This window comes from Marmota marmota, unplaced genomic scaffold, assembly GCF_001458135.2.
Source record: "Marmota marmota marmota unplaced genomic scaffold, marMar, whole genome shotgun sequence".
Lineage (NCBI taxonomy): Eukaryota > Metazoa > Chordata > Mammalia > Rodentia > Sciuridae > Marmota > Marmota marmota.
In genome coordinates, this window is record NW_025999876.1 from 170 (window position 1) to 72258 (window position 72089).

Consider the following 72089-nt stretch of genomic DNA (forward strand, 5'->3'; position numbering starts at 1 on the left):
ATTTAAAAAGCTATTAAATGAATATTTAAATAACTAAGTAAAAAACGTCTAAAATATGAGATCTCAGAATGTGACATAAGCATTTGAATATTTTAAAACACTATGATACAAAAAATATAAAACTAAAGTCTTATCATATGGTTATTGAGAGTCTATGCTTCCAGTAGTGGTTATTATTTTTCACAAGACATCTATATTTCAATTAGATAAAGAGTTTTAAATATACTCTTAGTGGAAAGAGTCAGAAGGCATGAAGAAATCCCTTTTTAATGCAAACATTTTTATAATGTTATTATATTTTTGTACATTTATTTACTTAGTTTTATATGATGCTGAGGAGTGAACCCCTTGCCTCACAGTCCATACTAGGCAAGTACTGTATAACTGAGCTACAACTGCAGCCCCTAATCTAAACATTAATATACCTATTCTAAATTTGTATGTTTCCATAATTTCTAATGTTACTTTAGTGTAAAAATGGAGCCAAGGATAGAAATAATGAAAAAAGTCTCCTAGAAATATATTGAGTAAAATATAAAGGGTCTAAAAAAAAAAAAAACCTCTATCCAATGTGCCTTATTTATTTCAAATTAAAGGCATAAAAGAAATTTCATGATTCTACAAAAAATAATTTGGGCATGAATATTATAAATCATGTAAGTATGATTTAAAAGTCACACTAATGTAAATCTAACAAAAAATCCTTGACCAAATTTCCTATTGCTTCTGCAATAAGAAATTTATTCCTGATGCAATTTTTCTATCAATATGTATTTACCAGTACAATGTTTCTTCCATCCCCCACCAAACTAAACTCCTCAAGGGAACATTGGCATTTGTACAAGTTAAAAAATATCAACATAATTCTCTTAAAATGGTTTTGTCTGCATAAAATAGATCAGAAAACCATTGCTAAGTTTTAACACCTCAAAACCAAAAATTCAGAACAAGAAAATTAATTTCACAAAAGATCACTTTACCTTGTCATAATATTTATATTTGGCCTCATCCAAGGTGAGACAATGATCATCAGGATCAGTTTTATTAGAAATCCTGTAAAGCAAAAATGTATAATAAAGTAGTTGGATAGTATTTTTAATAAACTCTAGTAAAAACTTAGATTTAACTTTATTAAATTGTATTTCTTGACTGATATGATTAAAACATAACCTCTGTTTTATAAAGCTCTTTCTGCCTTCACTTTTTTTAAACTATGAGATATTCAATGATGGTAGTCTTAATTCCATTTCAGACTGACAGTGAATGTATTGGCAGAACTTGAGAATAAACTTATTCTCAGAAACTGCCTGTCTTGAAGGCTGAACTTAAAATCCAATTAATAGCTGCCACACACATCCACACACATCCACACACAAACACACACACTTTTTTTTTTAACCTTAAGTGGAACACCCATTTTATAACCCAAGACAAGGTAACAAGAAACAGTGCCTTCTCTCTTGGTTATCCATGGATCAAAGACTAAGTAAGGTAGTTTAAAATGGCGGTATTAGTTCTTCAGCATGGATATCACCTACTGAAAATACCCCATTGTGCAGCGTGTGGTGATGCATGCTTGTAATCACAGCAAATTGGGAGGTTGAGGCAGGAGCATTCAAGTTTGAAGACAGTCTCAGTGAATTAGTGAGGCCCCCAACAATTTGGTGACATTCTGTCTCAAAACCAAACATAAAATAATAGGGCTGGGGATGTGTCTCAGTGTTCAAGCACCCCTAGGTTTTGTCCCCATTGTAAAGAAGAAAAACAAAAACAAAAAGAAGACAGCAAAAGTGAGGCACTAAGCAACTCACTGAGACCCTATCTCTAAATAAAATTAAAGGTAGGGCTAGGGAAATGGCTCAGTAGGCAAATGCCCCTGAGTTCAATCCCTGATACCAGAAAAAAAGAAAGAAAGAAAAAAAGAAAAAGAAAACATGAAAGAAACCTTAAAAAAAAATTTGAACACTGAATGTTCAAAGTCAAGAAATGAATGTATATGTTGTTATTGAGAATACTTATTATAAATGTATTATGAATCCCACTTTATTCAAATCTACATAAACTAGCAAGCACCTATAACCTTTACAGGCCCTCAGATACCCAAGGGAAAAGATTGCTAGAAAAACAGAGTACTGGTAATCATACCTGTGTTTCCCTAAATATTATCTAAATATCCTCCTTCCTCTGGGATTCCACTCCCCATTCTCTCATCTGCAGGACTCAGTGGGACCCTCCAAACTTTAAACCTACATTGTATGAAGATGCAGATTCCTGATACAAGTTATACTCAAAGGACCAAGAGTCACAGTTCCTTCTGCTAGTGGGAAACAAACTGAATGGAGTCTCAGTCACAGGCCTTAGCATAAACATTTTACCAACTACCTAACTGAAGCTCTTCGATGACTTTGCCAGCCAATTATTTTCATGATCTACTATATGTGCACATAAGAAGGACATCAATGAGTTGAGAAAAGAAGTAGAGGAGAATGGACACTTGCTAGACTGTAGATCCATGTGTCCAACAAATTCTAGTCTCCTGGGTTTTTAGAGTCCCTAAGCCACTCTCAGATCTCTGAACTCTGGAGACTTTTCCCATGGCTCAAATGATATTAACATCTTTTTAAAAAAAAAAAAAAAACCTTGAATTTTGTCACTTCTTCCAGTTAAACAAACAAGAAAATAACAACCTATCAGGACTTCCTTCAAATCTTATTTTTAATAGGCCTTTCTAGACAGCTTCCAATATTCTATGTCCTTAATATCCATTTTGTGTTAATCAAACTGGTCATAAACCCCAAGGTTTTGGTCAATTTTCTACAACCCTTATTTCTAGTAAACACAGTGCTGTTTCTCTTCAGTTTTGCCCTTCCCTTTGTTAGTGTCACTCTGATACTCTATTACTGGGCTTACTTAGTAATCCCAGTCTTATCCACTTTAGTTGGGTTTCTACAGACACTCCCTAACCTGTTATGAACACATTTACTACACAATGATAATCAGGAAAAGTACTGAGTTAGCATGAAGGAACCTCAGTTTGAATCTTATTGCTATTCCTTTCTATATCCACAAAAGTCCCTTTCATATCTATACGTTTCAGGGTCATCATCATGACCATCATTTGGCCAGCATGTCAAATACATATTGAAGGGTGAGAGGGTACATTGATAGGTGAAAATTCCTTAAAATTCTTAAATTCTTTGAGCTTTTGATTCTGTCAATAGGAAAAAATGAATATTCAATTGACACAACTTTAAAAAAATAAAGAGAGCACAACAAAAAATAAAAATAAAAATTCAAGAAAAGATTTTAATCATAGAAAAAGAAAACAAGATTATAAAGAAAAAAGTCTTCATAAAGGTAAATAGGGGTAGTAGCCTGAAGGAAAATGTAGCTCTTGATTTATAAAACAGTTTATAAAAACAGAGGTCAAAGATACGTGGGGTAGAATACTGAAGGAAACCAAACTGGGAAATCAGGAAGTAGAGATATCAATTAAAATATTCTCCATATGGAGCCTTAATATATTTAATATAACATGGTTTACACAAAGGTATCCTTAACTTCAAGTAAAATGATTCCTTTCCAGGACTAGCCTGTTCTTGTTTATGAAGAAAACATGATACCACAGCTTTGTGAGATTTTTCCTAAAAATCTTTGATGTACAAAAAAAGAAATTTTTTTATCAGTGAAACTGTCAAAAATATCAGGACAAACTCTATACCCAGGCTTCGCAGGTAAATTATGAGTCAGAATTAACACACAACTGACTTTGACTTTCTGAATTGATGATACAGACCTGCTTCTTGATTCTAGTACAGCACTGGCATCAACCTACACAGTAGGGCAATACAATGGAGTTGTCAGCCAGGCAAGCTTACAGTAACTACAGGCCTGGTACTTATTAATTGTGGGAATATGGGACAATTAGTCAACTTCTATGAATGAGTGAGAACTGCTTAATTAGTAAATAACAGGTTATAATAGCACAGACACTTTCAAAGTCATTTCGATGACTTTAACAAACAAGTGTTAGATGCAATTGTCTATCCTAGACTGGAACACTCAAAAAATATTTGTTCCTTTCATCTTCATTCTATAATTAGCTACCATACAATTTTTTTTACTCTATAAAATCCTACCTTTTTAAATTGTCATCCGTAGAATCTTCATCCACTATTAAAGAAAAGAGTAAAATACATATTTAATCAACAATAGAAAATATAAAATATTAAAAGTGTATGAGTCTGATGCTTTTTTATAGAGTATTCTTCTAGGCCCATATATGGAGCCTTTTCTAGAATGAATATTAATTATATTTCTGATAGGCAATTAATGCATTAAGAACTCTTCAGTCCCATACTTTGCACTTTTTAAATGCAAGGAAGACGCATGGGATTTATCAAAATTTGATACCTAAAAGTAAAAGTAAACAGTCCCATGACTGTACTTTTATCTAAAAGTTACAAGATGGACAGAAAACAATATCATTAGCAGATTCAGGAGCATAGAGATGAAAGTGTCAAACAAATAGCATGATTTTTCTGGACTAATTGCAGTAGGAATAATTATCAGAGAATATTCTTAGGCTGTTATGATACACAATCGCTCCAGATTTTCAGTCAAAACTGCTCAGGTTAAAATGAAACCCTTTACCACAAGGAAGGTGGATGCATGGACAGTGTACTTTGCTGCATGGCAAAACTCAAGAAAACAGACCAGGAACTGGAATGCTTACATAGACATTCCAGGTTAAATATGAGGAGAGCTAAATAGAAATTGATATGTTAACCCTCACTAATCCTGTTCTGGTGAAGATATTATTCTCTTATTTCCAGATGCTTTCTCTCTTATGTGTCATATAAACAAGGCATTACCTCCAATGTGGGCAGTGAGGGGGGGGACACTAAAAAGATGAAATCCTTGAGAGTTTGTACATTCTGGTATATACTTTGTTGTCATAGGAAAACTTAGAAGTACTAGGGAGGTAGCAGCAAGTTGTCATGTAGAAATAGCTGATATGAGAAAGGATTAAAGTAAACTATTATGTTTTCAGAATGTGCCAACCATTGTCTCTCTGATGAGAAAAAAAGTCCTTTCCAATGCACTTAAATTATGAAACAAAACAATGTTACTCTTTTGGCATTTCCCCCAAGAGAAAATCTACTGATAGGATACAGAATGGAGCTTAATGGTAGTGTGTTGCATAGAATGCATGAATCCTGGGTTCGATTCCTAGAAGTGAAATAATAATAGTAATAAAAATAACAAAAATTTTAAAAGAATGTCAGTTCTGTTAAAATTAAATAGTCTGATTTCATACTCTTCTCTGAAAATATTAGAATTACTTTTTAGATTATTTGAAGTACGTCATTAATTTGTAATGGCAAAAACGTAAAGCATATAGTATGAATAAATCCGAAGGGGCTTATACAAAGAAGGGGACATAACTTTAGACAATGTTGGATTTGCTAAATTTAAAGCACTTATGAAATTATTTTACTCAATATACTACCTCAAGCATGTGGCAATGTAATTATTTTTTCTTTGTTTTTATTGGTTCTTTTAATTTAAACATTAGGATTCATTTTGATCAAATTCTACAGCTTCGTTTTTTCTTTTAAATTCAGTCCCCAGTAGATACCCTTTTTCTCCCCCCCCCCTTGCTTTGTTTCCTTTCATCTACTGTCCTGAACTGTTATTTATATCCTTTTTTAAAAAAAAAAATTAGTACCTTGGGGACATACATGTTGATGAGATTCAGTATGGGGCAGTCATAAATATACATAGCAAATTTCATTGAGATTCTGTTTTAGTCCGATTTTTTATTGCTGTGACTACAGGACCTGACCAGAACAATTATAGTGGGGAAAGAGTTTATTTGAAGGTTTAAGAGGTCTCTGTCAATAGACTGCCAACTCCATTCCCTGGGACTCCAGATGAGGCTGAACATCATGGTGGAAGAGTAAGGCATAGGGAAGCAGCTCACTTGTTGAACAGAAAGCAGAGAGAGACTCTACTCACCAGATATAAAATATCAAAGGCAAACCTCCATTGACACACATCCTTAGCCCCACTTTACCTGCCTTCAGTTACCACCCAGTTAATCCCATCAGGGGATTAATTCACTGACTGGGTTAAGACTCTCATAGCTCAATCATTTCCCCTCTAAACCTTCTTGCATTATATCACACATGAGCTTTTTGGGGACACCTCACATCCAAACCATCAAAGATTCATTCTGACAACTGAAGAGGAGATAATTTTAATTCATGTTTACTACTCTTTTTCAAGAAAGTTTTCCTATGGCAAGGCTGTAAAATACTTTTTGATGACCATTGTTATAAACTATGACTTCTTGAGATTGTCAGATTCCACTGAGACGATTTTATCTGGTCCCAGTAGAGTAGGATGTTACAGTTAGCACTGTGTTGTACAGCATGATCCAATTTTTTTTTCAATCCTTTTCATTATGTGGCAAATCTTTATAGACTTCCTGCTTTTTCTGCATGTAATCCATATGCCCTCATGTCCTATACTGGTGAACAAAAATTGGAAAACAAGGGCTATAAATGAAGCCCACTAATAGACAATGTGCCTATATCACATGATGTAATGTATTCAATCACTAGCACCACAAAAGAAAGAAAAACTAAAAAGTATTTTGTAAATGACTAGATTTAATTACGTTGGAACTTTAATATTTTAAATATACTATACTTTTCCAAATATAAGGTTACTCTGGAAAAAAATATTCCAGATATAATAGAGATAAGTAGTTGGAAGGGGTTACATGTGTGTTGAGGTGATTAGGAAGAAGATAAGCACAATAAAACATTTTGTTTCTGAAGCTACAACTATGAATACATGCTATTATCCATTTTTCTAAAAACCACAGTTGTATAGCACCAAGAAAGAATCCTAATATAAATTAAATATGTGAGTGATAATAATGTATAAGTGTAGGCTCATCATTGTTAGCAAGAGTATGCCCCTAGTAGTGGACATTGATAATGGAGGAGTACTGTGAAAGTAAAGGAAGTACAGAAGAAAATATCTTTGTACCTTCCATATTTTTCTGTGAATTTAAAACTATGTATTAGGGACCAAGGATATACCTCAGTGGTAGAGCACTTACCTGGATGCATAATGCCCTAGATTTGATTACAGTACTGAACACAAAAAGTTACTAGATAATAAAAAAAAAAAGATACTCACTGAGCTGACCATTAACAGTTAATAAGTATTATGGCAAGACAGTCACCTCCAAATTGGTGATAAAGATCAAAGCGATAGAATATGGCTATTCTCATAAGTTGAAGAAATTGAAAATACACAAATGAATAATTTAATTACATATTTATGCAAAAAATAGTTTAAAAATGCCACAGAGTATTTCACCTCATTTTAATGAGACAACTCATTTTTAGTGACACAAATAACTAATTTTTATTTACTAAATACATTCAACTTATAGAAAAAAATATTAGAAAATACATTTGCTCTTTGGAACAATCTCAATTCACATTCACATTTTGGGTAGATACTGGAGTTCAGACATTTGCCACATCCCTGGGCACAGAGACTATAGTTCTTTTTTTTTTTTTTTGAGAGAGAGAGAGAGAAAATTTTAATTTTTTTTTTTTCTTTCAGTTTTTGGCGGACACAACATCTTTGTTTGTATGTGGTGGTGAGGATCGAACCTGGGCCGCACGCTTGCCAGGCAAGCGCGCTACCGCTTGAGCCACATCCCCAGCCCACACAGACTATAGTTCTACAGGCAGAATATATGACTTTCTGGCACAACCCTCATAATGCCAAAGCTCTGCAGGTATGAAGGGCTTGCTGCTATGCAGGCATTGACAATTGCCCTGGGCAAAACTAGGACAGTGTGTGCACATACAACTCATGTAGAAGAAATTCTTGACTAGATTTTGCTTTGTGTTTCTTTCTTTTTAATTATTACTTTGTCATTTTGTTTCATTACTTTTATCTTATTGTCATAATTTAATAGAATTTTTAAATTTTCTTCTAATTTCTCATTTTTCCTTTTTTTAAAATTAATTTTACTTTTATGAACCTTTAACAATTTAGTAGATCCTAAATATTTTATCCTTTTCTTCTCTGTTGTTACTGGTGTTTTTTGTTTTGTTTTTTTTTTTTTTTTGATTGTTTCTGTATACCTATATCTAGTTTGCCTTCATGCTGTATTATTGTTGTTTGTCTTCTTCCATCTGCATTGGGGATCCAGCCCCATTCCTTGAACACATTGGCAGGTACTTTGCAACTTCTAAAACCCACAGCAAAGGTAAGAAAAAATGCATCATACTTTCCACCGAAGACGTACATTCCCACTTATAACTTGGCAGGTACTTCAAGTCAAATAACAGGGTAAATAAAAGCCCCCAGCTGACATGTACCCATGTTGGTATGGATCGAATGTACTATAATCCAGTGTTTGGCAGCCACCCTCATAGCATGAGCAGGTAGGTGAAACAACTCTGTTTACAGAGTTCTGCAGGTATGAAGTCTGCACCAAGCAGCACCTCAGCCTAGGTTGTTGGAGGCCATGACCATGTCAAGATGGTGCCTGGCAGTTTGCCAGGAGGAGTGGCTTGTGAGGCAATGCCACTGAGTCATCAAGATGGTGGGGACTCCTTATTGGCTGATTGCTGTATCTGTAGGGGAGCAATGCTATGATTGGATGATGCTGATTGAGTCATGCTTTATGTAAATCAGTTAGATATATATACTTCTGCTGTTCTACAATAAAGCAGTTACCTTCAGTTACCTTCAGTTACCGCTTCAACCTTCAGTTGCTTGTCACCTCTCAGTTACTTTGCCCAGCTGGACTGTGGCACTAGGTCTCTCCCGTGCCTTTGCAGACAGAAAATTATTGACAAGGCTACAGTAATGACCACAAAAAATGCAGCCCACATAATCCACTGCCTACATCATGTGACTCCATTCTCACAAGATTGACAAAGAAAGTTGGTCCTTCAGGCTATGATAGTACAAACTGTGACAAAATCCATGAATCACAGTCAGGTAAAACATAAAAGTCTATAATACAAAGTCTATAATTTGGAAATAATCTTGACAAAATAAACCAATAGCCCAGGATACATCATCAAGAGAAGGTTATTTCCTAAGAAGACTCTCACATAAATGTGGAAGAAACATACATCCCCACAGATGCACAAAATTTAGCACAAATATAAGATGAACAAGTAAGGTAACATGGATCCTCCAAAAGTTCATAACTCCCTAGCAACTGATTCCAATGACACTGCAGTAGACAAAATGCCAGAAAAAGGATTTAAAAAGATTAAAAATAATGTATGAATTCAAAAATGATACAAATAGAAGATAAATAAAGTAATAAAAACTTTACAAGGCATTAGAGAACAGTGCAAAAATAGAGCTTCCGAAAAGAAATCAAACAGCAATCTTGGAAATAAATAGCTTAATATTTCAAATTTAAAAAAAATAAATCTAAGTTTCAATCATAGACTAGATTAATCAGAAGAAAAAATGTCAGAGTTGGAAGGCAATGATGAATGTCACGTTTAGTTAGTTATGACAACAAAAAGAAGAAGAAACAGAATATACAAAGTCCTTGGTACCTGATTTATAGACTAAACTCATGAATTATGAACATAGACAATGGTGTATTAGTACAGGCTTATAGGCAATGCAATTTATTTGGAGAAAAAAATAGCAGAAAATTTCTTAAATTTTTTGAATGTTATGGATGTCCTTGGGGCTGGGGATGTGGCTCAAGCGGTAGCACACTGGCCTGGCATGCGGCCCGGGTTCAATCCTCAGCACCACATACAAACAAAGATGTTGTGTCTGCCAAAAACTAAAAAAAAAAAACCCAAAAATATGAATGTTATGGATGTCCAGATACAGGAAGCATTTAGAACACCAAATGGACATGACCAGAATAGAACTTCTCCACGTTCGTTTATAAAAATTGCCAAAAGTACATTGCAAGATGTAAAAAAGGCCAAAGCACTTATAGAATAAACTCATAAGAAGAACATAAGAGTTATCAACAGAAACTTTGAAGGCCAGGGAACATGAAATGGTATATTTCAAGCCTTTAAGAGAAAAGAAAGAAACAAAGACAAAAACTTAAGATGGATGGAAAGGCTGGCTATTATGTTAAGCAGAATAAGTCAGAAACATAAATCAAATATCACATTCTCTATAACATGTGCAATTTGAAAACAAATTAAGAATGACTAGGAAATGGAAAAGGGGTTATTAGGGAAGAGGGAAGGTAACAAGGGATGAAAAAATGAAGGGACAGATAGAAATGGAAGTAGGGAAAGTGGTTTGGGATTCAAGTACTATTTACATATGTATGGAAATATCACTGTAAAATCCACGAATTTGTATACACAGTAAGAGTTGATATCTATAGTAAAAATAGAACATCTGTTTTTATTACAAGTCCACTTTGCTACAATGTCATTATATAGGAAAGACAACATGCTAATTTGAATTTTTTTACTTATTTATGCACATAAATATAAGATTTCAGGGGCCAAGATTAAGTTAGCCTAAAATTACTTCAGACAATATCATTTCAGATTATAAATTTCCTACAATTAATGGCTTAAATAATCATGAATTCTAGATTATTAATAAAAATATTAAGAACAATATGAATGTAACACATTAATTTCTCCACTGCTCCTTAGCAGTCCAAACTTTCTTACTCTTATTTATTTACTTAGGTACCAGGAATTGAGCCCAGGAGAGCTTAACCACTCACAGACATCCCAGTCCTTTTGTAATTTTTGAGAAAGTGTCTTGCTAAGTTGCTTAGGGCCTTGCTAAATTGCTGAGGTTGACTTTGAACTTGCAGTCCTCTTGCCTCAGCCTCCTGAGCCACCCGATTACAGGCTTGCCAACACTGCACCTGGCATACTCTTACTTTTCTTATATAAGCCATGAATACCATGATTAATTCACTTTCAGAAGTCTTACCTGGGTTGATATTTTCAGGATGTTTAGATTCTACTTTCATATATTGAAGAATTAATTCCTTCAGGCTATAGATAAAAAATGAATCAAATTAGCATTTTAATATTGGTATAAAAACAATAACCAAACATTCAATATATAATAGTATTTTAAACAATATTAGATCTTATATCAGAACTTTATAATATGCACTTCAAATTTGTAAGCCCAGACATTTTATTAACTTGACAATTATTTGTAAATTGTTTGGTTTTCTTTTGTTTTTGAGATGGGATTTCACAATGATGCACAGGCTAGTCTGGAATTCCTTGGTTCAAGGAATTCTCCTGCCTCATTCTCTCCCCCAAGTAGCTGTGGTAAATACACATGCCATTGCACTCATAAGCTTATATTAAGAAAACAAAGTAAGATAAAATGATCATGAATTGAGAACAATATAGGTAAGTATATTAACTGATATAGCTAGAACTCAGAAAATGTCATGTAAATAATAGCTCTTTCTTCTTGCACAATTAATTTCTCTTAAAATTAAGGGCTTCTTCTAAAAAATAAGGGTTGTACCACTTTAGTTTACAAAGTTGTTAGGAAGACTCTATGAGGTAATATTAAAACACGTCAAAAGAAATAGGAAAATAATGGCATAATTTGATCTTTTTAGTCAACTATAATTGGAATCCCAAATAAACCAATGTGTATTCTTCACAGGTTCTAATATTCAAGTGTTGAAATTACTGAAAAATGCTTTTGAGTTCTAATTTTGGTTATTGATTGTAGTCTTTTTTGTGCTTTATGTCTCAGGGCAAATTAGACATTAAATAATTTATAACAATTTATTTTTAAGTATCATATCTCTTTAGAGAATATATTCATCCCCTATTGTGAAACTAATCAATAACACCAAAAATGGGAAATTAACCAATGCCAAGAATTGGCTTGGACTGCTACTATTTCTTCTCCACCTAATTGAAAAGAATCAATGGATAATTTTTAGAGGAAGCTAAATCTCCATGTCGACCTCTAACTGACTTGGAAGACCAAATCCTCTTTACACATGGATACTAATAAGTCATAATGGGGCTTAGCGCTCTTAGATTCAATGAATCTACTTTAAGCTCAGAGAACTTATCTCTTCCTTGTAAGGGAGAACTTGATATATGCTGAAAACTTTAGACTGATTGCAATAGTTTGGGAAATTTTCTTACTTTGGAAAGCAAATCACTAGACACACCCAACCTGGGAAACTTAATATTGGGCCTCCTGCAGTAAAAGAAAATATACTTCAAGGGATGAGAGGTTTCGAGGAACACATATTTTAGGGAAGATGATTGGAAATTCTCATCTCTTCAGTGATATTATTTGAAGCTATCTGATAGTTCTGAATGATTAGTTTATGCAAGAAAAGACAAAGTCCTCAAAGGATAATGCATGGGGGTTGTTCCACATAAAGGTTTGAGTTGTGGGACAGGGCCAGAGTTCTTAATATGTGTGTGGCTAAAGCTAGGAGGCCAAGTTGCCAAAACAGAATTCTGCTGTTTGGGAATAATAGCTGAATAAACAAGCATATGTATATATGAACTAAAAATAGCGTTGTAACTTTTAAATCTAAGTGTGCATTACCATGAATACTCAGGGATTGGGATCAATCAGGACATTTTGTAGTAAAAGTTACTCATCACCAGACTGAAGAGCCAGTTCTAACAGCAACACCACAGCAACAGAACTGACAGAGAAAAATTAACATTTTAAAAGTCCTTCCACCTGCTCTTTAGACTTTAAGGAAATTCTCAGGTCCTTGGGAAATTAAAGAAGGGTGGTAGAAAAGCTAACTTTCATAGGAGAGTAAAAATATTTTCTGCTCAACTGGGCATTTTAAGACCCAAATGGCTAATTATAAAAATCAAAGTGTGACACTATTGCTACTCCACAGTTAGGAGTTATACTTGGAACGAAAGAGATAAGACTGGGAATCATAATGACAAAGTTTTTTTTAAAGAATCCTAAGATGCTGACTAGTGATGTATCTCAGTGGTAGAGCAACTTACTAGCATGTGTAAGGGAAAAAGTAAAAAAAAAGGGGGTGGGTGAAGAAAGGAACCTCTGAGAAGACTCTTACATTCATCACTATTTTTGTCTAGACTTTGCAGGGTTCCTGGGTGATGAACTCTAACTCATTATCATTCCACATATAGCTGTACTATAAAATCTCACCTCATGTATAAAATGCAATAGTTTTTTAATTATTTTCAGCCTCCAATCAATATTGATTAGTATTTTAATGTAAATACTTACTTAGTATCACCACTAGCAATAGCATAAGCTAATGCCATCTGCCCAAAGTTATCTGCAGCAGAGACATCAATACCACTCTGAAGAAGCATCTCAACTACGTGTTTTGATTTTTGTTCCAAAGCAAACATGAGGGCTGTTCTATAATAAGAGAGATAACGTCAACTTTAAGTATTTTAATAAAGTTATTCAAAGAGCTAATTTATAATATTTTCTCAATTTGACATCTTACTTTACAGATATTAATAGACATAAACATCTAAGAGAACAAATATTCACTTTTGCAAATCATCTCAAAGTCTAAAAGGAAAAAAAAGAAAATCTCTTTTCCCAATGAGGGAGATGTTAACAAACTTAAAATCCTTCAATGGACAGTAACTATGATGAGGTCATTTAACTGAAATTGGTAAAACTTTCATTGAAGAAAGCTCCATTTCCTTCCTAGTGTGAAACAATGTAATGTAACTCACAGTCAGCTAAAGGTCAAGCAGAAAAGGCTATTTGCACACTAATAATAACAATAAAATAATAGTCATTATTTCAATTAATGGTACTAATAAGTATTTGCTAAACATTGAATGCAATGCAATATGTACAATTTCACAATCATCCTTCAAGCATGTATTATCCTATTTTTCATATCAGGAAATATATTTAGTCATAAGTATTGTTTTTAAGGTGATGTACTACAAAAGCTAGGAATAAAATCCAATTGTGTGAGAATCTAAGGCTTTTTTTTTCTCTTTAAAACCTGCCTATGTCTTATCTTTATTAAAGAAAATATTTATTCCTTTAAAGCTACTTTCTTCCCTCTGTACCTTCCAATTAAAAGCAAAAGCACCAAAATATGATAAAAATGAACAGCATTTGGCAGTAGCAATTAATAAACACTTAGGAATAAACTAACATCAATATTCTACAAGGAAAGTAATTTAGAACAGTCAACCAAATAAAAAAATAATTTCCAATGCCTATTTATGATCAATACATCTTTTCCAAAAGAAAAATAAATCAGATGCAGAAGTTAAAAATATAATAGAAACCAAAATGTAAACTAAAACTCCATATTTTACAAAACTAATAGTAATAGTAAAACTCTTTAGTTAATACAAAATCATGTGAGCAATAAACCAATAACTAATATCTGCCAATAATTTTGAATCATATTAATATACTTATTTGTATTTCTCAATTTGAATAATTGATTTTTTACCTTAACTGTGGTTTGTTTTTTATATCACTCTTTTCTAAATATGTTAATATTGACCTTCCCATTAAACTAGTCATTTTTCCATGAGTGATTGTTACTATATAAATAATATATATATAAAGTACCATACCTTCCCTTCTGGTCAACTGCATGTATATTTGCTTTGTTCTGAATTAATGTTTCAACCATCTGCTGTCTGTTTTGCTCTATGGCAAGTAAAAGTGGTGTATAGCCCCTCTGGAAAACAACAAAAATTTTACAAAATTATTCAACTGAACTGAACCTCTTACAAAGTGCTGTCTGAACATAAGAATATAACAAATAATGTAAATTAAGAGTAATCTCTTCCTTCTCATCTCATTTCACTTTCATATTTTCCGACCCTTAACTTTGCAATGTCTCTCCTCTACTTAGAGTGGCCACATAAACTCTAGTCATTTCTTGAAGACAGAGACCTCTTTTCTCAATAGCCCTGTACCCTAAAACAATTAGTAAAGGATTTAAATATTTTATTTAATAAGCCAAATTTTTAACTCTATATCAGGGTTTATTAATCTACATATCAAAGAATACAAACTTTTCCAGAAATACCAACCCTTATCAGAAAGGTTCCTTGATTCACTGTTAGAGAATATTTACAAGACTGTGTATTATATATCCAGTACTACAGAAATATCTTTACTATTGCTTAACACTTCTTTGACATTGATTTTTCATAGCAAACATTTACATGTGAAGAACTAAAGTTGCAGGTATACACTTTCCAATAACATGGAAGTTTTTTCTTCATGTTACTCAAGTCCTCTTGATTCTATTCCATTTATGGTGTCAGAATCCCACATACCAATATCAGGCACTTTTGCTCCAAATTGTTCACAAAAGAAGTGGGCTCTGAATTGAAAGAATAGACTTTGAGTAGACTATGCTGCTTTTTTTCTTAAAGGAAAGGAATTGAATCTTGTTTTCTGCTATTATTAGATAAAAAATATTTACCTTCCATGTTATAAAGATGAAATCAAAAATATATTCTCCCTGGGAATCAGTGAAAGTCTGTCAGCTACTCAACTGATAGGGGGTTAATATCCAGAATATATAACACAGACAACAATATACCCCCAAAACAACCTATTACAATAAATGGGAAAAAGAACTGAGGAGACATTTTTCAAAAGAAGAAAATGAATGAACAACAAATATATAAACAAATGTTCAACATCTCTAGCAATCAGAGAAATGCTACAATAAGGGCTAATATCACTCCAATTGGAATGGTAATGAGCAAGTATACAAACAACAATAAATGCTGGCAAGGTTGTTTGGATAAAGGAACATTTGTACATTGTTGGAAACAATGAAGACTAGTATGTTCACTCTGCAAAGCAGTTTGAATATTCCTAAAAAAATCTAGGGATCAAACCACAATAGAACCAAGATATTTCACTCCTGGTTATTTTTGTAAAAGAACTAAAATCAGCATACTATAGTGATATAGCTACTTCAAGTTTATAGTAGTCCAATTCTTAATGACTACATTATAAAATCAACCCAGATGCCCACTGATGGATGAAAAAATTAAGAAATTGTTGTATGTATACACAATGTCATTCTACTCACCCATAAAGAATAATTAAATTATGGAATTTGTTAGTTAATGGGTGGAAATGGAGAATATCATGTTAAGTGAAAAAAGACAAACTCAGAAACTCAAAGGTTGAATGTATTCTCTAATATGTGGAAGCTAGGATAAAATGAAGAAAAGGAGGAAGGAAGGATAGGATATCAAAAAGATACAGGGAAGATCAGTAGTGTAGTAGGAGAAGATGGAGGGGCCAAGTAGAAGGATAACAAAGGAGAGTCAACAAATAATGAACTCTTCAAAAATTATGTTATGTGCATATACAAATATACCACAGGAAATGTCATCTTTCTGTTTAAGTAAAAAGAACCAATCAAAACTAAATGGAGAAGGGAGCATATGTCTATCAGAGTAGAGGAAAGAGAACAATGGAGGACAGGAAGGACAGAAGGAGAGAGGGTCAGGAAAGGAATTGAATCTTGAACTGAAATCAAATTCCATGCATGTATAATTTTGTTGGGATAAACCCGACAAAACTACTAAGTATAACAATGACTATATATACTACTATGTATTCAACTTCTATGTATAACTATTACAATCTAATAAAAATAAGATCATAACATATATCCTCAGTTTTAATGGTAAATCTGGGACCCTAATGAACATCTGGTTTTCAAGATTCTTTTACTCTTATGCCATTTTAGTTGCTACTTAAAACAATTTATAAATTGAGGCAAAATGTAAGTCAGAAATTTTTCATATTGATGAGCTTCATAGTGATCTATATTGATAAATTGTTTTTTGCATAATGAAAGATACTAAATCTATTGCATTTTTAAGGGACAAAACTGAAGAGAAAGAGATAGTATTGCTTGCAGTGTGAATAATTTTTTTATTTATAACAATGTGTAACCTAAACAGGCTTTAAAAATTCCAATGGGAATATGATTTTTATAGTATACATAAGAAAATGTGTTTAAAATTCTAATTTATGAGAAATGGAAGATAGCAGAATAAAGGAAGCTGCATTCCAAGCTGTGCTGTGTTAAAAGACCAAATAAGTGGGTATACAGCTTCTCAGCCTAGGTAGGTGAAGGAGAAATTTCACCAAAATTAAATATTGGACATTCAAAGAAACTTAGGGATTCCAAAATTTGAGTGTAAAAAAAAACTGAAGAAAGAAAGTGCCATTTCCCATGACCAATGGCTGCCAGAAATGGATTTGGCACAGACTTGTTGACTTACAAGGGGGAGTAAAGGAGGTTGCATTGCAAGCTGCATCTTTGGAGTGTCTTGATTCAGAGAAATCTCACATCAGAAACACTGCCTAAACTCATGTGATCCAGAGACTGCACTAGATGCTTAAAAATCATGCTCTGTTGGAAGGGGAAAGGGGAGTTCTATTCATTTCTCCTTTGTGTTTGGCAGCTGAAAGACCATTTGAAAGGGGCCAACAATATGAGTCGTTGAGGGGCAATGCAGTCAAGGACTAAATCCAGAAAGGCTATGCTCTGGGGCTCCAGTGAGTGTAGAATCATCCCCTATGAACCACAATTAGATTTCTTGGGAGGCTTCTGAGAACCAGATCCATTGAAGAAATTGGCTGCTGTGTAGCCTAAGAGTAGGTCAATCTAGTTTCTTCAAAGAAAGCCAGGTGCAACAAAACCTAATTAGACCTGAGGCCAACTAGATCTCAGTGCCAGCAGGTAGAACATCCCTTAAAGAAAGCTGCAGAAGTGGTAGCCCAGGAGTGCATCAAACTGGTCCTAATGGACACTACTAACTCATCTCCCTTCATGCAGAAAAGAAGAAAATACCTCTTACGTAAAACAGCTTCAATCTTAGGCCACTCCAACTAGTAACAAAAAAAGCAGGAAGAGGTTAACATCCACTTCCTTTGCTCTATCAGTACATAACTAAAAGTTATACATAATTTTAGTACATAATTTTTAGTTGTAGATGGACATAATACTTTCATTTTATTTATTTATTTTTTTATGTGGTGCTGAGGATCAAATGCAGTGCCTCATATGTGCTAGGCAAGTGCTCCACGACTGCATAACCATCCCAGTCCTCTCATTCTATCTTATCTTCTGGTAACAACCAAATTCTATTGTTCTCTCTCCCTCTCTCCCAATACCTTTTTTCTTCTATTTTCCTTATCTTCTTCTAAATATTACTGCCAAATATCTTCTGCACTCTCTCTGTTCACTTTCTTATAAATCTTAACTAACTTTGTAAGACATTTCTTTTTTCTTACTTAACTGCATTTTTAACATTGTAGCTCCTGTCCCCCACATTTAATGCTAATACAATCGTTAGTATTGTAGGTTATATGACTGACACCTGCTATTGGCTTTAAAGCCACAGCTAGTTCATGGTTATTGTTTATAATTTGACAATTGCTAAATTCACTACTCCTCTTTATGGCTACATTAATGTTGAGATATCAGAGCAGGATCTAGGTATTAACGTTAACTCTGTGGTATATTATTTGGAACAGTTATCACTACTGTTTCTTTCAACCCTATTCTATGTTGTGTTGAGAAGCCACAGGGACACTAAGAGTTCACAGGTTAAAAAATGTATTGCTGAACTAAACATTCCCTGACATTACTTTAACCCAAACAAGTGAGGAGATAAATCCCCTGAACTATCAACAAGAATCCAAGGAGGAACAAAAGAGAGGAAACTCGGGGCCCATGCATGCACATAAGTTTGTCAAAGTAAACAAAGTACCATATATAATTATAAAACTATACTAATAATTTTAAAAGAAAGAAAATTGCCAATTTCTAAATTCTAAAATTTAATCCCATTTCAAAGATTTTTATAGTTTGTTATACAATCCAAATTATTTTTAATTGATAAAAATACCAAGAAAAGTATGAATTCTTTATAAAAATATACTATAATACAAGAGTTATATATTTATTTATTGAGGAAAAATAGATCATCTGAGCAAATGCTACATTTTGCCAGCCGCAAACTACAGAACACTCATCTATGCTATGTAGGAGGCACTCTCTGCCCACCACACCACAAGTAACATGGCTCAAAGGGGACCTCATTTGGTTCTTAAAAGAAGCTTGGATTCCAGATTTCTGCATCAGTCATCTTAATTTTAAATATGGACACAATGCTTAGATGTAAATTAAATAAATTCATGAGATAAAAATGATGAAGAAGATGGACAGAAATTTCAACAACTGTTATTATTCTGATCAAGAAAACCCTCCTTAAAAATCCACATTTGTTGAAAAATGTCACACTTAAAACAAACATATTTTAAATATTTTGGAAATAATCATGTTTGGTATATACCGTAGTTCTGGCTTCTATATCTGCATTGAGTGAAAGCAGTTTTTCTACTAGTGATGTTTTCTTCAGAGAAAGAGCAAAGTGAAGAGGAGTTTCATTTTGGTTGTTGTGAGCATTTGGATCAGCACCATTTTCTAGAAGGATAGTTGCACATTTCTCTTCCAGATATTGTAGGGCCTGTTGGGTTTATACCAAGAAATAAACTGTAAATTTTGACAATCCAAGAAAAACATTTCATATGTTTTACTAATTAATCATATTAAATAGAATTAATCAATTTTTCTTCTAAGCATTTCTATCATTTTTTTTTTCTGCAGATATCCTTGGCTACATCTACCTTCATCAATGGTGTGTTGCCATCACGGTCACAGAGGTGAACATTACAATTTTTCTTCACTAAAAAAGCCACCAGTTCTGGGTGGCCAAAGGCACAGGCATAATGTAGAGCAGTCCTATGAAGGCAAGAGGCTTTGTTAGAAGTTCATAAAGCATCCTCTCAAAATACATGATTATTTATGCAATTATCAACATTAAATAGTATGCAAATCCTCTATTATTTTCTAAAGAAAGTATATTTACTAGCTGTTAGTACACACTAAGTTAATAAATGAGCAGCCTATTCTGTTGACCTTTTCTTTTGTCTTTTTTGGATACTGCTATGGACTGAAGCCAGGAGCACTTAATCCAGGAGCAATATCCTAAGCCCATTTTTATTATTATGATTTTTTTTTAAATTTTGAGGCAGAGTCTCCATAAGTTTCCCAGGCTGTCATTGAACTTGCAATGCTTCTGCTTCATTCTCCCAAGTAACTAGAAATATAGGCATAAGCTACTGGGTCTGGTCCCATTGATCTTTTATTTTTGATTATTTTGGTTTTTTAGGTGCTGGCATAGAAACCACGACCTGGAGCCTCCTAGATAAAGTCTCTACCATGGAGCTATATCCCATCCCAGAGTGTTCTACTTGCCTAGAAAGAGCATAGACCTTGAATTTAGCTCAACATTTGCTTGAATTCTACTTTAACCTCTGTGACATGCTATTTAGTTCTCCTATCCATCAATTTTATCTCCAATAAAATACTGATTAAAATTAGTAGTTACCTACTGGGATGATAGTGTGATGCTTAAAATTAAAATCTATGTAAAATGTTTGAACAGTTTCTAGCACAAGCAACAGCTCATTAATTGTTGGCTATTGTAATTATTACTATTACTATGAATCAACAGAGTATTTCACTTAATGAAGAAGTCCTATTATAGTGATTTTACAAATATCTTGTAGGGACTATGTATTTCAATGAGTCTTAGATGCTCTTTTTTTCTATCATTTTCACATCACTGACATTGGAAAGCCACTACATGTATAATGGCAGCATTCAATTTTTTTATTCATACATGAAATAAAGGACCATCACACAGTACCTTACCTTAAGTGAAATGTGATACACACAAGGGGTCTACAGTGGTTATAGTCATATGAGTGGCATTTAAATTAATTTTAGTTGTTAAAAACACTATAGGTAAGGAGAGATGAACGATAAAACAATAATAAAAGACCAAATTAAAACCATAGTAATCCTTGCTTTTCTTTTTTTAAAGTAATTTAAAGCTAAAGGAAATGTAGGACTCAAATGAATTAGCATGGTTCAATCTATTCAATATTTAGATTTACAGGATATACATAAATCAGGTATTTCCAATGTTCAGTTTTTAACACTGTCTTAACTTTTAAAATGGGCAGTTCATAATTTCCTACCACCAGAGTGCTTCTGTTTGAAATGGAAGAGGAAAAGTTTTACTTGAAATTGAGTCCTATCTCTGAAGTTTTAAATTTCTGATTAATCAAACATAAAGCTTTTAAGGAAGAGTCTTAAGAGTCATTATGTCAATTACATCCTAGGTATTCAGAGTATGGGTATAAATGAATAAAATAAAAGAACAGATAAGTATACTTGAGTTCAGTTTTTTAAAGCAAAAATTATGAAGGAAAGCAATAATTTGGCAGTAGTAATAATCTTTTATTACTTGTTCTCTTTTTTATCAGCATGCCACAGAATTAGTAACCTATAATTGCATGTATGTAATAAAACTTATCTATAAGAAATGTAATAATATCTATAAGCACAGATGAAAAGTTCCCCTTGCTTCTACATAGTAATGTACTAGAAGAAAACACAAATGCCTCTTTATACATTTTATATTGGCAAGAACGTTCCTAAGAAAGAAAGAACTGAAAAGAAGACTTCCATTTTTCCCACCTTTTTAAAAATCTTTTATTTATTTATTTAATTCTGGTGCTGAGGATTGAATGCATGGCCTTCAGTTTGCTAAAGCCAAAATGACTTACATTGGACAATGTAAGTCCAGATGCTCAAGTAACATATGAACATAGGAAAAAATATTTGTGCTTCTGGTAAGAGAAGGAATTTAATTTAACAAGAAATGAAATATATTTCAGAGCTACAAAATTTTGAGGATGCAGAGAAGTTGTACTTACTCTGCAGCTTAAGGTTCAGCTACTTAAGACTCACTCCTCAAATAGATGATTTGATGGTAAGTTCTGTGCAACATTTAGAAAGTATTCTAGTATATTAAATATACTTTCAGATATTTTCATGTTTTGTATTTTATCCTGATGTACTCACTTATATTTTGGCTGTTGGCAAAGAAGTAATTCGTAAAAGTTTACAATGTATTTTGATACCCAGATTGGCAAGACTTTATCTACATAAACATTTTTGTAGTGTCATCATGATCTTAAATACTGCATGCAGGTGGGACTAAAAAATGTTATAACCCTGATATTTTAATTAATTTTTTATTTTAAAATTTTTGTGAAATTAGTAGCCATAGAAAGAGCTCACACATTGGAGACAATGAATATTCCTTTTCACAAACACTGTCACCAGGGCACAGACCTACTATGGATAGCCTTTGTCCCTTGAGAACAAGGCAGAGCAAGGGACATTAGGGGAGAAGCAGGCAGCTTGTGCAGCCTGGGAACCTTCTGTTTGCTGCTCTCTTGTTCTTCTGACTGAAGGCCTGCACTGCCTGATCCTGTGGACCAATGGTCTGCTCTCTCTGTTTAAATAAACAAATAAACAGTAAGAGATAACTACAGAAAGTATATTGGAACAGGGGAATCAACAATTTTGTGCAGAAAGCTTTTGGCACATTTTTTTTAAGTGTAATCTGCCTGAAATGTACAAAATTAGAAAAGCAACATGTGTTTGATGCTTGGAAAGTGGGAAAGCTGCCAGTAAACTCTATTGTCTGCTCTCTTTAAAAGTAACTTAAGTGAATGAAATATTTGCAAAAAATTCAGGACTACTCAACAAGCCTTGCTATGAAGTTGGTTGGCTAATGAAGATGACATCAACTTGTCCTTCAGAATTTGATGAACTACTGCATTAAGCATGTGAGAAATAAGTAATATCTAGTGAGGAGTGAAAGTGTTCCTCCTAAATGTACTAGTGTGAATTAAGGTAAAAAACAAAAGAACAACAACAAACGTGGATCCATGTTCTTAATTCAAAGAGTTCTAATAAAGGTTCCTCAGTAGACAACAGATAGTGGGTTATATTTGAAGAATTTTTTTAGCACTCTTGTTGCTATATTATGAGTAATATTTTTTTCTCATTTTGTATTTTTCTACAATGTATGTGACCTACTTGTGAAAGTGTGTACATTAACAATAAACTGCTGTATGTACTTAATCGTTAAACAATTAGTTTGACAATTTGGAATTATATGACCCTGGGAAACCAGCTACAGATTTGTTTTTGTTTTACTGCTCATTAAGTCTGCCTGGGTGCTAGACCTCCAAGGTTTGCAGGTACCTGGTACAGAAGCCTCCATGGGGGTATGAAAGTCAAGTATCCTGTTGAAAGAAGGGTTGGTCTCCCTCCTGCTCTGCCCCCATGGGCACAGCTTCAATAGAGAAGACCCATTACCCTGCTTCCCCCAGTTGGCCCCTTGTCCTTCAGCCCCTGACTTCCCAGATCCCATACCTGTTCTTTCTGTCCGTGTCATCAACGTGACGTCCACAAGCTAGGAAATATTTCACTCGAGGTAAGTCACCATTTCTGACAGCCTCGTGAAATTTGTAAATCTTATTTTCCAAACGGTAGGCAACAATTTTCCTCCAGACCAAGGTCATTGTGAGGCATTGGATACTCGCTCCCCATGGGGGCTTCCTCTGCCTCCAACTCGGATTCTTCAAACTAAAGATTAGCTGAACTAAATGGCTGCAAAGCGCCCAACAGTATAGCTGCTGCGAGATTAGTATCTCTCCACGGAAAAATAGCCGTTACCAGGCAACATCAATAAACAGAACTGTTTATGGGGGGCATAGCCTCTTGTTGGATAGAATCAGCTAGGCCAGCAGTGATTGGCTCCTGGCTGACTCACCACCTACTAGTCAGCTATTGGCTCTTCTGTCCAGTAGTACATGGAAGTGTAGGATATGCAGTATTATGGGTGGCCCTAGAGCAGAAGTAAAAGTGGTTGCCTCAGGCCCAATACATCCCAATATTGGTGGGGGAAGGAAAGTCTCACCTTGACATCACAGCTTGCTGCTGCTGCTGCTGCAGCAGCAGCAGCAGCAGCAGCAGCAGCAGAGATAGAGCTGGATGAAATTTAAGCCTCATGGTGCCAAAACAAAACTTACTGAGCATGGTGCAAGGAGAAGACCTACCTGAGCTTATGGAAGGACAATCTGTGGCATGTAGATTCACTTCCTCCAAGGCCACCTTGCTGCACTCAACCTTGGGTCCAACCCCCATTAATTAATAAATAATTAATTACAAATCAGCTTGAGAAGAATTTGTATGATGAACATAACTGCACCATTGTTTGGGGCATATATATTTATGATTGTTATGTCTTGTTGGTGTATGGTTTCCTTGAGCAATATGTAATGTTCATCTTTATCCCTTTTGATTAACTTTGGCTTGAAGTCTACTTTATTTGATATGAGGGTAGAAACCCCTGCTTGCTTCTGAAGTCCATGTGAGTGGTATGATTTTTCCCAACCTTTCACCTTTGGTCTGTGTATGTCTTTTCCTATGAGTCTCCTGGAGGCAGCATATTGTTGGATCTTGTTTTTTTTAATCCAATCTGCTAGCCTATGTCTTTTGATTGGTGAGTTTAAGCCATTAATATTTAGGATTATTATTGAGACCTGGTTTGTATTCCCAGCCATATTTGATTATTTTTGTTATTTAACTTGACTTGATTTTCTTCTTTGATTAGTTTTTCCTTTAGGGTACTACTACCACCCTCTGATGATTTTCATTGTTGTTTTTCCACTTCCTATTCATGGAATATTTTTCCAAGGATGTTTTGCAGTGCCAGTATTCTAGCTATAAATTCTTTTAACTTTTATTTATCATGGAAGGTTTTTATTTCATTTTCAAGTCTAAAGCTTAATTTTGCTGGATACAAGATTCTCGGTTGGCACCCATTTTCTTTCAGAGCTTGATATATATTGTACCAGGATCTTCTAGCTTTCAGGGTTTATGTTGAAAAATCTGCTGTTATCCTAATTGGTTTTCTCCTATATGTAATCTAATTTCTTTCTCTTGTGGCTTTTAAAATTCTCTTTATTCTGTATATTGGGCGTTTTCATTATTATGTGCCGTGGTGTGGATCTGATGTGACTTTTTATATTTGACACCCTGTAGCCTTCTAGAATTTGGATTTTCAATTCATTCTTCATGTTTGGAAAGCTTTCTGATATTATTTCATTGAATAGATTGTTCATTCCTTTGATGTGGCCCTCTATGCCTTCTTCTATCCCAATAACTCTTAAATTTGGTCTTTTTATGCTGTCCAATATTTCTTGACTGTTCTGCTCATGGTTACTTATCATTATCACTGTGTGGCCTCTGTTCTTTTCAAGATTATATATTTTGCTTTCATTGTCTGATGTCCTATCTTCCAAGTGGTCTATTCTGTTGGTGATACTTTAATTTGAGCTTGCAATTTGGTTTATTGTTTCTGGATTTTTTTTGTTATTGTTGTTGTTGTTTTTTGTTTGTTTTTTTAGAACCTCTGTCTCCCTGTTGAGATGATCTTTTGCTTCCTGTGTTTGTTTATGTAGCTTTTTGTTAAAGTGATCTTTCACTGCCTGCATTTGCTCTCTTATATCTTCCTTGAGTTCACAGAACATTATAACCATGTACACCCTGAACTCCTTATCCGTAATTTCTTCTGATGTGGCTGCCAATGATTCTAATGATGTGGTGTCTTGATTTACTTGGGGCATTTTCTTTCTTTTTCTTTTCATGTTGCTCATGTGTCTTCCTTTTCATCTCTGTAGGTGTGGAGTGTTATTGGTTTTACCCTATAGGTTTGTAGTGCTCTTGTAGGGTTCCAAGACCTTTCCTTTGTAGGGGTCTTTTCCTTTGTGGGGAAGGACAATGTTAACAGAACCCAATATCAACAATATACCACCTATGAACAACTTGTTGTTAAGACGTTTACAGTTTAGTCTCAATGTACAGAAATGTTGGATTCAATTATTATCTAAAATATAATCAGTAGTTTTGTAAAAAGGTTTACTGTTTCTGGTGGTGGACAATGAACTGGGAGTGGAGTATAAGATGATATCCTGAGGAAGTAGGATGTGAGATATAGAGTTAATATACCTTAGGTAGTGTAAAGAAGAAATCTAATGGAGAGGGTTAGTAGCAAAGGAATAGACAGTAAGTAATTTAGGGTAGACAAGTACTTGGGAAGACAGTAGTGTACATAAAACCAACACACATATATATTTAGAAAAATGCACATGTTAAAATTGCAAATTATGGAAGGGGAAAGAAAAATGAAAGAAGAAAAAGGAAAAGGAAAAAAGAGCAGATACAACAACTCTATACTATATTATTCAGATGACTCAGTCCTCTAAGTCCTATTTCATGCAAAGTTCTTGTTTTCACATATGTTGTGGATGTGAGGGCTGGAGAATAGAGGAGTAGAAGAGGGGAAAAAAATCTCAAAGGAAGAAAACAAGGTTGTGGCTAATTTTAGAGATCTGTATCTTTCCTGCTTCTCTTCTCATCCAATAGAAGGGGTTGTCTGTTGTAAGCTGGTGTCTCTGCACTCAGGAGGGTGGAGGTAACCAGGGTGAAAAGATTGGTCCTGGTGAAGGGATTCTGGAAGCAGGGAGTAGCATCTGCCAGTCCCTGCAGGGAGACTGCACCTCATGAGTCTCTTTTTTGGGGTCACTTCTATGACTTGAGCACCTGGTACTATCTCCCTATCTTGCCTGGAGATTCCCCAGTTCCTGGTCTCTCTCTTAGCCTCCAAACTTTCATCCTGTCTCCTTTAGCAGTTCTCAATTGAGGAACCTCTCACACAGGGGCTCCCGTGGAAAGCTCCCTGGTCGCACTGCACACCTGTGTTGGGCAGCTCCTGTGTTGGGTTAACAATGCTGAAGAGGGGGGAAGGTTGGGATTTTGGTACCTGGCTGCTGAAGATCTGATCTGGGAGCTTCCCTCACCTAATATGGTGAGACTGTTGAGCCAAGATGGAGGCAGTCTTCTTTCAGTGCCAGGGTGTCTGGTGAGGTGGGGGAAGCTGGACGATGGCATTGTGCTGTGGGTAGGTAGCAGCTGAGTGACCAGCATGGGAGTAGAGCAAAGTCTTGGAGATCTGCAGATGTGTTCATAGGTGATTCTGTTAAGGTGCTCATGAGCCCTGCTTTGGCTAGAACTTTGGGCTTTGGGTCCTGGTCAAATGCCGGGTGTCCTGCTCTAAAACTGAGGCCCAGAACCCTGTGCAGGGTCACAGTGCTGGTGATTTCTGCAGAGAGCAGGTGTATAGGGGTCTTCTAACACTCTCAGAGATGCAGTATTCTGACTAGGTGAGACCTGGATCAGAGAGTGATCCAGGATGTTGCCTCCCTCTAGCCCTCCATCTTCCTCCCTCATAAATAAATATCAGTGGGAAAAAAAAGTCTTTCCTAAGCTTTACACCTTGCCATTGTGATCCACAATAAATCATGGACTGATTACAGATTTAAAATGGGAAATTAAATAGAAGAAAAGAAAGCATATAAATAAAGCTAGTCCAAAGGGAAGGGACAGGGGGCAAGCAGAAATGCTTTTTATTATATCTGGAGAATTTACTGGCTTCTCCTCAAAAGTTTGTGTCTCTGTTACTGTATGTGCTAAATTCCCCTAGAGCCATGCTAGGAACCAGGTGGATGTGGGAGGTCTATATAGATTTGAGGAGACTGTGTTAAGCTAGTTTTCTTGGAGACCAGGCATTCAGCATCCTGATGTTCTGATCTACCCAGTCGTCAGCCTCTGGTGTCTGGAAGGCTGCAGAGCAGGTACCCTGGACAAGTTAAGACTTTGAGCCATCACCTGGAGCCTCATCCCAGTGTCCTCATCCTTCATGGAGGTAAACAACTACAGCTTGGAAAGGGCAGCTGTCTTGGAGGGGGTACCCCAGTAACACAGGGACAGCTGAACTGTCAGAATCTCATTCTTAGCCTGTGGGTGTCTGCTCCAGCTCAGGCAGGGTACTTCCTGGCATACTACAGGGCATGCAACATGGTGGAAAATCTCAAGCCATGACTTTGGGCTGCCTAGGACGCTAGAACCCAGGGACTCCAAAGAAGAGCTTTGCCAGAGCATACCCCCAAAGAGAGTGAGCCCAAACATCACTCTACCCTCTCTAAACTGCAGACTGGCCCCTGGGTCTTGGGGACTCCAGGTGCCCCTGCCATGAATGTTGAGTGCAGCAAGGTGGCCTTGGAGGAAGTGAATCTACAGAGGATAGAAAATTTTAATGACACGAGTAGGATGATTCTAATTAAATGAACAATGTAATAATCTGGATATGAGATTCTGGTCGTGACTGTTACTTGAGATTTCCATTGAGATGTATAATAGAACAGAAGAAATATAAATGATGCTCTCATTTGCCATGTAGTTTCTCCCATGGCAATATCTTCCTAAGTTGAGGGAATTCATTTACATCCTTGGTGGGCAATTTTCCTTGAACCTGGATATATCAAGCTGACCCATAATTCCATGAAGTCAGTGGGTGAAACTCATTGGAAAAGTAACTGCTTAAAACATCTGAATTAAGTCCCCACAAATGTAAAAAAAAAAAAAAAAAAGTATATTTGCTCATTGATAGATGAAATATTTTGTATGTGTCTGTTAAGTCTACGTTATTGATTGTATTATTTAATTCTATAATTTTTAGTTTTTGTTTGGAAGATCTGTCCAGTAGTGAGTGAGGATTGTTAAAATCATCCAGTATTATTGTATTTTGGTCTGTTTGACTCTTGAAATTGAGAAGGGTTTGTTTGATGTACATGGAGGCTCCACTGTTTGGGGCGTAAATATTTATAATTATTATATTCTGCTTATATATACTTCCCTTCTTTTCCTCTTCTGATTAACTTTGGTTTGAATCTACTTTATCTGAAATGAGAGTGGAGAACCCTACTTGTTTATGCAATCCATATGAGTGGTAAATTTTTTCCCATCCTTTCACCTTCAGCCTGTGGATGTCTTTGCCCATGAGGTGAGTCTCTTGAAGACAGCATATTGTTGGATCTTACATTTTAATCCAATCTGCCAATTTGTGTCATTTGATTGATGACTTTAGGTTATGAACATTCAAGGTTATTATTGATATGATTTGTATTCCCTGTCATTTTGATTTATTTCTGATTTTTGATTTGTCTTAGTTTCTCATTTGGTTGAATATCACTTTACTATAGGATCCTCCCTTTGCTGGTTTTCACTCCCACCCCCCTTTATCCTCAAGGAATATTCTGTTGAGAATGCTATGTAGTGTAGGCTTTCTAGTTGTGAATTCTTTTAATTTTTGTTTATCATGGAATGTTTTAATTTTGTTTTCAAATTTGAAAATTTTTCTAAATAATTTTTATAATTCTTGGTTACCATCCATTTTCTTTCAGAGCTTGAAATATATTATTCCAGGACGGACTAGCTTTGAAGATCGGGGCTGAGAAATCAGTTTGGATCTGAATTGTTTCCTCCCCCCATGTGTAATTTGATTTTTTTCTCAAAACCTTTGGGATTTTATCTTTATTCTCTGTGTTAGTCATTTTCATTATAACCTGTCTTGATGTGGGTCTGCTGTAATTTTGTACTTTTGGGGTCCTGTAAGCATCTTGTATTTGATCTTCCACTCCATTCGTTAGGTTTGAAAAATTTTCTGCTATTATATTGAAAAGGTTAAGAATGTAAGAATTAAGTTCTGTTTTCCTGGAACCTGAAACTCATGTAGAAGTTGAAAACAAGTCCCGGAAATGCCCATCTGGTTGCTCTACAAAAACCATCCCTCCCAGAAACCGTGCAACGATTGGCTATGCTGTATGTGAAGTCCCTGCCCTCTCCAAGGAAAATATATAAGCTCTGCTTAAGCTGTTCCCGGGGCTCTCTGCTCTATTCAAGTGAGCTCTGAGCCCCAGCATGCTGGACCCCCAATAAACCCTTTGCTGTTGCATGTGACAGTCTCTTGGTGGTCTCTTCCTCTGACGCTCGCCCGACCTTTACAGATACCTCAGGATTGGCCACGCTGCAGTCCCAAGTTCTCAATGCTGCACATACTTGCTGAGAGACCACCAGGGATACACTCATGCAAAGGAGCAACTCTGAGATGCAGCAGCAGCAGGACAATGGCCACCAGCACTCTCACCAGGAAGACCCCAGGCTCCTCCAAACCTTCTGGCACCCCCACACTGGACCTGCATGTCCCAGCGGGAGTCCCCAGACAGAGGCTTTTGTGGTGGTAAACCTGCTGGCACCCAGGCCCCCGCACTGACTGGTGTCCCCAAATGGGCTTAAGTCTCCCTCGAAGTAGTCCTCTAGGCTATGGTAGAAGCGGTAGTGGTGGTGGTTGCTGGCAGGGAGTCAGCAGTAGTGGTGGTTGCAGTGGTAGCTACAATAGCAACTGAGGGGGCATTGTATCTAGGTGATCTCCAGGGTCAGCAGCAGTGTAGGCTTCAGTTGCATCCAAGGCAGTGGTTTCCTTCTGTGGCAGTAGCATCCAGAAAGAAGACCTCCATAGGATCTCAGGCTGGTGGCAGCGGAATCAGAGGCAGCAATGGAGTTAGCAGTGCAAGTGGAGGTTGATTGACAGGAGACGTGGAAATTATTTCTCACTATTCCTGCAAGAAAGGTATTCAGATGGCCTGAAAATGGCAAGTTTGCAATCTCAATTTTTTTTCTTTTTAGTGAATCCTTTATCTCATTTTTTTTCTAAGCTGCATGTAGGGTTATCACAGGCAAGTCCCTTCATGTGTCTGCTGGCTCCCTACATGTGACCAAACTCTCCCCTTCTAACTCTGTTGAAGAAGAGGTTATTGCAATATTTACATTTGGGCCAAAAGAAACCTCAGGAATGTGACTGGGATCCCATTCTGGGATCAGGAATCTAAGCATATGCACTATGTATCCTGCCTCCAACTTTTGGCCTAGACATGCCCCCATGTTTGTTCAAATGTTTCTCCTATTTCCAGAAATTTCTTTACAGCTCTTTCTACCACAAATTGAGTCAAGTTGCCTACCATTGAAACACTGAATCCTGAGTGTCTCCAGATTCTTCTCCTAATGGTTTGAGTCAGACAAGTCTCTTCATTTAGCTCCTAGAACCCCAGCTGAGAATAATCAAACTGTCGTAAGCCTGTCCAGGGGAGTGTAATTCCTATTCCCAAAGGTTAGGCCAGTGGTGCCCTCATGAGTGAGGCTTTCTGGGACATCAAAAATCATATAGGTTTCCATGAATGTGCATTTCACGATCCATTCAGAGCCTGAAGCTGAGCTATGAACACCACCTCAAAAAAAGATTTATTACTCAGCCATAAAGAAGAATAATTTATGACTTTTACTGGTAAATGAAAGGATCTAGAGAATATCATGCTAAGTGAAATAAGTCAATCTCTCAAAAGCAAAGGTTGAATGGTCTCTCTGATATGTGGATGCTAACACACAACAAAAGGAGGAGATAGAGGTTCAGTGGATTAGACAGTGAATATTGAAGGGGAAAGATGGGGATAGAAATAGGAAAGGCAGTGGAATAAATCTTACATAAGTTTCTTATGTACATATATAAGTCCACCACAGTAAAATCTCAACACTGTGTACATGCACAAAACTGGGATACTATTTAGAAATAACTTCATCTTTGAATAACTGTGTCAAAAGAGACTCTACCGTCATGTATAACTAAAAAGACAATGTGTGTATGTATGTATATACATATACATACATATATACACACACACACACATATATATATACATATATATATAGATATATATATACACACACATACATTTATGTATATAGAAGGAATCAGGTCTAGTGTTCTATAGTATATTAGGGTGACTATTATTAACAAAAAATTATTATTTATTTTGTGAAAAATGAGGACACAGGAGTATAAATGTTTTAAACACAAAGAAATGATAAATGTTTGAGAAGGATATTGATTATCCTGAGTAGGTCACTGCAAATTGTATTCATAGATTGAAATATCACAGTGTACCCCATAGATGTAGACAATTATGTGTCAATTGGAAAAGAGAAAGAGACCCTGAATAGCTAGCTAGCCCCTTCCACCACCAGGATGAAGAGAGAAGGCACTGACTACAAAGAACAGGCCTAAGACAGACAATGCAAATGACAGAAACTTGATCTTCAACTCCCCATCCTTCAGAACTATAAGAAATAACTGATTATTGTTTATAAGTCAAAGAATAATACAAAGTGAATGCCTGAATATAGCACGATGGATTGTAATTTTATATATAGCTAAAATGTATCAATTAAAAAATGAATAAATTGAATGAAGACCACTAGGGTAGAGAAAGGAGATTAGGGGAGGGAGGAGGGAAGAAAAAAAAGGGCATAATATGGAAATTTCAATGGCAAAAACTGTGTTATACACATTTATGAATGTCAGGATGAATCCCTACCATTATGTATACAATGTACTAAAAAGAACTCAAAGTAAAATAACATAATAAAAATAATTATTCTAATACTAGGTATTTCCTTTACCATCTTCTAGAAGGAATGGTTTCAGACTGCCTAAAACTGGCACACTTACATCCTGTGTGTCTACTATTTCTGTGGAAAATATTTACTTTACCTTGTCCTGCTTCTCTAGCAGTGCAACAAGGGCCATTTGTTTTTCAGCCCTTGACTCTTGAGAGCTGATCAATAAATCTCATAAATGTGGCCAGGGAGAATTATTACAATGCACTAATGCACTAAAATTGGGTCATAAGAACCCTCAGAAATGCATCATTCTGAGAAATGTGGGTGCAGTTTTCCACACGAGATCAAGCCAAGGTAACCACCTGAGAGAAACATTTCTCCTCCTCTCAGGGACTTCTGATTGCAGCCTACCTGACCTCTTCTCAATTCCTACAACTTTCTGTGGTAGAAATCCCATGTGACTGGCATCTCTTAATCTGAAGCTTTGGGTTTCTGCTCATTTTTTTGCTCATCACTCTCTGAGAGGCAGTCCACAGAGACTCTGACCTTGCTACACTTTGCCTGCTCTCTTAGGCCTTCTTTTGAAACAATGTGAATACAATATGCAGTGGGACCCTCCATAACACCCTAACTCCAAAATCATGCAATCCTGCAGAATCAGCATCTTGTGATTGATGCCAAGATCTAAAACCATGACAAGCAAAGCCTCCTGGGGATCACAGCTGTAGCAATCTCTGAGTGCCCAGGTAACTGATCATGGTGAAACAAATTCCAAGAATTCTCTATGCAGGGAGAATGCCCAACTGGTGTATTCTCAAAGAAAATTTTATTTTTACACCCTTGATCCTGAGATGAGTGTGGTTTTGATATTTGTGGGATGTTGTCAAGTCATCTTTCCTATTGTTTCTGGGGAAGGTGATTGTTGTAATCTCTTTGCCATACTTTCCTTAACCCCAATTTTAGTCACTTTTTACCAAACTTCTGGGTTTTTAATTCTTTTTCTCTGCCTTCAGCTTATTATCACAGAAAACTTGACCAAATACTGCTAGAAATATCCATGATATACCCTGAATGCTATGCTATCTTGAAATTTCTACCTCCAGATAAATTAGTCCATTCAGCCTCAGAAAGTTTTGGGATATTGGCAAAATGAAGACAACTTCTTTACCAGAATGTAACACAAATGGCCTCTAGTCCAATTTCTAATAGAGTCCACTGTCTTTAGTGTCCACTGTCTTTTGACATTTTGGTCTTCTGAGTTTCCTTCAGAATTACCCATTAAACTCTGCTTAAAACAATCTAAACTTTTCCTTCTTGTATCTGTAAACTTTCCAAACTCCTTCCCTCATACTTAGCAATGGAGGGGAAAATATTTCTTGGCATTGCCATTCCTTGCCTTGTCTTTATTAATATGACTTGGTCATAAAGGGAAAGCCAAGCCTTGACTGTCCTTGCCTTTTGTTGCCTTGCCTTGCCTTGCCATGGATTGACTATAAAATGAGGCTTGAGTTGTTTTGCCTTACTTTGCTTTGTCTCCACAATTCTTGGCTATAGAGGGAAAGGCCAGTTACTATGGCTTATCTTTACTTAGAATGCATTGCTTGGCTATTGAGAGGAAGCCAAACGATTCCTTTCCATGTTTTGACTATCAAGGGGAAACCGAATATTGCCTTGTTTTCTGTTGCTTTGCCATATCTTGCCTTGCCTTTCCATAGGTTGAGCATAGTGGGAATGCATTGTGTATCTGGTTTCCCTTGATTTCCATAGTTTACCTATTGGGGAAAGGCAAGGAAGTCAAGGCAGCTTTGCTTGCTTGCATATTGATAAGCCAAGCCAATCTAAGCCAATCCAATCCAAACTTTGTCTTATTTGGCCTTACCACATCATGGCTTGGCTACTAGTGGAAGCTAGACCTGGCTCATTCTTGTAGGCACTTGCCTTGAATTTCCATGATTTGAATATACAGAGGAAGCAAAACATGCTCTTTCTGTGCCTTGGCTTGGCTTGCATTGGTATGCCTTGGCTCTCAAGACGAATCCAAGAATGGCCTTTACTACCTTTGCTTTGCTATGCCTCACCTAACCTCATCATGGTTTGGCTATCAAGGAGAAGGCCAGTTTTGTCTTACCTTGCCTTGTCTTGACTCCCATGGCTTGGCTTCTAGGAGAAACTAGGCTGAGCCATGTTTTTCCTTCTCTCTCTTGCTTGTCTGCCTTGCCTTGCCTTTCTTTGGCTTTCATAGTTTGGCTATTTAGGAGAAACCAAGAAAGTCTAGCTGAGCCATGCCTTTTATTGCCTTGCCTTCGCATGGATTGCCTATTGAGAAAAAGCCACGTCAAACCATTTCAAGACATGCCTTCAAGTCTTCTTTGCCTTGCCTCACCAGATATAAACATACCATAAGGAATGAAAATGTGCCACTCCAAGACTTGCCTTGCTTATGTTATGGTGCCTGGATGTGATGTAGTTATTGAGCAGAAGGCAAGCAGTACCTTGCGATCCTTTGACTTATGTTGTCTTGCCTTGCTATGTCCTGACTATCAAGTGGAAGCCAGACTTTATCTTGCCTTGCTTTGCCTTGGGTTGTCTTACTTTACCATGACATGGCTACTGAGAGGAAGCCAAACCAGGCCAAGCTTTGCTTTGCCTTGTATTACATTGCCTTTCCATGCCTGGGCTATTAGTGATTAGCCAAGTCAAGGCAATCACAGCAAAGTCTTCTCTTGCCTCCCTTAATTTGTCTTGCCTTTTCATATTTTGGCTATTTATAATCCAATTTAGATCAAATCAAGTAGCTGTGCCTTGTCTCCTCTTGCCTTTCTATGGCCTGATGTGAAGAGAAGCCAAGCTAATTCTAGCCAAGTCAAGGCATGCCTTGCCTTACCTTGCCTAGCTGTACCTTTCCATGGCTTTACTTGGCTATACTTTATTTTACTATAAAGAAGACAAGTACAGTAAAGCTATGCCAAGTCAAGCCTTGACTTGCTTTGCCTTGCCTTGGCTATCAAATCAAAGCTAAGTTTGCTTTGCCTTTATTTGAAATGCCTTGCCTTGACTTCCTTTTCGTTTCCTTGTTTTGCCATTGCTTGGATATTGGAGGTAAGCCAACGCTTTCTAGCTTTGACTTGACTAGTCTAGCCTTGCTGTGTCTTGCCACAGTTTGGCTATAGAGGGAAAGCCTTTCCTTACTTTTCCATGGTTTTGGTATCAATGAGAAGTCAAGCATTGCCTTTATTTAACTTATTTTATGTCACCATGGCATGGGTAATGAGAAGGATTCAAGCTTTGCTAGTCCTGACTTACCTTGATTTTTATTGTCTTGCTTTTCATTGCCTTGTCATCATATGTCTCTGGAGAAGCTAAGCTATGTCCAGTTTAGCCCAGCCCAGCCCAGCCCAGCCCAATATTCTTTTGCCTTGTCTTGCTTTGCCTTGTTTTTCATTGCCTGGTCATGATGTGACTCAAGTAAAAGCCAAGCCAAGCCTAGTTACACCCAATCAAACCAAGCCCAGTTATCCATTTCCTTGTCTTCCCTTGCCCTCCTTCACCTTGCCATGTTTTTGCTATTCCAGAAAAGCCCAGACTAGCCAATCCAAGACTTGTCTAATTTGCCTGACTTACACAGATGCCTATCCTGTCCCAGCTAATGCCTTTGTTGCTCAGGGACTCCAGCTTGTGCAAATTTTACAGAATTCAGACCATCCCTAGATGGCACTCCACTGGAAAGAAGGACTGAAAGGGTCAAAATTTGACAGGCCTCACACAAAATCTCCTGAGGGGTTTCAGGGATTACTCCACCTGAACTGGGGGCAAGGCACCTGACAAGTACATCCTTGAGATACCTCTAACACACCACTCTCCTCTGGCCTAGAGCTTGTTCTTAATGAATGGTGAGGTGGATTTGTGTTCCTACTTCCGGAACCTACCTAGGGCTCAGTCATCTTTTCCCTTTAAGAGCAGAGTCTTGGTTTCTAGGCTCCCTCATCTTTGCTCAAGAGGCCCAGGTATTGAAATTTCTAAAAGCTTTTCATAAGAGACAGGAAACTATCCATAGAGGGAGGATACAGAGATAATTTCTTACAAGCTGCTCAAATGGGAATAAAGAAAATCTCTTTCATGGGAGCACAACCTTCAAATTTTTCCTAAGGGCACCTTAAATTCTGACCTCATTACCCCTGGATATGTGCAGTTTTAGAGTGGCTTATAGGAACAAGAGTGAAATGAAAGTATTAAGTAGCTTCCAGATTCAAACAGAATTCACAAATTAGTCCTACTTGAATTGAATTCTGCTGCAGCACAGGCTTCAGTTTCTTCCCAGGGGCTTCGTAGTCAATCAGTCCCAACCAGGCCCAATATCTGGATTTGGAAAAGCTAGAATGAGCAGGAGGGAAATGGTACATAGAAAGCTTCTCCATACTGAATCAAACCAAATTCTTAATTTTGACATTTGGAGTCATCCCAATGTTCCCATACATCTCTGGGACCCTTTAGGTCCAGGACTCAGATTTGATGCCTATGTGCAATTTGTAAACTGCTTTTTATAGAAGCCAGGGAACTTTATTTGGAGGGAGTCTTCAGATAAAATTTCTTCATAAAGCTCAAGGGGGCATTAAGGAATTGTCTTTCAACACCCTACATCATGCACATTCATCCTAAGTGCACTTTTTTTAGTCAGCTTTTGGTTTCTGCTGTGATTAAAAGACCTGACAAGAACAGTTTTAAATGGAAAAGTTTACCTGGTGGCTCACAGTTTCAGAAGTCACAGTTCAAAGAGAGCTGGCTCCATTCCTGGGGGTTCAAGGTGAAGCAGAATACCATGTTAGAGGTATGTGGTGAAGGAGAACACATCAGGACATGGCCACCAGGAAGCAAAGAGAGAACTCTTGTCAATGTGGACAAAATATATAACCTAAACCCAGGGACCCACCTATTTTAACCACACACCACCTGCCTACTGTTACCTTTCAGTAAATACCCATCAAGAGATTAATGTATGGAACAGGTTAAGGTTGTAATAATCCAATCATTTCACCTCTAAACTCTCAGGCATTTTCTCATAGTGATCTTTTGGAGGATACCAAAATGTAAACCATAACAATACTGCAAAAATCCTGAACTCAATACAGCTAAACATCTGCATTTTGAAAACAGGTTATAAAAACAGGAGTGAAATAAATGTGTCATGTATCTTCCAGAAGCTAATTCAAATGAAACCATGAAAGAGTCTTGCAGAATTGACTCTTGCTACCACACAGGCCTCACTAATTACACTGCTCAACAGGGCCTTGTATCTGCCTTTAGAAAAGAGCTAGAAAAATCAGGAGGGAAGTGGGAATTAGAGAAAATCTCACAGTGAAGAATCAAACTGAATTCTTAATTCTGTCATTTGAAGTCAACCCTTGTTTTAAGTTTAATGTTTCCAATAATATCTGTGGCCCATTAGGCACAGGACTCAGATTTGAAGCTACGAGCAATTTGTGATCCGTTTTTATAGAAGACACAAGAGTGTACTTAGAGGGAGTTTGGAGATATAATTACTGTCATGACACTCAAGTAGGATTAAGAAATTGTCTTTCATGGCAAATAAACAAACAAAATTAAACAAAAAGACCTTTACATTTATCTTAAGAATACCATAAGACCTGAGAAAAATACAGCCAAATATGTGCATTGTGAAAACAGCTTATAGGAATAAGAGTGAAATGAAAGTGGCAGGAAGATTTTAGAAGCAGGTTCAAACTTAATTCACAAATGGGTCCTACTGAATAGACTGCTGCTGCAAGACAGGCTTTACTTTCTTCCCAGGGGATTCCTAGTTAAAGTGCTCAACAGATCTAATATCCAGATTTGGAAAAACTAGAATGAGCTAGTGGGAAATGGTACATGTAGAAAGCCTCACAATGCAGCATCACACTGAATTTTCAGTTCTGGCATTCAGAGTCACTCAGAACTGTATTCTACACACCTGAATATGTGCATTTTGAAAATGCCTCATACAGGTAGGAATGAATCACAATTAAAAGGCAGTTTCCCCATGCCAAAACAACTGAATTCCCAAAGGGGACTTACTGAATTCATTACTTTTCCTACAGCAGATTTATCTTTCTCACCAGAGGTTTAATAAGTACATTGCTCCACAGCACTGAGTATCCACATTAAAAACTAGTAGAATGAGCAAGAGTAAAATGTTACTGTAGAAAGCAGCACAATGTGTGATCAAACCGAATTCTCAATTCTGGCATTAGGAGTCAATCCTTGATGAACTACAATATGCCATACCTCTCTATAGCCCCAGGTCTCAGATTTGGAGTCTAGGTGCAATCTGTACATTTCTCTTCATAGAAGATGGGAATTGGTAATGGTAGAGAATAATCCAATTTAATTTCTTACATAATGCACAAGGGGGTATTAACAGAAAAGTAGTTTAAGTCAGTACTGAGTTCACCTGCATTTCCAAAGCATCTTCAGGCTTTTCTCAATGTATCCGAACACCTGCATTTTGAAAATAACCTAATAGGGATAGGAGTAAACTGCAAGTGACAGGCTGTTACTGTGAAATATTATTCCTTAACGCCCCTTTGTGCATTAGATTAAAAAATTGTATCTACTAACTTCCTACAACTAATGTTTTCCATCTCCCACATAAAGCAACTTACAAATTACACGTATACTTCAAACATGAGAAGAGGTTCTAAAAGACCACAGTGAGCTATGGCAATACTGTAGTTCATTAAGAAAGGGCTCCCAAAGCCAGAGTTGAACATTAAGTTTTATCATGCATTTTGAAGCTCCGTCCATGTACTGTTTCACTCCTGCTCATTCTAGCAGTTTTCCTAATGCAGATATTGTTTGCTGTGGAGAATAGCACCTATTATACCCATGGGAAGAAAATGAAACTGCTTTTGCAGCAGTAATTAAAGGTAAAAAACATTTGAGAATTAAGTTTGCATCATTCTTTGCAAACTATCTGCCACTTGCAATTCTCTCTTACTGCTATAAGGAGTTTTCAAAATGTACATACTTGTCTGTATGTGTGCAGATACCTTGAGTCAAATGTAAAGTTTTGCTACTGTGAAACAGTACACTTTAATGCTCTCTTGAGCATTAAGAAAGAAATTGCATCTCCTAACTCCCTACCACTACTATTTTCCCATGTAATACCAAAGGCAGTTAACAAATTGCACATAGATTTCAAATCTGAGACCTGGACTAATGGCCTCAGTAAGGGATGGCCACATTTTGATCCAATGTCAGAGTTGAGAATCAAGTTTGATCATGATTGTGAAGCTTTCTACATGTATTCTTGCTCTTTCTAGCAGTTCTCCTAATGCACATATTGGATACTATGGAGCAATATAACAATTAAGTCACTGGGAGGAAATTGAAATTGCTGTTGCATCAGGAGTAAGTTCAATAAGAACCCTTGGTATTCACCATCAACCATCAGTTGCATCAGTTTGCATCAACCTTTGGAAATTACCTGCCATTTGCAATTCATTTCTAATTCTCTAAGTTTTCAAATTGCACACTTGCAATACAATATCTGTATTGTATTGTATCTGTATCTGTATTGTATTTAGACCCAAAGATATCCTGAGGACAAAAGTGAAGAGAGGGTGCTGCTTTTAAATACAATTCCTTAATGTCCTTCCTCCTGAGAATTAGGTAAGAAATTATATCTATTAACTCTCTACCACTACCAGTTTCTATCTTCTAAGAAAAGCAGTTTTCAAATTTCACCAAGACTTGAAATCTGAGACTAGAGCCTAAAAGGCCTCAGGGAGGTATTACAATAATATAGTTCATCAAAGAATAACTTCCAATGTCACAAAAGAGAATTCACTTTGATGATTCTTTTTTTTCCTTCATTTTCCCCTACTCCCCACAAAAGTATGTTGGCTGGGCTATTGCATTATACAATTGCCTTCATAAGATTGTACATGGTGGTGAATCAGGTGCTACCTAGGTTTCTTTACAGCACAAGTTCCAAGAGTGAAATGTAGTATATTTCAGTTTGTAGCAAACATAGTCACAGCATTAGTCAGTTTTAAGTTCACATTTTAGATTTTTTTTTCTTTCTGAGGTAGGAATATCTCTATGAAAGAAAAATGAACCTTCTTTGAGGTACTGCACTCCTAACACAAGGATAAAAAGAAATGTGCCACCACTTTAAACCTCCTACAGCCCTGCCTTATGGAATAGGTACCCCAAAAGATACAGTGCCCATGCAGTCTGAAACCCAGGCACTTGGCTGTGTCCCAGAAACCAAGTGATGGGTAAGCTTTTCCTCCTTTGTAGAAACTTATTTTAGCAAAAGTTTTAATACCAAGCATTAACTTAGTAGAAGGGCAAAAATCCAAACTTCCACCTAGAAGAAGTATTTTTTCTTTTCAATTTGGTATTAAGTATTTAAAAACAAAGTTTGAGTAGAATAGGATGGTTTTATAAATCAGCAATAGTTGTAATTTCTCTATAACCAGCAGAAATTAGCAATACAGTCTCTTCCTTCATGTTTCCTTTGTTGTTGTTGTTGTTAATGTTTTTGAACCCTGACACAAAGAAAAGACTACTAACTTTTGTTTTAAATCAAATTAAAGCAAGCTTGTATTTGTGTACACAAAGGCTGGCCAGCAACCATCTCACCTAAAATCCCGGGCTAGAGATCAGTACCCCAGCTTTCCAGGAACACAGTTTTATAGCTCAAAAAGTTGCAAAGGGGAGTGTCTTGAGAACTTACAGATAACAGGATTTTGACAAGCATAATACAAAGGCAGATAACAGGTTAATGATGTACGTGGCATGATATTTGAAGGTAGGGAGTAAATTCAGATCCCAACATTAGAATTTATGAGGCACTGCTGAGGTTTCAGAGAGGGTTGTTATCTGGTCAGAGGGAGCTAGGATTTATGAGGTTCCACTAAGGTTTAAGAGAGGGTTGTTATCTGGTCAGAGAAATTCAGGCATGGGTGAGTTCAAGGCATGGGCAGGAATTCCAAACAAGATTAGAAATCGTAATAATTTATAGTCAAACAGAAATTAACTTTTCATAATATACGATATATTTGGGAAAATAACTCTAAAAGAAGAATAGGATGTCTTCTAATACATATAAATTATGTTAAAAATCGGATATGCTTACTCTCTTGATTTGATCATTATTCAGTGTGTACATGTATTGAACTATATATACTTTTCCCCATAAATATGTTATGTATCAGCTTTTAAAAGAATAAAATAAGTAATAAAAATTAGAAAAATATCAAGTATCAGTGAGGGTCTGTAGCCAACTTAACTCTCCTACACTTTTCCTGTGAATGTAAAGTGATTTAATTTATGGTTTGGCAGTATTTACTAAAGCCTCACTTCTGTTTACCCTATGATTCAGAAGTTCTATTCCTAGAGATACTCAACAGTAATTTACCTACAGTACCTATTTTCATAAAACACATTTACTAGATATTTATAGCATTATTTTTAAGAGTCCCAAGCTGCCAATTATCTCAATGCTTATCCTGGCAGAATGGTTAAGTAAATTGAGATAAATTCTCACAATGAAATGTTCTACAGTGTTCATTATTGAGAATGAACAATCTACAATTAATCACAAAAATGCAGATTAATCCCAAAGTCATTGTGTTGAACAAAATAAGCCAGCTATGAAATAAGTTAATATTGTATGACTACACATGTAGATTTTAAACACTTGCTAAATTAATATATAGGGTTGAAATCAGGTCAGTATTATCCCCCAGGGAAGCAAAATAGTGGACAGAGGGAGGATAAGGGACCTTCTGGGTTAATGGTAATTTGATGCTCTGAATGCTTTAAGGGTACAAATGGTTTGTGCAAATCTACTTATGATAGGAATGCTTTTTTTTGTATATGTGTTATTCACTTAAATCAATTTTAAAATATCCACCTTTATACATTGAAGAGTATCCATCAGTATACATTAGAGATTGCAAAGCCCCCCTCTGACTTGGGTATAAATGCTTTCATCATATTTTTAAAACATTGACTAATGAGTAGCATTGAAATGTGAAGAATGCTGTATACTTTTCCACGCTGTGGTTTTGTGTCGGGGTTAATATTTTTAAGTGTGCTAATCTTAACAACTGCAACAGTGTTCTAAAATCCTGTGGCTAAAATAATGGATGTTGTTTAAGCAATGAACATAATTGAGCTATAAAAAATGAATTTTCTTTCTAATTTTTTCTCAGTTCTGGCCAAGAAAGAAATGAAAAACAGGGGAATGACAAAGCTTCCTGTCTATAGGGTTCTAAATATGCCACCAAAGAGTAATCAGTGTTTGTCTTTTTGTGCCTGATATATTTCTCTTACCATAAATGGTGTTGCAAACGGCAGATTTTATGTTTCAAAGGCAAATATCACATGATCTCAATCAGATGTGAACTCCAAAAAGAATTGATCTCATAGAAGTTGAGAGTAGAATGGTGAGGGCCAGGTCTGGGGAGAATAGTGGGAAGTGAAGAGGAAAAGAGATTAGTCAAGTGGTACAATGTTACCATTTGGTAAGACAAATATTTCTAATGTTCTATGGCTCAGTAGGGTGTATCTAGTTAACAATAATGCATTATGCATCTCAAAATAAAAAAGAGGATTTTTGAATCTACTTGCCAAAAAGAAATGATAAATGTATAAGGTGAGGGGTATGCTATTTACCCTGAGTTGATCTCAACTGAAGGTACTCAACGGCAGGTACACATGAATCAAAACGTCACATCACATTGTATTTCATAAATATGCAAGATTATTATGTGTCAATCAAAAAATCATTTTTTAAGAACAGAAACTGTGGGAGAAAGTAAGAAATACATAGAGGAAGAAAAGCAAGAGCTAATACACAGGCTGAAGTCCCATGTACCAAGTACTCTTCAAATAGGTTTACACTTTCTTTCTTTTACTCTGCCTGCCGTTTCAAATCACCTCCTCTCCCTACTTTCTTCTTACATGTTCCCTCCAGATAGGACTGAGATATTTTGGTCTTCACCACAATAAATAGAAATTTCCATGCAATCTTTTTCACCATTCAAAGGTTTTTAATAATTCCCTTAAATATATTTAAGCATTAAGTTGAAGGATGAGTGGTAGTAATTGTATTAGTAATTGTATTTGTTCAATGAATCCCTGTGGGAAAATTTTCTCTATGAGAATAGCTCATTGAACAAACACAATTACTAATACAATTACTACCATGGCTGCTGGGATATATGAGCTCCCTTGACACGCAGGTGGGAGGTGTCCCTTGCCTGGAGATTAGTGTCCCCTCTACCATGTCTCAAGCTGTATATAAGCTCCAAAAGAGACTCACGTGGGAGGGGTCTTCCCATTGGAGGAGCGAGTCCACTCTACCCTGGCAGCAGCAGTATTGGAGCTCCCCCTGACACCCAGGTGGGAGGGGTCTCCTGCCTAGGAGGGGAAAATACCCTCTACCATGGCTGCTGTGGTATAAGAGCTCCCCCTTATGCCCAGGTGAAACAGGTATCCTGCCTGGAGGGGCAAGTACCCAATACCCTGGCTGCAGGGGTATACAGCTCCACTCCCCACACCTCTGGAGGGCAAGTCAGCTATACTCTAACTGCAGAGATATAGGAGCTCCCCCCTCCACACATCCTGAGGTGGGAGGGTCTCCCGCCTATAGAGGTGAATACCCTCAACCCTGGCTGCAGGATTATAAGAGCCCCCTCCAAACCGCAGGAGGGAGGGGTCTCCCGCCTGGATGGGGGAGTTGCTGCTACCCCAGCTGCAGCTGTATATGAATCCCCCCTCACCAGATATCCCTGTGGGAAGGGTCTTCACCTGCAGGGGCGAGTCCCCTCTACCCTGGCTAAGGCAGTATAGGAGTTACCCGAATTCCCAGGTGGGAGGTGTCTCTCACCTGGAGGTTTCAGTTGTGTCTACCCTGGCTGCTGGGGTATACGTGCTCCACCTGAAACCCAGGTGGGAGGGGACTTCCGCCTGCAGGGGGAAGATTCCAATCTACCCTGGCTGGGGGGGTGTACCAGCTCTCCCAGGCACCCACGTGGGAGGGGTCTCCTGCTTGGAGGGGCGAGTCCCCTCTATTCTGGCTTGTGTGTTATATGATCTCCCCCACCCACCCAGATGGGAGGGTTCTCCTGCATGAAGTGCGATTTCCCTTGTTGCTGTCTGCAGTAATATATGAGCTCCCCCTGACACCCAGGTAGAATGGGTCACACACCTAGAGCAGTGAATCCCCTTTACCCTAGCTGTGGAGATATACAAGCTTGCCAAGACACCCAGGTGGGAGGGGTCTCCCACCTGGAGGGGCAAGTCCCCTCTATCCTGGCTCTTGCGGTATACAAGCTCACCCCAGCACCCAGGTGGGAGGGTCCTCCCACCTGGAGGGACGAGTCCCCTCTACTTTGGCTGGTGCCATATAAGAACTCCTAGGACACCCATGTGGGCAGTGTCTCCCAACTGGAAGGGAAGGCCCCTCTACCCTGGCTGCAGAGGTATAGGAGCTCCTCCAGACACTCAGGTGGGAGGGGTCTCTCACCTGGAGGGGCAAGTCCATGCTACTCTGTCTGCAGAGGTATATGAGCTCTCTTTGATACCCAGGTGGGAAGATTCTTCGACTGGAGAGGCGAGTACCCTCTAACCTGGCTTTGGCAGTCTACAAGATCCCCCACACATGGAGGTGGGTGGGATCTCCTGTCTGGTGAGGAGAGTCCCCTCTACCCTGGCTGTGGCAGTATACAATCTCCCCTGACACCCTGGTGGAAGGTGTCTCTCGCCTGGTGCAGCAAGTACCCTCTACATTGGCTGCAGTGGTATATGAGCTGCCCTCACACTCAGATGGGAGGGGTCTCCCGTCTGGAGGGGCAAGTCGCCTCTACCCTGGCTAAGGTGGTATACAAGCTCCTTGAGACACCCAGGTGGAAGGGGTCTCCCACATGGAGGGGCAAGACCTCTCTACCCTGGCTGCTGCAGTACAATAGGTCTCCTGACACCCAGTTGGGAGGAGTCTACCACCTGGAAGGTAGAGTCCCCTGGACCCTGCCTGTGGTGGTATAGGAGCTCCCACTGACACAGAGGTTTTAGGTGTCTCCCGACTGGAGTCGTGAGTCCCATCCACTCTGGCTTTGGAGATTTAAGAGCTCCCCCACACACACACACACCCAGGAGGGAGGGGTCTCTTGCCTTGAGGGGTGAGTCCCATCTAAATTGTTGCAGAGGGATAAGAGCTCCCCCTGACAACCAGATGAAAGAGGTTTCCTGCCTGGAGAGGCGAGTCTCTGCTACCCTGGCTGTAGCTGTATACCTGCCCAGCTCCAACACCCAGGTTGGAGTGGTCTCCCACTTAGAGGGGCAAATCCCCTCTACCCTGGCTAAGGAGGAATTCAAGCTTGCCCTGGCATCAAGATGGGAGGGGTCTCTCTCCTGGAGGGGTGAGTCGGCTCTCCCCTGGCTGCTGCTGTATAGGAATTCCCAAAGACACCCAAGGTGGGAGCGGTCTCCTCCTTAGAAGGGCGAGTCCTTTCTCCCCTGGCTACAGTGGTGTAGGAGCTCCCCTGACACCCAGGTGGGAGTGGTTCTGCAGCAAGGAGGGGCGATTCCCCTCTACCCTTTCTATGGTGGTATAGTCGCTGCCCCCTACCATACCCACGTGGGAGGGGTCTCCAATATGGAGGGGCAAGTCCCCTCTACCCTGGCTGCTAAAGAATATGAGCTCCCCCTGACACCTTGGCGGGAGGGGTCTCCTGCCTGGAGAGGCAACAACCCTCTACCCTTGCTAAGGATTTATACAAGCCCCGGGTGACACCCAGTTGGGAAGGGTCTCCTTCCTGGAGGGGCGAGTCCCCTCTACCCTGGATACAGTGGTATATGAACTCCACCTGCCCGGAGGGGCGAGTCTCCTCTACCCTGACTGTGGCAGTATAATAGCCCCCCCCCACACACCCAGGCGGGCATGGTCTAGTTAGTTTCCCCTAACCTTGTTGTGGCATTATAGGAGCTCCCCTGGACACCCAGGTGAAAGGGGTCTCTACCCTGGAGGGGCGCGTCCCCTCTATCCTGGCTATGGCAGTATAAGATCGCCCCCCGACACCCAGGTGGGAGGCATATCCTGCCTGGAGGGGCAAATCCCCTTTACCCTGGCTGTGGCAGTATAAGAGCTCCCCCTGACACCCAGGTAGGAAGAGTCTCCTGCATAGAGCAGCAAATCACCTCTACCCTAGCTGTGGAAGTATACAAGCTTCCTCAGACAACCAGGTGGGAGGGGTGTCCCGCCTGGAGTGGTGAGTCCCCTCTATACTGGCTTTGGTAGCATACAAGCTCACCCCAGCAGCCAGGTGGGAGAGTTCTCCCCCCTTGGAGGGGAGAGTGCCCTCTACTTTAGCTGGTGCCATATAAGACCTCCCAAGACACCCACGTGGGAGGCGACTTCCCACTGCAGGGGTAAGTCCCCTCTACACTGGTGGCAATGGTATATGAGCTCCCTTCAACACCGAGATGGTAGGGATCTTTGCCAGGAAAGGCGAGTCCCCTCTAACCATGCTGTGGCAGTATACAAGATCCCCCAGACACCTAGGTGGGAGGAGATTCCGGCCTGGTGGGGGGAGTACGCTCTACCCTCGTTGGAGCGGTGTACTAGCTCCTCTGACACCCAGTTGGGTGGCATCTCCTGCCTGGAGGGGTGAGTCCCTTCTACTCTTCCTGTGGAGATATAGGAGTTTCCCCAGACATCCAGGAGGAAGAGGTCTCCCGCCTGGAGGGGCGAGTCCCCTCCACACTGCATGTGGAGGTATATGAATTCCCTCAGACATCCAGGTGAAAGGGATCTCCGGCCTGGAGGCGCAAGTCCCTGTTACCCTGGCTGCACCTGTATAGGAGCCCCTTCTATAAACCGAGGTGGGAGGGGTCTCTTGCCTGGAGGGACAAGTCCCCTCTAGGTTGGCTGAGGCAGAATACAAGCTAGCCTGGACACCAAGGTGGGAGGAGTCTTTCGCCTGGAGGAGCCAGTCTGCTCTACCCAGGCTGCAGAGGTATAAGAGTTCCCACAAACAACCATGTCCCTTTTCATTCACCCAGGCCCAGGTGCTAGCGCTTGGCTCTCCATTACTGGGTCCAGCTCCTTGCTTGAGCCTGGCTGCCCTTCTTGGGGACCATGTCCCTGTCCCTTGGTTTCAGGCCCCATTTACCCTCTGTTCCCCTTATGCTGAGGTATTCTGGCACTGCCCAGACCCTCTGCTCCCCCAGCTCCTTTGTAGTCGGGGCTCCTCAAATGGGTCCTGGCTGCCCACCGACCCCCCCCCAACTCTGCATCACAGGTATCATCTAAAAGTGCCTGCTTTTGCCTCTCCTTTGGTCCAGGTCCCTCTCTGAGGATCTACTCACCTGGGACAGAGGAATGGAATTGGCTGGCCTCTGCACCCTGTGGGAAACACAGCCCTGCCACTGGCCTGTGTCCCCTTCACTGCTTGAACCTTGATGCCTGGCAGTAAACATGTGACTTGCTCCAACCCAGCCCTTTGAATCCCCTTCTCTCTAGTGCCCTCTTGCCTTGCGTGATGCCCCAACCCCAACCCAGCCTTCCCTAACCTTGGTCTGTTGCGCTTCAGTCCCAGGGCCTGGCTGCTCCCCTGAACTCCTGACCCCTTTCCTCATGTCCTTTAGCATAACATGGAGTCTCTTTGTGTTGGGTCTGACCTGGAGGCTTCTTGCTTGTGCCCTCCAGCGGGCTCCCCTAGGTGCCTTGTGCTTTTGTCTGTCTTCTGGTCCTCATGCAACCCCTTCTTCGCCTTTCCCTCACGAATTCCTCTGGCGCTTGTGGGTCTCCTTCTCTTTGGGTCTCTCATCCAAGAACGGTCGAGTGGGTCCCTTTCCTGGGCTGCTAGCTTGGGTCCTGGGTCTCTCCCTTCTGAGCACCTACCAGGACCCTCTGCCATGCCCTGCCGTCACCCTCCTCCTATCCCCCTTCCCTTGCCAGGNTTGCCTTGCCTTTCCATAGGTTGAGCATACTGGGAATGCATTTTGTATCTGGTTTCCCTTGATTTCCATAGTTTACCTATTGGGGAAAGGCAAGGAAGTCAAGGCAGCTTTGCTTGCTGGCATATTGATAAGCCAGGCCAATCTAAGCCAATCCAATCAAAATTTTGTCTTATTTGGCCTTACCACATCATGGCTTGGCTATTAGTGGAAGCTAGACCTAGCTCATTCTTGTAGGTACTTGCCTTGAATTTCCATGATTTGAATATACAGAGGAAGCAAAACATGCTCTTTTTGTGCCTTGTCTTGGCTTGCATTGCTATGCCTTGGCTCTCAAGACGAATCCAAGAATGGCCTTTACTACCTTTGTTTTGCTATGCCTCGCCTAACCTTGTCATGGTTTGGCTATCAAGGAGAAGGCCAGTTTTGTCTTACCTTGCCTTGTCTTGACTCCCATGGCTTGGCTTCTAGGAGAAACCAAGCCAAACCAGGCTGAGCCATGTTTTTCCTTCCCTCTCTTGCTTGTCTGCCTGGCCTTGCCTTGCTTTGGCTTTCATAGATTGGCTGTTTAGGAGAAACCAAGAAAGTCTAGCTTAGCCATGCCTTTTATTGCCTTGCCTTGACATGGATTGCCTATTGAGAAAAAGCCAGGTCAAGCCAATTCAAGACATGCCTTCAAGTTTTCTTTGCCTTGCCTATCCAGATTTAAACATACCATAAGAAAGGAAGATGTGCAAATCCAAGACTTGCCTTGCTTATGTTATGGTGCCTGGATGTGATGTAGTTATTGAGCAGAAGGCAAGCAGTACCTTGCCTTCCTTTGGCTTATGTTGTCTTGCCTTGCTGTGTCCTGACTATCAAATGGAAGCCAGACTTTATCCTACCTTGCTTTGCCTTGGGTTGTCTTACTTTGCCATGACATGGCTACTGAGAGGAAGCCAAACCAGGCCAAGCTTTGCTTTGCCTTGTATTACATTGCCTTTCCATGCCTTGGCTATTAGTTATTAGCCAAGGCAAGGCAATCACAGCAAAGTCTTCTCTTGCCTCCCTTAATTTATCTTGCCTTTTCATATTTTGGCTATTTATAATCCAATTTAGATCAAACCAAGTTGCTGTGCCTTGTCTCCTCTTGCCTTTCTATGGCCTGATGTGAAGAGAAGCCAAGCTAATTCTAGCCAAGTCAAGGCATGCCTTGCCTTACCATGCCTAGCTGTACATTTCCATGGCTTTACTTGGCTTTACTTTATTTTACTGTAAAGAAGACAAGTACAGTAAAGCTATGCCAAGCCAAGCCTTGACTTGTTTTGCCTTGCCTTGGCTATCAAATCAAAGCTAGGTTTGCTTTGCCTTTATTTGAAATTTCTTGCCTTGACTTCCCTTTCATTTCCTTGTTTTGCCATTGCTTGGCTTTTGGAGGTAAGCCAACACTGTCTAGCTTTGACTTGACTAGTCTAGCCTTGCTGTGTCTTGCCATGGTTTGGCTATAGAGGGAAAGCCTTTCCTTGCTTTTCAATGGTTTGGGTATCAATTAGAAGTCAAGCATTGCCTTTATTTAACTTATTTTATGTCACCATGGCATGGGTAATGAGAAATATTCAAGTCTTGTCTAGTCCTGACTTACCTTGATATTTATTGTCTTACTTTTCATTGCCTTGTCATCATATGTCTCTGGAGAAGCTAAGCTATGTCTAGTTTAGCCCAGCCCAGCCAAGTATTCCTTTGCCTTGTCTTGCTTTGCCCTCCTTCACCTTGCCATGTTTTTGCTATTCAGAAAAGCCTAGACTAGCCAATCCAAGACTTGTCTAATTTGCCTGACTTACACAGATGCCTATCCTGTCCCAGCTAATGCTTTTGTTGCTCAGGGACTCCAGCTTGTGCGAATTTTACAGAATTCAGACCTCCCCTAGATGGCACTCCACTGGAAAGAAGGACTGGAAGGGTCAAAAGTTGACAGGCCTCACACAAACTCTCCTAAGTGGTTTCAGGGATTAATCCACCTGAACTGGGGGCAAGGCACCTGACAAGTACATCCTTGAGATACCTGTAACACACCACTTTCCTCTGGCCTAGAGCTTGTTCTTAATGAATGGTGAGGTGGATTTGTGTTCCTACTTCCTGAACCTCCCTAGGGCTCAGTCATCTTTTCCCTTTAAGAACAGTGTCTTGGTTTCTAGGCTCCATCATCTTTGCTCAAGAGACCCAGGTATTGAAATTTCTAAAAGCTTTTCATAAGAGACAGGAAACTATACATAGAGGGAGGATACAGAGATAATTTCTTATGAGCTGCTCAAATGGGAATAAAGAAATTCTCTTTCATGAGAGCACAACGTTCAAATTTTTCCTAAGGGCACCTTAAATTCTGACATCATTACCCCTGGATATGTGCAATTTTAGAGTGGCTTATAGGAACAACAGTGAAATGAAAGTATCAAGTAGGTTCCAAATTCAAACCGAATTCACAAATTAGTCCTACTTGAATTGAATTCTGCTGCAGCACAGGCTTCAGTTTCTTCCCAAGGGCTTCATAGTCAATCAGGCCCAACCAGGCCCAATATCTGGATTTGGAAAAGCTAGAATGAGCAGGAGGGAAATGGTACATAGAAAGCTTCTCCATACGGAATCAATCCAAATTCTTTATTTTGACATTTGGAGTCATCCCAATGTTCCCATACATCTTTGGGACCCTTTAGGTCCAGGACTCAGATTTGATGCCTATGTGCAATTTGTAAACTGCTTTTTATAGAAGCCAGGGAACTTTATTTGGAGGGAGTCTTCAGATGAAATTTCTTCATAAAGCTCAAGGGGGCATTAAGGAATTGTCTTTCAACACCCTACATCATGAACATTCATCCTAAGTGCAATTTTTTAGTCAGCTTTTCTTTTCTGCTGTGATTAAAAGACCTGACAAGAACAGTTTTAGGTGGAAAAGTTTACCTGGTGGCTCACAGTTTCAGAAGTCACAGTTCAAAAAGAACTGGCTCCATTCCTGGGGGCTCAAGGTGAAGCAGAATACCATGTTAGAGGTATGTGGTGAAGGAGAGCACATCAGGACATGCCCACCAGGAAGCAAAGAGAGAACTCTTCTCAAAGTGGACAAAATATATAACCTAAATGCATGCCCCCAGGGACCCACCTATTCTAACCACACACCACCTGCTTACTGTTACCTTTCAGTAAATACACATCAAGAGATTAATGTATGGAACAGGTTAAGGTTCTAATAATTCAATCATTTCACCTCTAAACTCTCAGGCATTTTCTCATACATGATCTTTTGGAGGATACCAAAATCTAAACCATAACAGTACTGCAAAAATCCTGAACTCAATGCAGCTAAATGTCTGCATTTTGAAAACAGGTTATAAAAACAGGAGTGAAATAAATGTGTCATGTATCTTCCAGAAGCAAATTCAAATGAAACCATGAAAGAGCCTTGCAGAATTGACTCCTGCTGCCACACAGGCTTCACTAATTACACTGCTCAACAGGGCCATGTATCTGCCTTTAGAAAAGAGCTAGAAAAATCAGGAGGGAAGTGGGAAGTAGAGAAAATCTCACAATGAAGAATCAAACTGAATTCTTAATTCTGACATTTGAAGTCAACCCTTGTTTTAAGTTTAATGTTTCCAATAATATCTGTGGCCCATTAGGCACAGGACTCAGATTTGAAGCTATGAGCAATTTGTGATCCGTTTTTATAGAAGACACAAGAGTGTACTTAGAGGGAGTTTGGAGAGATAATTACTGTCATGACACTCAAGTGGATTAAGAAATTGTCTTTCATGGCAAATAAACAAACAAAATTAAATAAAAAGACCTTTACATTTATCTTAAGAATACCATAAGCCCTGAGCAAAATACAGCCAAATATGTGCATTGTGAAAACAGCTTATAGGAATAAGAGTGAAATGAAAGTGTCAGGAAGATTTTAGAAGCAGGTTCAAACTTAATTCACAAATGGGTCATACTGAATAGACTCCTGCTGCAAGACAGGCTTTACTTTCTTCCCAGGGGATTCCTAGTTAAAATGCTCATCAGATCTAATATCCAGATTTGAAAAAATTAGAATGAGCAAGTGGGAAATGGTACATGTAGAAAGCTTCACAATGCAGCGTCAAACTGAATTTTTAGTTCTGGCATTCAGAGTCACTCAGAACTGTATTCTATACACCGGAATATGAGCATTTTGAAAATGCCTCATACAGGTAGGAATGAATCACAATTAGGAAGCAGTTTCCCCATGCCAAAGCAACTGAATTCCCAAAGGGGACTTACTGAATTCATTACTTTTTCTATAGCAGATTTATCTTTCTCACCAGGGGTTTAATAAGTACATTGCTCCACAGCACTGAGTATCCACATTAAAAACTCGTAGAATGAGCAAGAGTAAAATGTTACATATAGAAAGCAGCACAATGTGTGATCAAACCGAATTCTCAATTCTGGCATTAGGAGTCAATCCTTGATGAACTACAATATGCCATACTTCTCTATAGCCCCAGGTCTCAGATTTGAAGTCTAGGTGCAATCTGTACATTTCTCTTCATAGAAGATGGGAATTGGTAATGGTAGAGAGTAATCCAATTTAATTTCTTACATAATGCACAAGGGGGTATTAAGAAGAAAGTATTCTAAGTCAGCACTGAGTTCACCTGCATTTCCAAAGCATCTTCAGGCTTTTCTCAATGTATCTGAACACCTGAGTTTTGAAAATACCTAATAGGGATAGGAGTAAACTGCAAGTGGCAGACTGTTACTGCGAAATATTATTCCTTAATGCCCCTTTGTGCATTAGATTAAAAAAATGTATCTACTAACTTCCTACAACTAATGTTTTCCATCTCCCACATAAGCAACTTACAAATTACACATATACTTCAAATATGAGAAGAGGTTCTAAAAGACCACAGTGAGCTATGGCAATACTGTAGTTCATTAAAAAAGGACTCCCAAAGCCAGAGTTGAACATTAAGTTTTATCATGCATTTTGAAGCTCTGTACATGTACTGTTTCACTCCTGCTCATTCTAGCAGTTTTCCTAATACAGATATTGTTTTCTGTGGAGCATAGCACGTATTATGCCCATGGGAAGAAAATGAAACTGCTGTTGCAGCAGTAATTAAAGGTAAAAAACATTTGAGAATTAAGTTTGCATCATTCTTTGCAAACTATCTGCCGCTTACAATTCTGATTTACTGTGATAAGGAGTTTTCAAAATGCACATACTTGTCTGTATGTGTGCAGATACCTTGAGGACAAATGTAAAGTTTTGCTATTGTGAAACAGTACACTTTAATGCTCTCTTGAGCATTAAGAAAGAAATTGCATCTCCTAACTCCCTACCACTACTATTTTCCCATATAATACCAAAGGCAGTTAAGAAATTGCACATAGATTTCAAATCTGAGACCTGGACTAAGGGCCTCAGTAAGGCATGCCCACATTTTGGTCCATGAAGGAATAACTCCCAATGTCAGAGTTGAGAATCAGGTTTGATCATGATTGTGAAGCTTTCTACATGTATTCTTGTTCTTTCTAGCAGTTCTCCTAATGCACATATTGGATACTATGAAGCAATGTAACAATTAAGTCACTGGGAGGAAATTGAAATTGCTGTTGCAGCAGGAGTAAGTTCAATAATTACCCTTGGTATTCACCATCAACCATCAGTTGCATCAGTTTACATCAACCTTTGGAAATCACCTGCCATTTGCAATTCATTTCTAATTCTCTAAGTTTTCAAATTGCACACTATTCATCTGTATTGTATTTAGACCCAAATAAATCCTGAGGACAAACGTGAAGAGAGGGTGCTGCTTTTAAATACAATTCCTTAATGTCCTTCCTCCTGAGAATTAGGTAAGAAATTACATCTATTAACTCTCTACCACTACCAGTTTCTATCTTCTAATAAAAGCAGTTTGCAAATTTCACCAAGACTTGAAATCTGAGACTAGAGCCTAAAAGGCCTCAGGGAGGTATTACAACAATATAGTTCATCAAAGAATAACTTCCAATGTCACAAAAGAGAATTCACTTTGATGATTCTTTTTTTCCTTCATTTTCCCCTACTCCCCACAAAAGTATGTTGGCTGGGCTATTGCATTATACAATTGCCTTCATAAGATTGTACATGGTGGTAATTCAGGTGCTACCTAGGTTTCTTTACAGCACAAGATCCTAGAGTGAAATGTAGTATATTTCAGTTTGTAGCAAACAGAGTCACAGCATTAGTCAGCTTTAAGTTCACATTTTAGATTTTTTTTCTTTCTGAGGTATGAATACCTTTATGAAAGAAAAATAAACCATCTTTGAGGTACTGCACTCCTAACACAAAGATAAAAAGAAATGTGCCACCACTTTAAACCCCCTACAGCCCTGCCTTATGGAATAGGTACCCCAAAAGATACAGTGCCCATGCAGTCTGAAACCCAGGCACCTGGCTGTGTCCCAGAAATCAAGTGATGGGTATGCTTTTCCTTCTTTGTAGAAACTTATTTCAGCAAAAATTTTGATACCAAGCATTAACTTAGTAGAAAGGCAAAAATCCAAACTTCCACCTAGAAGAAGTATTTTTTTTCTTTTCAATTTGGTATTAAGAATTTAAAAACAAAGATTGAGTAGAATAGGATGGTTTTATAAATCAGCAATAGTTTTAGTTTCTCTATAACCAGCAGAAATTAGCAATACAGTCTCTTCCTTCATGTTTCCTTTTTTTGTTGTTGTTGTTATTGTTTTTGAACCCTGGCACAAAGAAAAGACTACTAACTTTCGTTTTAAATCAAATTAAAGCAAGCTTGTATTTGTGTACACAAAAGCTGGCCAGCAACCATCTCACCCAAAATCCCAGGCTAGAGATCAGTACCCCAGCTTTCCAGGAATACAGTTTTATAGCACAAAAAGTTGCAAAGGGGAGTGACTTGAGAACTTACAAATAACAGGATTTTGACAAGCATAATACAAAGGCAGATAACAGGTTAATGATGTACGTGGCATGATATTTGAAGGTAGGGAGTAAATTCAGATTCCAACATTAGAATTTATGAGGCCTTGCTGAGGTTTCAGAGAGGGTTGTTATCTGGTCAGAGGGAGCCAGGATTTATGAGGTTCCACTAAGATTCAAGAGAGGGTTGTTATCTGGTCAGAGAAATCCAGGCATGGGTGAGTTCAAGGCATGGGCAAGAATTCCAAAAAAGTTTAGAAATCATAACAATATATAGTCAAACAGAAATTAACTTTTCATGACTTTGTGATGAGATGGCTCCCAATCTTAAAATGGAATTAGGCTGGGTTCATCAATCTGGGTGCCAAACGATTCATGTAGCATTCATGAAAAAGTAGCTTAATACTATATTGTAAATTCATTGTAAATGCGTGTACTTCATGATAAAATTTATAAGTAGATGTCCAAAAAGAGAAAACTGACAAATTATCCCCACTCATTTTAAAGGTTTTTCATGCTTTTAAGTATTAGTATTCACAAACCTCCTTTTAAATAAAACCTCCCATAATACATTCATAATTCTTTTATTCATATTTTAATTTTCAAACAAAGCATCATTTTTTTCTAAAATAACTGTAGGATCAGTGTGAAATCTATTTAACTATTCACCACATTGATTCATTTTTTTATTTTATTCAGCAAAGAATTGTAATTGCCCACTGTTCTCTTCAGCCTGTCATTATGGGAAAATTCAATGAAAAGCATAGACTTTTCTTATTACATGCTTTTTTTTTTCTGGAAGCACAGACTGCTTTTTAGTGTAAAATACTGAGCTCCTACACTTTCTCCATTCTTTTATCTTGTAGTAGCACCCCCTTTCTCCACAGAAAAGTCTTAACTGGGCTTTTCCAGAAATCTTCACCTTGGCTGATTTGGGAACTGTCAGCAAAAGAGTCTTTACAAAAGAGTTCAATGTAGATAAACTTCCTATTTTCATGTTGCCCTGTTTTACTTGGGAAGAAATCAGCACTCCAGGTGCTGGACACCCCCTTACAAGTTTTTCACAACATTTATCCAGTATAGTAGTTTGTAGAAATGTATAAACAAGTCCTCTGTCTTTGAGCTGGGCTTCACAGAGATGTCTACATTTTTAAGATAAGTTACCCACTGGGCTCCATGGTAACAGCTGGCAGGGGGAGGAAAGAAAGGGGAGAAGAAACTCTCCCCTTCTAAGGTGTTGTCCTTGAAGACTTAACTTGCCCAAAACACTGAAAGAAAAAGCTGCTTTTATGTGAACTTCTGCAGACCGTGAATTTCTGAGCCCCTCCCCTTACATGCTGGGTATAAAACTCTGAAATTCCCTGAACTCGGGGTTCAGGGGATTGATTGATTACAGCAAAAGCTGTGCCCTCTGAACCTGGCTGCAGCCAAATAAAACTGTTTCCTGTTATCTTCGGTACCTTGCCTCAGCTGTCCCTACAACAGTCTCTTCTTGGCTTTACTCTCTCTTCCATATCCCACTTGAATTTCATGTTTATTAGGATAAACTCTCCCTTCCAGATAACTTCATGTTTCTTTTTAAGAATATTTTTAGTGCATTACAGTTACAAATGACTGTAATTTTGTCTATTTTGATATAATTATAAAATACAGATTATAATTTCTGCCTCTTCAATCCCTAGATTTCCTCCTTTAGTTTCCCTCCTCCCCCTCCTTGTTCCCTTTCCTCTATTCTATTAGACTTTCTTCTATTGGTACATTTTTTTAAAATTAGTGCATCATAGACATACAGAAAGACAAAATTCACTGTGCTTTATTCATACATGTACATAATTGAGTTTGGTTAGTTTCATTCTACTGTCAATCCCCTTTTTTGTCCCTCCTCCCTTCCCCTCAATGCCCTTCCTCTACTCCACAGATACCTTCTGTTTTCATGAGGTTCTCCCCTTTCCCCTTATTTTTGTCTAGCATCCACAGGAGAGAAAAATTTTGACCCTTGGCTTTCTGGGTCTCTTATTTCCCTTAGAATTGTGTTCTCTAGTTCCATGAATTTTCCACCAAATGCCATAATTTCATTCTTCTGTATGATTCAGTTAAAGTACATTGTGCATATGCACATTTTCTTTACCCAATCATTTGGGTATGTGGACTAGTTTCATATTTTGGCCATTACAAATTGTGCTGCTCTAAACACTAATGTGGCTGTTAGTGCTTATTTTAGCTCTTTGACTATATACCAAGGAGTGGAATGGCTGGATCATATGGAGATTTCATTCAGTTTTCTGAGAGATCTCCATAGTTTTCCAGAATGCTTGTACTAATTTGCGGTCTCCTGAAACATACATAAGTGAACCTTTTCCTCATATCCCTACCAGTGTTGGTTAATAGTTTTATTATTGATAATTGCCATTGTGACTGGACTGAGATGAAATATTCATGCAGTTTTTATTTGAATTTCCCTGATTGCTAGGGATTTTGAACATATTTGCATATATTGTGTTGGTCATTCCTATTTCTTTTCAGCAATGGGTGTTTAGTTGGTTTTTTTTTCCCATTTAATAATTGGGATTTTTCATGTTGTTTTTGAGATTTTTATATATTCTGGATATTATTTCCCTATATGAGGAGCAGGTGTCAAGGATTTTTCCCAAGAGAGGCCCTCTCTTTACTCTCATTTTCTCTGATGTACAGAAGCTTTGGCATTTGCTGCCATTCCACTTGTTGAGACTTGGTTTTATTTCTGTGCTTTAGAGTTGTGTTAAGAAAGCTGACGCTTTTGTCAATATGTTGGAGTGTTGGGCTTAGTTTTTTTCCTAGAAGTTGTAGAGTTTCTGGTCTACTTCCTAGGCCTTTTATCCATTTGAAGATGATTATTGTGCAGAGTAAGAGATAGGGATCAAGTTTCATTTTTCTACTTAAACATATTCAGTTTTAAGAGCACCACTTGTTGAAAAGACTATCTTTTCTCCAACATAGATTTTTAGCACCTTTGTCAAGTATTAAGTGACTGTATCTTTGCATATTTGTGTCTGTATCTTCTCTTGTATTCCATGGTCTTCAGGTTTGTTTCAGTGCCAATGTGATGCATTTTTGTACTAAAGTTCTCTTATACAATATGAGATCGAATATTGTGGTATCTCAAGAATTACTCTTTTTTCTCAGGATTGCTTTGATTGGTCTCTGTGTCTTCATTGTATAAACAAATTTTAAAACTATTTTTTTTCTAATTCTGGCAAGAATGTCATTAACATTTCATGGGGACTACATTGAATCTGTATATTGCTTCAGGTAGTATGGCCATTTTGAGAATACTAATTCTGTCTGTACAAGAACAGGAGAGGTCTTTCCCCTCTCTAAGTTCCTCAATTTCTTTCTTCAGTGTTCTATAGTTTTCATTGTTGAAGTCTTTTACCTCTTTGGTTATTTTGATTCTCAAGTATTTATATTTTTTAGGTTATAAGATAATGAGATACTTTCCCCAATTTTCTTTTCACAAATACACAATTAGGGTACAGTAAAGCAATTAGTTTACATATGTTGATCTTGTATCCTGCTCCTTTACTATTTGTTGACTTGTTTATCAACTCTACAAGTTTTGTTGGGTCTTCCAAATAAAGGATCATGTCATCAGCAAACAGATCATTTTAATCCTTTTTTCTCTATGTGCATACATTGAGTTTTCTTCTCTTGCCTGATTACTCTGACTAGAATTTCAAGGACTAGGTTGAATAGGAGTGGTGTTTTATTCCTGCTTCTAGAGAAAGCACTTTCCATTTTTGTCCATTCTGTATCATGCACATCTCTTACAACATTGAGATTATTTCCTTCTATCTCTAATTTCACTAGTGTTTTAAAAATTAATGTGTGCAAAAAATAAAAATAAAAAAATAATGTGTTCTGGGTGTTTTTAAATTGCTTTTTGCATATGTTAATTATGTATTTTTATGTCCTTGAATATGTTTATTTGGTGAATTACATTTATTGACCTGAATATATTAAACGAACCTTGCACCCCAAGGATGAAAGATGCTTGATCATGATGTACTATCTTCTTAATGTGTTTTGGAATGGCATTTGCCAATATTTTATCAAGTAATTTTACATCATCAGGGATATTGGTCTGAAGTTTTCTTTCATTGATGTCTTTGTTTTCAGTATCAGGGTGATACTGCCTTCATAGAATAAATTTGGCAGTGTTTCTCTCCTGCTCTGTTTCATCAAGTAATTTGAGGAGGATTGGCAATAGCTCTTCTTTAAAGGTCTGTTAGATCTTGAATGAGAATCCATCTGGTTCTTGGTTTTCTTACACTAGGTTTTCTTGATCCTCCCAAATTTCCTCTACACCTGATAACATCCCTCCTTTTGGTAAACCTTGGGCACTCGAAGGGGAATTCACACAGCAGAAGGGTGGTTTAGAGTCACTAATAAACAAATTTAAATGGAAACTCCATATTGGCTGAACTTTGATTTTCTAAGGTACTTCCCAATTATTTGAATAAACTATTTTATACATAGCCCCCATGCATGCACAGATAACATTGACATGTTCTGTTGATGACCTATCCTCAAAATTTCTTAAGACATCAGTAGGTTATTTGTCAAAAACTTCCTCTTCATGGATTAGTTCTCAGTTATTTTAACTTTAATTGTAAGCTGTTTTAAATCTGCTCACAAATACCTGCTTCAGGTGTTAGCCAGAGGTGTGGGCAGAAGGTGTCCACAAAACTTGGGGTCCCCACTATCCTCTCTGGCATTTCCCTTCATTTTCCATGAAATGTGGCTATCACTATTTTTTCTAGCTTTACAAGCCAGTCAGAATATAGATTTTTTTTGACATGTTGTTAACCCTCCATCCAGGGGCCTGTTCACATGCTAAAAGATGAATAAAGAAGAAACTCTTTCAGTGTTGTGCCATTGTCTTCATCAAGTGTTAAACTTTTACCTCTACCACCTTAATTTGGTCATTCTTCAGTGCCTTTGGGTAGTACTACACTGGTTTCTTTGTAAAGAGTTTACAGTTGTTGTCTGTGCCTATGTGCTGGGGATAGGAAAAGATTGTCAGTTACATTTAGAAGTGAACTTCAAAGATCTCTTTTATATTCAAATGGTGTGAAAATCCATAAACTTTCATTTCAAAATTCAATACATATGACACCCAAAACTTCTTGGCACCATCTTATAAAATTGTAATGCCCTGTCCATCGTTCTCTCTTCCTTCTACTTTCTTAATGACATTTTTCCTCACTTAAACCCCTCCTCAATTTTAGTGCAAAGCAGTGTGATAGATATTCTCATCTCTTGAAACCTAGTCATTTAAAATCCAAACCAAATGCAACTGTCACTAAGAACATTCCCCTCACTCCCAATGTGTAGATGTGATTAAATTTCTTCAGCCAGCCTTTAATGCTTTGTTTCTCCCAATATCATTTTATTTACTAACACTCTTACTTTTCAACACCACTGGCCTTGCTCCCAATGACATTATAAACTTCATCTTGATCAAATAAAGTATGACTCAGTTTTGCCATGAACCTGCTGCCTCACATATACTTGGTTGAAGTTGAGATCTTGAAAACTATATGGGGAATTTTTGCAGTAGGAAGAAAGGATAAGAAACTCTAGGACATTGACTTTCTATGTATTCTCTTTAGTTGAATGAGACAGTAGGTAGTAAAGCATTATTTCTTTCTGTAGAACAACATAATGGTGACAACACTTCTCTTCCTCCCCTCTCTATTCTCATTTTGTCCTTTTCTTACCCCCTTTTTCTTATTCTTCCCCACTCCTTTTAACTTTTTTTGTCTAATTAATTGTAGTCTTCTTCAATCTTCAGTTATTTAACCTGGCTAGTCTCCACTTTAAAATGGGAAAAATGCATGTATCTGTATGAGACACTTTTTAATTTTAAATTATTATTGAATCTTTTTGTGCATTATATTTATATGTAATAGGCAAATTCATTTTGATACAATCATAGAAACACAGAGTATAAGTTGCTTTAGTTCAATAACCAGTGGTTTCTCCTTCCCTCACTTCCTCCTATGCACAGCATAAAGAAATTTGCTTTTTAAATTATTTTAGTTCAATAAGAGACATATTCTTTCACCTTTGAGAACTCAAATGAAAACTCAAGTAAAAAGTCTAATGATGGGCTGGGGCTATAGCTCAGTAGTAGAGTACCTACTTAGCATGTGTGAGGCACTGGGTTCAATCCTCAGCATCACATGAAAATAAATACATAAATAAAATAACATGTTGTGTCCATCAACAAACAACTAAAATACAAACAACAAAAAAGTCTAGTGATATCCCAAAAATGGTTAGCACAACAATCCAAATAGATAATGTTCCTTATATTGTATAATATTGTAGTATAATGCTGTAGACTGAATTATTGGTTGCTGGCAAGGTAAAATAAAGGAAAACTAACTTATGGAGCAGTTTAAACCATGAATGAGCTGAGCTAATGAGCAGCTGACTCATCATTTTTGTATTATGATAGTTATCAGCATTACATGTTAGCAAGCAGGAACTATAAAAATATAAAACATTTTTATATTCTTATGCCCAATTTTCCTTTCTAGATAGTGTCATGAGTTTCTCAGATATGTTCTGCTGAGATAATAATCTGCTGCATGCAGCATGTGTTATTTTGAACTTCCCTTCACCCTATTTCCTCACAAGGTCTTTCTTCAGAGAAACATCCTCAAGTATAAGATAGAGCCAAAAAACAAAATAGCATCACTCATGGCAATTAATTTTCTGCACTGTGATTTCCAAAGTTGGTAATCATGGACATTACAAATATTATATTTCCATGGACTATTATAAAAAATAGTATGGAGAAGAAATTGTAAAAGTAAGTTAAAGTGAATTATACTGGTGTTTTGAAAAATATTTCTTCTTAAGTTCATTTCAAAAGATATTTAATTAGATATCTATGGGGTAATAGTATTTCTCTGAACAAATTGAACATATCATCACATCTTCTAAGCCAGCATTTCTCTTTGTAATGTCTATACTAGATATTGTTGAGAATGAAAACCTGCCAAAATATGCTTTGGTAAGTTTTGTTGAGTCCTGAAATTAATGGGAAATGAATTTTAGAAAAAAAAATGCTGTAAAGTGTAAATATATTCCGAGATGGAAAATAATAGGTAACCTAGGCTTTGACTAAGAATTTTTATTCATAACTCACAAAAATTTAAAAAATAATTTAGTTTTGGCAGAATCATAAGGAAGACAATCTGGTCTACTTGTTTGAAGAAAGAGCAATATAATCTTTTACTTAGATAAATCAGAATTTGATCTATTAACAGAGAATCTACATTATATACCACAAATCTTCCTTAAACTCTAGATTTATCAAAAATCTCTTTTTATCACTTTGGCAGTGTTGAACCTTAACACAAAGAAAAGACCACCAACTCCAATTTTAAATCAAATTAAAGCAAGCTTGTATTTGTGTACATAAAGACAGCTGATCAGCAGCTGTCTGTCCTAATTATGACTAGGGACCAGCACCACCCCAGCTCTCTTGGAACAAGGCTTTATAGCACAAAAAGTTGCAAAGGGGAGTATCTTGAGAACTTACAGATAACAGGATTTTGACAAGCATAAAACAAAGGCTGATAGTAGGTTAATGATCTACATGGCATGATAATTCAAGGTAGGGAGTAAATTCAGATCCCAGCTGATAGTAGGTGCAGCTGTATTTCAGAGAGTGTTGTTATCTGGTCAGGGGGAGTCAGTATTTATGAGGTTCCACTAACATTTTAGAGAGGGTTGTTATCTGGTCAGGGAAAGTCAGGCATGGATAGGAATTCCAAACAAGTTTAGAAATCACAGTAATTTATAGTAAAGCAGAAATTAACTTTTCATGATCTTGTGATGAGATAGCTCCTAATCTTAACATGGAATTAGGCTGGGTCCATCAGCAGAAGAGACTCTTCAATCTTACACTTTCTGAAGTTTTAAATCCTGATTCTTTGTATTTCAAATATCAAGATATATTTTCAGAATGTTGGCCATTTGGAAGTCTTGCAGAGAGCTAAAAGAGAAACAGAATTCTAGAGTTTAAGAGTACCTACATTGTGAATCTCTTGTGATAACATCTGCCTTAAATGTAGGAAAAGTTTATCCTTTAAACACCACATCATGGAGATATGTAGCAAGATATGTGCTTTTTAAATCATAATTAACATTATTCCTGGCTATAAAGAGCCATAGTAACTCTAGAATCTAGAAAGTCTGCCACAGTAAATGATCATTTGTCTTACAACTGTAACAAAAAAAATTAAATTGCTGAGCACTGAAAATTATACTTATTTCCATAAATAAGCCTAAAAGTATTCCTTTCTCTCATCCCCAAATGCTTTCTACTTTAAAAGTGAAATGGAAATGCCTCCAAATTGTTTTCTTCATTTATGTTTACCACATTTTATATCCTTTACCATTCTGAATCCATGTTTTATTAAGTTCCACCAATAGTTATAGAGCTAGAGTGCTCTAAAATGTTTTGTTTCACAAATTCTTAGAAATGTCTTACATTTTTTGAAACTTCACTTTGGAATCAGTTTCAAATAGATGTTTTAATTGCAGCAAAGGTTTCTTCAGGCTTCAGGCTTCCATTTCCCAAATGGTTGGTGTGCTTTGGATCCAGGGGTAGAGAAGGGACCCAAATGCATCCCAGGACCTTCATCATAGAGAAAAAAATAAGAAATACATGATGAAGATGACTTTTATATTTCTTTACCAGTTGAATGGCCAGATACTTATAGTACCAACTACATAACTTCATAAAAGTCAGGTGTTTCTTGGTAAATAGGTCAGGTCTATTCTTAAATCCTATTCTAGATTTATGTAATCAAATAACACTCAAGATAAATCTAATATAGCTTGGACCAGGTTTCAATTTCTCCTCAGGCCTAGAATACAATAACCTATTGAACACTTAAGTATATGTGCATACATGCACACACACACACTCCAGAAAATGTTTTTGTCTACATATAACTTGGTTTTCTCTCATCTGTTTACTTGGGAAGTTAAAATCTATGATTAAGAATATTTTTCATGGGGCTGGGGTTGTATCTCAGTGGTAGAGTGCTCACTTTGCTCATGCAAAAGTTCAATTCTCAGCACCATGTAAAAATAAGCAAGTGAAATAAAGGTATTGTGTCCAACTACAACTAAAAAATAAGTACTTAAAAATATTTTTCTTATCCTGCTATTTGTCACACACTAAACTTCTTAAATTTACTTACTAAAATTTTGAGCCTATTGCAAAGAATTTAGGTAGAGGGCTAGATTTTGTTTCAGATGGCAGGAATATTATTTGTCCAATATTAGAAAAAAACAGTAAGTGACCAAAATTATTGAAAAGTATGGTTAAATGGGTTTCAAGCAACAGAAAATTTATCATCATATCAGTCTGTTTTATTCCTATGTAAGCCAATGCAGTTTCAGGAAACCAGATAATTTTTCTTAAATTTTAAGTTTTTTTTTTACTTTATAATTTTCTAATTTTGAAGAATATTTTCAAAGATACTTAATTTTTCACTTATACCAGGTTTGCTTAAAATGTTAAGTTCACCTCTCTACCAACAAATATCAAAAATTGCTTGAGACATTCTGATTGCTATCCCAAAGACCTTTGAGGAAAAAAAAATCCATGTTTAATTTAGAGTGTATCATTTCAAATGAATTGGAGAGTTCGTGTAGACTGCACACTCCAGGATTAAGAGCCAGGAATTTTTGAATACCCAGGAAATTCTACATACCCAATTCTGAGGACCACCATCTATACTTCCCTATACACAATTCATTCTTCAACCATCACTGACTAACACTTAAAAAAAAAATTCCTTTAACAAGTCAAACCTAAGAACCTGGAAAGCCCTGGTACCTTCAGTTTAGTCTACTCAGATGCCATTCAAATTTCTACTCAGATGCCATTCAAAGTGGCCTTGCTCCTTCATGCTACCTATTCTCCAATTAGAAAACATCTTGGGTTCTTCCTTAAAGTTTTCCTAGATGAACATGCTAATGCTCATATTTTCAATAAATATCTTTAAACATTTCAGAGGAATACCATCATTCCTGGTATAAAAGAAAAATCAAAGTGGAGGACATAGTTTAGACATACCCAAAGTCAAGTTCCATAGCCACATAGCCAAAATTTATGTCATCTGATCTCTCAAAAAAAATTCTCTATTTAGTCACAAACACAAGACTCAAGATTTATGGCCATATAAATGACAGTATGAGTCAGTGAAATCAAGCTAATATACTATAGACAAGACAGTTTAAACAGCAGTTGGTCCTAAGAAACTATTTCAGCATGAAAAAGACAATCACAAAAAAGGTCACAGCACTTCCTCCTGCTCTTGACAATTTTGCTTGGCTAAGTCTCCTGGACAACAAACTTTTAGATTCACTCCCAACTTGACCTTATTGTATTTTTGACACACAGTGGAAACATAAAGAAATCATTATGCAATCGTTAACAATGAAGGAAATCCTTTGAAGCAGACTCATGTGATGCCAAACTTCAGGTCAAGACCCTAAACTATCTGAGGGTCCAAAGCAAATTTCTAACATTTAGGGCAATGTTTAGGTAAGACAGACATGAGCCTATTAGAAATGTGAACAATGAAAGTGTATTCTTAGCTAGAGCAAAGCACACTGAAGTAGCCCTGTGTGGAAATTCCATGGATAGTCAAATGTGGAAAGCAGTCATGGGCCAGCTGGCTGTGGGGACAAGTTCATAAGAAATGCAGCATTGCACACTTGCTCATTCCTTGGTCATCTGGAGCACTTGCACCATTGCAACACAGGTTTCTGTGCACCTGCACTTCACACCCACAAACAACATGCTGTATAAACCAACACAATGACACTATTTGAGCATCTCCACACATACATGTACCTCAATATAAAAGGCACAGTAAAAGTACTATAGAGGACTTTTATATTACAATTGTACTCTTATGGGACCACTACCCTGTTAATAGTGATTGCTGTTGATCAAGATGTCATCATGCTACAAATGTCTGTCCTCTGAAAAACAGCCACCAAGGCAGGCAGGAGACAAGACAGGGCCAAATTTGTGAGCCTCCTTATAAAGTATGGTCATTTTGACAGTATTAATGCTGCCTATCCATCTTCCAAGTCATTCTTTAATTTCTTTCTTTAGCGTTCTGTAGTTTTCATTGTAGATGTCTTTCACCTCTTTCATTAAATTGATTCCCAAGTATTTTTTTGTTTTTGAGGCTATTATAAATGGAGTGTTTTTTTCTGGTTTCTCTTTCAGATTATTTATCACTGATACACAGAAATGTCTTTGATTTATGGGAGTTGATTTTATATCCTGCTACTTTGCTGAATTCATTTATTAGTTCTAGAAGTTTTCTGGTGGATTTTTTTAAATCCTCCTCTGGCAAATAGTGATAATTTGAGTTCCTCTTTTCCTATTCATATCCTTTTAATTTCTTTTCTCTGTCTAATTTCTTTGGCTAGAGTTTCAAGAACTATGTTAAATAGAATTGGTGAAAGATGTTATCCCTGTCTTGTTCCAGTTTTTAGAGGAAATGCTTTCAATTTTTCTACATTTAGAATAATGTTAGCCTTGGGCTTAGCCTAGATAGAGGTGTATTTTGTTATCCCTAGTTTTTCTAGGGTTTTGAACAGGAAAGGGTGCTATATTTTGTCTAATGCTTTTTATGCATCTTATTCTTATCTTTAAAATTCATTGATGTGATGAATTACATTTATTGATTCCCATATGCTGAAATAATCTTGCATCCCTGGGATGAACCCCACTTGATTGTGGTGTACTATCTTCTTAATACATTTTTGTATTTGATTTGCCAGAATTTTATTGAGAATTTTTGCATCTATGTTCACTAGAGATATTGATCTGAGATTTTCTTTCTTTGATGTATCTTTGCCTGGTTTTAGAATCAGCATGATAATGACCTCATAGAATGAGTTTGGAAGTGTTCCCTCTTTTTCTATTGCATGAAATAATTTGAGGAGCATTGGTATTAGTTCTTCTTTGAAGGTCTCATAGTACTTCAGCTCTTTATCCATCTGATCCTGGGCTTTTCTTGGTTGGTAGGTTTCTGATGGCATCTTCTACTTCATGGCTTAAAATTGATCTGTTTAATCTGCGTATATCATCCTGATTAAGTTTGCTCAAATCATAAGACTCTAGAAATTTGTTGATGACCTAAATATTTTCTATTTTACTAGAGTACAAATTTTTAAAATAATTTCTAATTATCTTCTGTATTTCTGTAGTGTCCATTGTGATATTTCCTTTTTCATCATGGATGTTAGTAATTTGTATTTTCTCTCTTCTTCTCTTTGTTAGCAAGGCTAAGGGTTTATCAATTTTATTTTTTTCAAAGAACCAACTTTTTCTTTTGTCATTTTTTTCAATTGTTTCTTTTGTTTCAATGGCATTGATTTCAGCGCTGATTTTAATTATTTCTTGTCTTCTACTGCTTTTGGTGTTGGTTTGTTTTTCCTTTTTTAGGATTTTAAGATGTAATGTTAGGTCATTTATTTGTTGAATTTTTTTCTTCTTTTAAGGAATGAACTCCATGCAATGAGCTTTCCTCTTAGTACTGCCTTCATACTGTCCCAGAAATTTTGATATGTTGTATCAGTGTTCTCATTTACCTCTAATAATTTTTTAATCTCCTTTTTTATTTCTTCTGCAACCCATTGTTCATTCAATAGCATATTATTTAGTATACAGGTGTTGAAGTAGCTTCTATTTTTTTATTTTATCATTGATTTCTAATTTCATTCCAGTATAATCTGATAGAATGATAGTATCTCTACTTTTTTCCATTTGCTCAGAGTTTCTTTGTGGCATAATATATGGTCTATTTTAGAGAAAGATCCATGTGCTGCTGAGAAGAAAGTTTATTTATTTGTTGATGGATGAAATATTCTATATATGACTGTTAAGTCTAAGTTATTGAGTGTATTGTTGAGTTCTATAGTTTTTTTGTTAACTTTTGTTTGAAAGATCTATACAGTGGTGAAAGAGGTGTGTTAAAGTCACCCAGAATTAATGTGTTGGTCTCTTAAACTTGAGAAGAATTTGTTTGAGGAATCTACATTCATCAAATGCCCCATTATTTGGGTCATATGTATTTATATTTGTCATGTCTTGTTGATGTATGGATCCCTTAAGCAGTATTTAATGTCTTTCTTTATACTTTTTGATTAACTTTGACTTGAAGTCTACTTTATTGGATATAAGGATGGAAACTCCTTATTGTTTCCACAGTCCATGTGAGTGGTATTTTTTTTCCGAACCTTTCACCTTCAGTCTGTGGATGTCTTTTCCTATGAGATGAGTCTCTTGAAGGCAGCATAATGTTAGATCTTTTTTTTTATCCAACCTGCCAGTCTGTGTCTTTGATTTATGCCATTAACATCAGGGTTATTACCGAGACATTATTTGTTTTCCCAGTCATTTTGTTTATCTTTGGTATTTAACTTGACATGGTTTCTCTTTTGATTGGTTTTTCCTTTAATGTAATATCTTCCTTTGCTGATTTTCATTATTGTTTTTTATTTCCTCCTCATGGGATATTTTGCTGAGAATGTTCTATAGTTGCAAGCTTTCTAGTTATAAATTCTTTCAGTTTTTGTTTATCTCAAAAGGTTTTTATTTCATCATCAAATCTAAAGCTTAAATTTCCTAGATATAAGATTCTTGGTTGACATCCATTTTATATCCGAGCTTCATATATGTTGTTCCAGAATCTTCTGGCTTTTAGAGTCTGGGTTGAAAAACCTGCAGAATTCTCATTGGTTTTCCCCTATATGTAATCTGATTCCTTTCTCTTGTGGCTCTTAAAATTCTCTCTTTATTCTGTATGCTAGGCATTTTCATTACAATGTGTCTTGGTATAAATCTGTTGTACTTTTGTACATTTGGTGTCCATTAAGCATCTTTTATTTGATTTTCCAATTAATTCTTCAGGTTTGGGAAATTTTCTGATATTTTTTCACTGAAGAGATTGTGCATTCCTTTGGTTTCAATCTCTGTGCCTTCCTTTATACCAATAAATCTTAAAATTGGTCTTTTGATATTATCCCATAATTCTTGAATATTCTGTTCATGGTTTCTTACCATATTTACCATGTGATCAACTTTATTTTCAAGATTGTATATTTTGTACTCATTATTTGTCTAGGGTTTTGAGCTGTAAAGTAAAATGATTTAATTGGTAAGTTTCTATTCATTCAAATAATGTTCTCAATGCAGTGAACTTTCCTCTTAGAATCACTTTCATAATGACCCAGAGAGTTTCATAAGTTTTTTTTTTTTTTGTAATTCTCATTCACCTGTAAGTATTAAAATTTCATCCTTGATTTCTTCTATTATATATTGGTTATTCAATAGCATATTAATTAGTCTCCAGGTGTTAGAGTAGCTTCTATTTATTTATTTTATCAGTGATTTCTAATTTTATTCCATTATAATCTGATAGAATGCACCGTGTTATCAGTGTTACCTCTATTTTTTTTTTATTTTCCTAAGAATTGCTTTGTGGCCTAAGATGTGATTAATTTTAGAGAACATTCCATATTCTGCTTAAAAGAATGTGTATCCATTTCTTTATTGATGAGGACTTATATTATATTATATTATATTTTTAATTCTATAGCTTCTTTATTTAGTTTTGTTTGAAGGATCTATCTAGTGATGAGAGAGGCATGTTAATGTCACCAGTATTTTGTGTTGTGGTCTATTTGATTCTTGAAATAAAGAAGGGTTTTTTTGATGTATGTAGATCCTCCATTGTTTGGGGCATAAATATTTATGATTTTTATGACTTGTTGATATATAATTTTTAAGTACTATGAAATATCCTTCTCTGTCCCTTCTGATTAACTTTGGCTTGAAGTATGCATTACCTGACTTGAAGATAGAAACTTCTGCTAGTTTACAAGATTCAGGTGAATGATAATTTTTCCCATCCTATTTCCTTCAGTCTGTGAATGTCTACCAGGTGAGTCTCTTGGAGACTTCATATGTTGTTTTTTTTTTTTAAATACAATCTGCCATCTGTCTTTTGATTGATGTATTTACACCATAAATATTAGAGATTATTGTTGAATATGACTTGTATTACCAGTCATTTGGGCTTATTTCTAATTTTTATTTGAACTAGTTTCCCCTTTGATTTATTTCTCCTTTAGTGTAGTTCCTCCATTTACTTGTTTTACTTTAAAAAAAAATCTCATCTTTATGGAATATTTTGTTGAGAATATTCTCTAGTGCAGGCTTTCCATTGTAAAATCTTTTATTTTTTGTTTATCATAGAAGGTTTCATCTCCAAATATGAAGCTTCCTTTTGCTGGATATATAATTCTTGGTTGGCATCCATTTTCTTTTGGAGCCTGGTATATATTATGCCAAGACCTCCAAGCTTTGAGGGTCTGGGTTGAGAAGTCATTTGAGATCTGAATTGCTTTCCCCATTATGTAATCTGATATTCTTCTTTTGCATCCCTTAAATTTTATATTTATTTTTATATTATATATATATTTTTATATTTATTTTTTATATTATATTTTCATTATAATTTGTCTTGGTGTAAGTCTCTTGAAATTTTGTACATTTGGTGTCCTGTAAGCCTTTTGTGTTTAATTTCCCATTTCATTCTTTAAATTTGTGAAATGTTCTGATATTATTTCATTGAAGATATTGTGCATTCCTTTGGTTTGTTTCTCCATGCCTTCATTTATCCCAATAAATCTTAAACTTGGTCTTTTTATGTTATCTGATAATTCTTAGGAGTTCTGTTCATGGTTTCTTACCACATTAACTGCATGGTCACCTTTAGTTTCAAGATGATATATTTGTCTTCATTGCCGGACATTCTGTATTCCAAGTCGTCTAGTCTGTTGGTGAATGTTTTCCTTTTTTTAAATTTGTTTTATTAATTCATTCATTTCAAGGATTTTTGCTTGATTTCTTTCAGAATCTCTATGTCTTTATTGAAATAATCTTTCACCTTCTAAAATTTATCTCTGATTCCACTCCTTACATCATTCTTTACATTGCAGAACAGTTTTACCATGTGCATTCTAAACTCCTTCTCTGACCTTTCTTGTACTATGTTGTCAATGGACTCTATTATTAGGGCATCTTGGTTTGTTTGGGATGCTTGTTGCCTTATTTTTTTTTTGTCGTGCTGTTTTTGTATCTTCCCATCTGAGGCAGTACAGTTTCTACTCTGTAGACTTATTGGCTTCTAGTACCACACCTTTAAGGGGGAGACAAATAATAACAGCACCCAGAGCAAACAATATACAACCTTAAACCAAATAGCTCCTATTAAGACATTTAGAGTTTTGTAACATTAAAGAAAATTAATGTGTTCAATGATCATCAACAATATAAATAGTAAGTCAGCAAAAAGTTTACAACTTGAAATGGTGGACAAAGTGAGAACAGAAAATGGGTAGGATGTGATGTTTGTGAAGAAAAAGGAAAAAAGATAGAAGTGAAAATTATAAGAAGAGTAAAAGAGGAATTAATAGAGGTTGGCTGTTAGCAGGAGAAAGAAAGAGAATCCAGGGAAACAGATAAGTGAGAGGATAGATAGATAGGTTATAAAAATTTATAAAAATAAGGAAAAACTAAAAAATAAAATGAATAAAGTAAAAATAAAAGAATACACAACACAACTATTTAGATTTCTCTGTCCTCTGGTGCATAAAAAGTACTGAATTTCAAAAATGGTAGAGGGCTGGGCT

General features: G+C 37.2%; 1 protein-coding gene across 13 annotated transcripts; it reads right to left on the reverse strand.

Annotated features, from left to right (window-relative positions):
• Positions 1–441: 441 nt before the first annotated feature.
• Positions 442–43786, reverse strand: LOC107160700 (putative ankyrin repeat domain-containing protein 19). 13 transcript variants are annotated; one of them, XM_015507346.2, is made up of 10 exons: positions 42725–43770; positions 37120–37171; positions 36658–36739; positions 19729–19843; positions 19395–19568; positions 14622–14728; positions 13285–13422; positions 10999–11063; positions 4140–4173; positions 442–1053 (listed from the first exon to the last, which is right to left on the reverse strand). In XM_015507346.2, the coding sequence occupies exons 4-10, from the start codon at positions 19732–19734 to the stop codon at positions 972–974; spliced, it is 606 nt and encodes a 201-aa protein (XP_015362832.1). In that variant the 5' UTR covers positions 19735–19843; positions 36658–36739; positions 37120–37171; positions 42725–43770; the 3' UTR covers positions 442–971. The 13 variants fall into 13 exon arrangements, 12 of the variants coding, with proteins under 12 accessions (XP_015362832.1, XP_048642915.1, XP_048642930.1 ...); XM_048786958.1 differs by lacking the exon at positions 4140–4173 and having other exon boundaries at positions 932–1053; XM_048786973.1 differs by lacking the exons at positions 442–1053; positions 4140–4173 and adding an exon at positions 6658–7590 and having other exon boundaries at positions 42725–43558.
• Positions 43787–72089: the final 28303 nt, after the last annotated feature.

Bases quoted from the DNA above. Each gene is read 5' to 3' on its own strand.
- LOC107160700 (XM_015507341.2), bottom strand. The intron at 14,729-19,394 runs GTATATACCAAA...GTTGTTTTCCAG, and splicing joins ATATAGAAGCCAGAACTACG to AGGGGCTATACACCACTTTT. The intron at 11,064-13,284 runs GTAAGTATTTAC...TTTTATCTATAG, and splicing joins ATTGCTAGTGGTGATACTAA to CCTGAAGGAATTAATTCTTC.